Genomic DNA, 72089 nt, shown 5'->3' with positions numbered 1-72089 from the left:
TCCACTCCTCCAATATTCTTTTTAATGTGTATTTCTTAAAACGTCACGGATAACGTGTATTTATTGTTGTGTGTGTTGTGTTACTTTACCAAACCATGTTTGTTTATGTCAATTATATTTCTAAGAATTACCAAAAAACACGTACTTGCATGACTCCCAAAAAATCAGAAAATTAGTTATTAAGCCTATATAAAATCTTCTGACTTCACTCATGAGGGCATGTAAAGCAACAAACGTGGGGATATACACAAAGTGTTCATTTGTGCGGCAATAATAACTAATTTTAGCGAAAAATAAAAAGGGAGGGTTTCATGCTAAATTTCTTTTTTTCCTTTTAGCATCTTCCTCTCTGTAATCTTATTTGAGTTTATGTCATTCTCATAGTTTAGAGGAGCTTACTTGAGGTGTGACCGTGTGAGATTTTCAAGTTTGAGAATTCGAAATGTCAAATTGTATTTAAGTGAATAAAAAATTTTAGGTTTCTCTCATACACAAATCAAATTGCATCATCGTCATCAGTAGCGATTGCATAATAAGTTGATGACGATAATTAATTTATTGCTATCATGTGTTAATAATTTATTTCCTTCAAATATTTAATGCTCAATGTTCATTTGTTTCTCTCTAACGACACATCAAAATTTACATTCTTAAGACAATTTTGAATGGAATCAATTGGAAGTAATTATTAAAAATTAATTAATTTAAATAAATCAATAAACTTTTGATTTAAAATGCAATGTAATTAACACTCCCAATTTTATTTTAGGATTCCATGTACCAGAGGATGAGATCGAGAGGTGAAGTCTTTGGTGGGTTTATTGAGTAGGTGGGTGCATGCTGCTTTAAATATTGGGTTTAGTAATAAGTATAAGTTGGAATTCATCGTAGCGTGAGGGTCTCTAAAATTGTGTGCATCACTGAAAGGTTCTAATTGCATTTTTCAAGTTCTGGGGAGCATTGGAATGACCAGAATTCTAATCCATTGAACTTGAGATTATCAATTTAAGTAAATGATCAAATGAAGGTAGCTACCATTATTCAACATGCTCTCTGTAGATCTGAATTTACGGATTAAAATGTTTTATCAACATAAATAAATAGGATAACGTACTTCCATCAAAACACTCAAACCAGAACAGAAGTACAGAACACATTTCCTACATTCTGCATCCCACACAGAGACAGAGAAAATGAACAAAGAGCAAGAAAAGGTTGCTCGTTAGGAGCGCAACACAAGAAGGGACAAATTTGCATCAGGTGTTCTTCACTTTTTCTCCTTTAAATGACAACTTGAACCATGGAATCCACACTGATGTTGTTTTCTGGTACGCAATGTATTCATTGGCTCTGAGATCATGTTGCAACATCCTTTGCTCTACAAGACCAGTGACATAGGCTAAGCACAGACTATTCACAAGAGATCCAATGAAGGTCCAACCATATCCAACGTTCCAACCAAAAACTGCCAATCCCCACCACCACAATTGCTCCCCAAAATAATTTGATGTCGAGAGTATTGCCACAAACCCTTCTTGAGAACGATCTCTGTTGGCTTTCCTTGTTCTTTCAGTATAATGTTCCTACTAACGAATTCATGGAGCTGTGTGTCTGCGAAGTAAGCTAGAGCTATTCCACAACTACAAATGATTGTAGCAATAGTATCCCAAGTGTTCCATGGTTTTTCAACTGAATGAATTGCGTACATTGGGAGGCATACTCCCATCATTAAGACCTGAAATTCAGTATGAATATATAATGTTAGTACAAATTGAGTAGTAAGAAAACGAGCACAGAAACATGACAGTTGGAATGAGGAATTTAATATGCTGTGACAATAAAATAAGGCGTGGTTGACGGTTCCTGTATAGGACGTGTATATCAACAGATTCACACCAGTCTCCCTATACGCAAAGAAAGTACAATTTCATATTCATAATCCATGCATCTGTACTAGTTTACTGACTCTGAAAACAGAGCTGTGAGGGCATATAGAGTTGTTTTAGAAAAGTGAATTACCTGCTGAGCAATGTAAACTGCAAAAAACGAGACCCACCACCATCGCTTACCGTACTGTTCCCTCATATCAGTAAATCGCCAGTCTTCTCTTGCACCCCATTGCCACCTTTCTCTCCTGAAGTAGCTATGGGAGAGCCTAATGCTCCAAACCCAAGTCAGAGAAGTTACAACCATGGACCTAAAGACATTAAACTTTGAAAGAGGATGGCTTGCATAGTAGTTAACCAGCATCACAGGTATAACCGTCCAATACAAATCAATCATCTGCACTCATATTTAAGATTATATTCCAAGTTAAGTAGAAAATGAAAATAAATGTGCAGTGGGACTGTGTGGGAGAATGTATTTTCTTTTTCAAGGAAGATTAAGTGGCCTACGTACCCAGTGGCTTGATTGGATGAGACTGATGAGCCAGAACAGAATATCAACATTGATGAAGAAAAGAAGAACAGCCAGTAGATGGGGATGGTTGAAACTACATGTCCAGATGGCATGTAGAGTTCCATCTACACTAGTACTACCGTCTGTAGCTTTAGCAGTCGTGCTCTTACTAATATTGAAATGGTGGAGGAATACGAGATAAAAAGCAATGGAGGGAAGAGGAACCAAGATGGCTATCAAAGCGTTTTTTAAGTTCCCCATTGCTTATGATTGTTGAGGTGATATCCTCATGCGATATAGCTATGTCCAGCTACCCTTTTATAATACAAAGACACTTGGTAATGCTCAAAGTTTCTAATGGCTTACAAAATCTCTCATGGGCTACTTTTACTGTTGAAAATGTCTTTTTGATTTACTATAGATATATAGAGGTTCAACACTACCTCTGACCTCTCTCTCTCTCTCATCTATGGGTTGATGAAAATCATGAAAGTCACGTAACAAGATATTACTTCGTGCATGCGTGGGAGTGCCATGAAGCGACCAAGTATAACGATCCCACTTTGTTGACATTTAGGCCTTAAGAAATTGCACTTAACCAGCCGGTATATGTATTGCTAGCCCCACAGGTCCTTTGGATTCCTCAAAATATGATTTTGAAGAAACTAGCATCTTCTTTTGGACAATGTATCTACAGACTCTGTACTTACAATTCTTCAATTATATTTGTTTAGTCAACAAAGTGGTACAATTCATGGTAAAGTTACAAATGCTTTTAACCTTGGGACTGATTTGTGGTTCGGCGGATTGATAATATATAGAATCAATTAGCATGCTAAGTGAACATAATGATGTATGTAGTGCCGTAGTGGTGATCCTAATGATGACCACTGACACCCACACGGCCACACCACACTAATCACTATATGTATGTATACCTCCAGGCCCTGGTCCCCACCTACTCCAAACCTTCAGAGAGAGATTGGAATCTGCTTTGCAAAAAAACCCAGAAATAGCTGCTGGGTACTGATACCATTTCTGGAGTGCCTCAAGGGACCACCACCACTCGGCAGGGCAACAATGGAACTTGCTAACAACAAAGAACCTCCCAAATGTTACTATTTTATAAACAATGGAGGTACTAAAGAAATTCATGTCTGCAACCTGCTATGGCTGTAATTACGACATCATGACAATTCAATTGCAGCGCTTGGAACATCAAGTTCAGACTGTAAAGCATTGATCTTAATCTACTGTGCAAACAATGAAGTCAATGGCAGAAATGAGATGTAGAAAAAGGTAAGATCCAACAACAAAACCTACTCAAATAAGACTTTGATAAGCTCTAATAGAACTTGGAAATACACAGTGAGGACATAACTCAGTTCTCTCAGATCGAACTAGCCTAACTGCCGCAGCGGTCCATTGCTACCATTGAGTGCAACTACTAGACGGTATTGAGCTCAGAGACAAAAATCGAACAGTAAAAGCGAAGAATACTCAATTGTATATCAGAACCTGCGACCAGCCTGCCCAACGTCTCGTAGCTCCCACGAAGGCTTACTTTCTTTGAAAATGTCATGCTTAATCGCTCTTTGAATAGGTTTCACAATGAAAAAATACTGCAACATGGCAAAGACAAATAAGGGAATGTTCTATTTGGTAGCTAGTAAAAGATATTACCATTATGTTTGACAAGCTTTACCTGGAAGGCCAGGATTAGAGGGATCAAGAACTTGTGCCTTTCGTTTGGATTGGGCCCATCGATTAACTTCTTGTCAACCAGAATTGCTTTGCTTCCATTTGAAACAACCTCTGTGATGGTTTCCACCAAATTTGGGATCCATGCAGTACCATTTGGAAGAATCTGCATGATGACACTCTAACTTCTTAACATTCTCAACATATTTTTCTTTAGATCTAAACTATTGGAGCTTAAAGATGATGAACAATACAAAGAAATGAACAGTGGACAAAAGCGACTAACCTTCTCACCGTCATCATTCGTACGGCATCTCCCACTGTTCTCAACCAAAACGACAGGACATATAGAATCCTACCATTGAAAGAAAATAGAAAAAAAATAAAGGAGATGAGCTTTGTACGTTATATTGGTCTATAGGCTATCGGTTGAAAACTGTCACTTGCAACAAGAAAAAGAAAAAAACACCACGATATATGATTTTTATATTCCCAAGGAGAACTGTAACCAAATCATTAGAAGATTTTTACTTTTCTCAAGAAAATAAATGGGCAATATATTAACAATTTGACATGCTGAAACTGGCAACAGACAACTAAGAAGAAAGAATACAAGTATCACAGCAAGCTTTCTTTCCCCTGAAATCAAAATTTGCTTGTGCCATCCCCCTTTGAAATTACTATAATACAATTGCAATTACATACTTATCATGTGAATAACAACCCCAAAAGCTATACTCTGACTATCTTTTCACCTATCACTGAAGGTTGAGTCACCCCCCTTTGAATTCCTATAATACAATTGCAATTATATATTTATCATTTTATCGTGTCAATAACAACCCCAAAAGCTATACTCTGACTATCTTTTCACCTATCGCTGAAGGCAAACCCTTAAGGTTTAGAGGACCATGATTTAATATACTAACACCCTACAACATAAAGTTCATAGAAACAGAGATCAATGTGAAACTTAATCGAAATGGTGCCCGCATTGAAGTCAGTTTCTGATATTGAGAAATGCAGTACCTGGATGTCTTGCTTTCTAAACCGAGCTCCTGTACGAACAATCTTTAGAAGAGCAACTGATCTTTTAGATAAGAAGTCGTCATAGTTAAGTCCATCTGGTGGAGAGAGTTGTGCATGTGTGAGGACAACCAAACCTCTACACCATATCCTATTACCAAAACTATCACTGATAGCCTTAATGATCTGCCTATCCAAATTATCCACCCTATATGCATCTAGTCGATCCACATACAACAAAAACGTCAATAGTTTTGTTCAGAAGGAACCTCTTGAGGTCAACATAAAATAGACTAAAACCAATTGAAGAATAGAGGTGACTACCCACCTCACACAAAGGAAAAAGATTTTCACTACTACAACATACTATCTCATCAGGAAAGATGCACTAAAACTGCGAAAGGTCAGTCAATGATATAAAAGATATTCTGAGAAAGATATGTATGCAGTGCCAGTGTGCCACTACTAACCGCTTTATAGTATCAAGAGCCTGTTCATTGACATACCCCCTTCTATAAGCCCAGGAGTGTCAATAATATTCAATGTAAATCCCGACCCATGGCGTGAGACCATAACTGGTCGTGGTACTTCAGACTGCAGATAAAATCACAATTTTAGCACAACAATCGTACAAAACAATGACGAAAAAGATCATAATGGAAAATAAATGTCCACAAGGATTTAATTCGTCAAGATACTTTATTGTAAGCAAATAACCATCGCTACTTCACCAACCTGGAAAGCACTAACAGCTACCACTCGTTCCCCAATCAGGGAGTTCACAGTCGATGATTTCCCAACTCCACCTTTTCCCATTACAAGGATTGTTAATGTGTTCACATTCTACATGTGTCAAAATAGTTAACAAAAAGAAATAATTCACTATAGAATTTTGAGAATATGTGGAAAATTAGAAAGAGAATGTTTCAAGTTAGCAAAGAAACAAACCTCTTGCTTTAGTTTACCCAGTAATTCAAGTAATTTTGTTTGGGTGGCTGCCGGGAACTGTTGAATGCCGGTCCATTCGCGTATCAGTTGGGATGCCATTGACTTCTATGAAATGATAGATACTAATATAAGATCATCAATAATTTAATAAAAAGCAATTAAAGCCTTACTATATAAAAGATATCACTTGTTCAGTTTCAAACAGAAATGATAGATATTCTGTTTTAAAAAAAGAAAGATAAACCTTTAACAATGATTCTAAATAATGACTAAAATTGAGAGGAAAAAGAAAAAAAAAACTCGACCACGGAGTGCGAGCAGTGGAATATATATGTTACTAGAAACAACTAAATTTCATGGTTCATAACTTATCAGCTTTGCATCAAAAATACAACAACAAACTCTCAGTTGAAGCATACACTTAACTGACTTAAGGCAGCAGAATGATGGATAGATAACCTAGGGCACCTCTAAGTTCACAAACCAAAACAAGTCTTTTGCAAGCGTCATAAGTAACAGAGTGTCGTTGGTCGCGAGCATATTTATGCAGAACTCCTAGAAATATTTAAGTATTCTAATGCCCCAACCTAAGTCACAGGATCAAAGGCTTGCCTAGCTCTGAGCTCAACCCTTGCCCCTGAAGCCTAGAGGCGCGTACGGGTGCCTACTGTCACTTAAGTTTGTGCCGGCCCCTAGGCTCACTCACATCTCCTATGCCTATAACTACACCAATTTTAAAGAAAATGGTTCTAGATTTCTAGAATTTCATGTATTGTCCTATCACTAGTATTGTCTTTCTCAGTCTTTGCTCTTTTCTGGATCCTGCCTCAATTATCATCATAGAATGCTCCTCATCAGATGCCTTATGTGATCGGAAAAAGTCTTGTAGAAGCCAAAGTATGAGCCCAACCTTGCGGCATGACAGGTGGTACTCTGCGAATTCAGAACAATGCGAATTGATATAAGAAATGTGGTCTGAACTCTGAAGGCTACTTGAAGGGCCACTTGATGAGCAAAATCCAAGCCCTGCAGCCACTTCCTCCTAGGTGCAACTGGTCTGATCTAACCTAAATTGAAGAGGGGAGACTCAGCAGACTGACACGTCGTCTGACAAAAAGTTACAAGGTCGAGCGTGGGACCAACAAGGACTTCACAGAAGGTTTTGCCAGCAAACCTTTTACCAATCCTCATCATACAAGCCACATGTAATTTTCATTGGAGGAGAGGATTTCTCAGAACTAGTCAGCTATAAATAGCAGGTCTGAGGAAGCAAAAACCACCATCTGTTATCCTAGTCTTTTCTAGCTCTCTTAGAACACATCTTTTGAACAACCCGCCTCTTGTGCTCCCGAAACATAAACTTATAATACGTGTTGTATAACTCACTGTTTGACATCTGCTCAGCATGAGCAGCATACTTGAGTTCATATCCCTCATACTATAGCATCAATCACATAATTTGTAATACAATATAATATGTTAAATCGAATTTTATAACCTCGGGTGCAACATAATCTAAAATTCTCTTTTTCTAACTACATTTTCATATACTTATAAACAGTTCTCCCACTAAAAGAAGTCGATTTCTAGTTACAAAATAAAGCAACGCAAAAAGTCAATACCTGGTTGGGTCTTGCTGGTGGACTTTGGCGTCTCCGCCCACAGTAGAAAGAAGGCTTGGTTGCTGCACACACTTGTTTGGGATAAGAGAAAGATTGTTTTTTTTTTGTCCAACCTCTCCAGCTCCACTACTCAGCTGCTCCTGAGCCATTGCCGAAATATCGACTTTGATATTGTACGAAATAAACTGTGGTGTCTCATTAACAAACTTACCTCACCATTTTTACTGATTTTCTATCTTAGTTGTTCAATAGAGAAAGTAAAAATGAAGCTCCCCATGCCCATTGTCCTTTTGTTTGTTATTGTTATTGTTCAAGTTGGTTTTTATAATTCAACCCGCCCTCAAGCGAAAACAACTTTTGGTAAATCGAACCATTGCAGCAGCTGCTATCATTTGCATGCACTTCCATGATTGTTTTGTTACTGTACGTACGTAATAGCCTTCATGTGCAACCACTAACGTCTCAATTTATTTACAACCCAATGCAACGGTTGATTCACATGCAACTAGTTGAATTTTCGTGCATCTCAATAAGCAATCATATCTACGTCATCCTTTGGGGTGCATACTGAAGCTATATATTGGTTTGTGCGTACAGTTATGCCTGTATGATATATAAACTTTTTTTCCAAGAAAGTTGTGCCTAGCTATATAGTATGAATCAATTAGTTTTACAAATATATTTTTTTGATTATATATTGTAAATGTTTTTAAGAATGGAAATGTGAAGCAGTTTCGATTTAATTGACTCATCTGGTTGTTCCTACAGAGTTGTGATGCTTCAAATCTAATTGACTCGACTCCAAAGTGCCCTTCAGAGAAGGAATGCGGGTCAAATTTGAGTTTGAGAGGATTTGAGGTCGTTGATGAAATCAAGACAGCTCTATAGAAAAGTTTGTTGGAATCTCTATGAGTATTTCGAAATACTAGTGTGTGTGCAAAGTGGAGGAGGTGAATAAAGTGTGTTCTCTCCACTTTAGTACATTGTGGATAGTTCCAGATTGGTTAACTACCACTAGCAAGTGAGGTATATGAGGAATTCCTCACGCCTTTATGGTATAAATGCTTTTGTGTTAGGAGGGAAGACTCACCCAAAGCTACACACACCGAACTCGGCATCTTTATTGTTTTCTTTATTCCCATGCAGGAGGACCGTGTTAGAGATATCGATATGGTCACACTTACAGGTGCACACACTAATGTCGCTTCTTTGAAGACCGAATTTGGAATTTTAGAAGCACAAGGTAACCAATTTTACAAGCAGATTTTGTTGGGGAAACTTCAAGTTCTTGAGGGTAATTTAAGGCTGGAAAGATCAGGAAAAATTGTAGAGTTTTCAACAGAAGGTGAATGGAAGTCAAGGTACTTTGTAAGGGCTTTTCTTCAATAGGTCGTAAGCTCTATCTTGATTCTCACCTCGAGAGCTAGAATTCCTGATAATTTCTGGTGGCTCAAGGTCGCAAAGAATGTTTAATAGCAGCTCTCTAACTTCACATGATAGTAAGGAAACATTAATTGACCCTGCATTAATAGCCGAACCATAGTTTGCACAAACATCTCTCAGAATGGTGGCTTCGAGTAACCCAGAAGGCCAGAACGTCAACTGCACGAATTCCTGTAGGAAGACCAGATATGCCTCTAGAGGAGAAATCAACAATTACAAGACCTTTCTTCAGAATTCCAAGAACACACATTATACATTCATTGGAAACAGGAATATCATCAGTTTGTTGGTTCAACACCTCCGAAAGTACCCCCAATAGAAATGCTTGCTCTTCTGAGAAAACGGCAACTTTACAGTTCAAATCTTCACTAACAACATCATCCTCGCCTAGCTGACAGAAGAATGTAGGAAAATGGGATTCTTCGAGGCAGAGTTTTGAAACAAGCCACTGAAACCAATCTTCAGCAAAACCAACTTGTAAAAAATCAAATGCGCAAGTCAAACATTAGACCCTGGGTTTGTTTTTGCATGCAAATGTATAATGAAGTTTGAAGTTCAAAGTAAAATGGTTTGGGGTACTCTAAACATAAAACCAAACAAAGTTAATCACATATATTAGTCGAAACATGGTAAAACGTAACATTAAACTGTCTTAATTTTCAATAATCTTTAAACCTTGAACACCACAAAGCTCCGCTTCTCGTTCCTTGCTTCTGTTATGACACGTATAAATAACCATACATAAAGCGTCGCAGATCTCTGATTTCCAGATTCTAGCAATTTCCATGTACTGACCCGGGAAAAAATGATACCAAACTGCCCTTTGATGTTCTTCTCCTGCAAGAGAAACATTTCCCAGAAGTTGCAAACCAAGTCGAACAACCCCCTGGTCTTGATTTTAACAATTAACCACAGACTTCAAAGCCATATTGGTGATAAATGAGTTTTGATTTCGTACTTCTCCAGCAGATAGGTTTCTAAGGAGTTTCAGTGATAACTAGAGAAAGCTTCGAATCTCAAGACTTGATAGGGATTTTACGAGCTCAAGAACTAAAGGAATGATGTTATCGGCAGCTAGAGCTGATCGGCCATATTCAGTTCTAGCACTTGAAATCAGATTTTCTAAAGCACTGTTTAAGATTGAGCAGTTTGCAATGCTGAGAAGTGGTTGGACGAGATGTTCTAGTACAGCAAGCTCCGGCAGAACGGTGCCATCCATTTTATAACAAACAATGTGTAGATACTAGCATGCAACAATGCCGTGAGGACTAACCGTAAGAAAAAGAAGCATTAGTATTTGGGCATTACTGAAAGTATAGCCACACAATCAAGTAAAAGAATACAATATGCAAGCTAGGTAAGCCTTTATTCCGCGTCGAACTCTAATATGATTAAAATCCCTAAAAGAGGTGTCATTGGAAACTTATGTTCTCTAAATAGCTCACTTCAACTTGAAGACATCATTGCAAACAGGAGGTTCAAGTTAAGGGGAAAGACGTACAACTACTAGTGTCAGCTGCTATCTCACAACCTACCAACTCAGGACAGGGTGCCACGTACAAAAGAAAGTGCTACAACACTCCTCTTGTTGTTGGTGCAATAATACAGCAGAGAACTAAAAGCATTTCCTTGAGATGAGTGCTAAACAAGCTACTGGTGTCAATGCAGGAGTACGTAGTAAACAGAAACGTACAGAGAGGGTGTGTTTGTTAAATTTTAACTCATGGAAAGGAAAGGAAATAAAATGGGTGGTCCACTATGGAATGGAATGGAAAGGAAATAATTTTAAATGGTATGTGTTTGGTAAACTGGGGAAAGGAAAGTAAAAACTGGGGAAAGGAATAATCATGTTTGTTTGCAAAAGCTATGGAAAGGAATAATTGTATTGTTGGGTGGGGTGTATTAGTAGTAAGTCCCTATCTATCTATTTCCTTTCCTTTCCTTTCCTTTCCACAAAATTTTCAGGGATTAACTAAGGACACAAAACCTTTTCCATTTGTTTCCATATGGAAAAGCTCATATCCTTTCCATGGGTAAACAAACACCTTAAAAACTATGGAAAAGGTGGACCACTCTTATTTTCATTTCCTTTCCATAGTGTTTTCATCATAACAAACACACCCAGAATTGTTGGGACATGTTTAAAAGTGCAAGTGGCAGTGGAACTGAAACTTAGATTGTGAAAGTTATATGAGGATGGAAAGAAGAGTTCGTAAAACCTCGAGCTCTCAGCCTCTCACAACTAGGGATGTCCATCTTGCCCGAAATCCGAAATCCGAAACCCCCAAAACCCGAACAAAATACCCGCACGAATCCTGCCTGAACCCTACAAATCCAAATCCGACCGAAATACATAGAATAGGGTTTGGTCACACTCTCTAAATCCGAACCGACCCGAGCCCGACCCGATAATTTAGCCCTAAACATGTTAAAAAAGCTAAAAAGCCCGAAACCGAACCCATACCAAAATCGAACCCCAAATCAGGTTTAAATTACATACTACTAATCTCATATAAAAGAATGAGTTAGGTAAATATTTAGATTATGATCTCATTCATGTTTACAATTAATGATGAGTTATTTAATATATTGGATTATGAAAAAAATTATGTCGGAATTTCTAATTTTTTTAGTAATTGCACGTGATCATGTGTCTATAGTTCATTCTGAATCCGTCTATTTTTAAATCATATCAAATAATTATGTCCAGATATAGGTGATAATTACTTCCAAGTTCATTAAAAGTTTTATTTTGTTTGAAAGATTGGTAGATAGCCGAAGAAAGAATAAAATGTAAATATATATTTCAAATAAAATTTCTTATTGTTTTATTTATTCATTCATACCGGGCTTTATTCTATCCAAAATCCGAACCCGAACCCGATGGGTACCCGAAATATAGGGTTAGGATAGGGTTTGGTCACACTTCTCAACAAAATACCCGACTCCGAATCCGACCCGATGAAAACTGGTCCGGGTTTGGATAACCCAATACCCGTTCAAAAACCGAAAAGTCTGGTTCAAGCCGGGCCGGGTACCCGTGTGGACACCCCTACTCACAACCTTGGAGTCTTTGTTTAAACTTTCCCTGGGCCTAATAAATGGTCAAGTCCACAGCATCACTTTAAGGCCCATCATCTTGAGTTGAAATTCCGCCCTAAATAAATATCGTGAAAACCGACTTGTTGGGTGAAATACAAGAAGAAGAAGAAGAAGAAGAAGAAGAAGATTGAAAGCAAAAAAGCCATGTCAGCTCGATACCTGAAGAAAGTATTGAAAGAGCAAGAAGAACAACAGCAGCTCCTCAAATCCGACTCTCAACAACTCAATGATGTTCATGACGACTCTGACTCATCACCTCCTCGTACAAACCCTTTCCAACTCCTCCTCGACGACGACGATGACCAGGTTCGGAAGTTTTTTTTTTTTTTTTTTATAAACAAACACTTATTATTATTATTATTATTATAACATATTGTACGCAAAATATTGAAACAAGGTTAAAGAATTTTCCTTTACACACGATTGTGATGTTTATGCAGTGCCCGCCCAAGGAAATGGTAATAAGTAATAAGTTTATTTCACTTGTCATTGTCTTGTACCTCATCAAGATTCAAGACAAAGCCTAGGGAAGGAAATATAATGACAAAAACTAAGGATGTCATTTTCTTTTTTCTATTTTGCAGTTTGATGAGTTAGAAAATGCTGATGAACCGGTTCAGATGAAGAGCACTGCTCAAACACTTCCACCTCCTAACCGTAAATCAAAGAAGAAAAAGAAAAAAGCCAAGGATGGTTCAAATTCCACAAAGGATACTTCTGGGAAATCGATTGATGAAATTCTACATAGTTTGAGCATGGATGCTAAATCTTCTTCTCGTCAAGATGCCTCTACAAATGCCAAAGCAGAAAACACAAGAGCTCCGAGTAATTTAATGAAGCAACAAACTTCATCCATATTATCAGTGGATCCCAAGTTTTTAAGACCTGAAAGTGAATTGCGGAGGATATTTGGTTCTGATGTGGTAAGGTCATTTGAGAGCAGTAGCAGTAGTGGTAGTTCAAGACAGGTCCGCGGTGGAAGACGCCAAGCGCCATATTCCTAGAAAGACATTTCTCGTTTCTCCATCAGCCCACTGGCCTCGCTGGGATGGATCTCTCTCCATGGAACTTCTGGAAACTAAGAATGGACAACACTTTTTTAAGTAAGTTGAAGTCCTGGATATGTTCCTGCAGTAATCTTTTATTTAATTTTTTGGTTGGTTAGCATGCTATTATGAACGAGTTAGAGTTTACTTTAATTTACCTTTTTGATGAATTAAACGATTAATTGATTGAAAAGAAGGATTAAAAAAAAACGTGGGATATTACAAGGATCTGCACAAACCATGAGCAACCGTACTAGGTTGGCCTCCCTCGGTTCGCTCATGCAACCATACTAGTATGAACCATAATTTCTGTCTTCTTTCAAACTCAAGAGTCAAGACTGTCTTCTTCAATATTGCTTATGTAATCTCTGAACCAAAATTGCGTATGTGCTTTATATTATTATAGCATGGAAACTGTCATAAAATATGTTGGTTTCTGACCCCGTGAATTGTATGAATTTGCCTGCAGATATGTGCACACATCTTCCTATAGCCAAGCCCAAAGAGCATTTGAAGCTGCGAAAGCAATTCATGATCTGAATGGTATAGCAAGTATTTTAGTATACCACCCTTACCATATAGAATCCCTAATAACAATTGCGGAAGTTTTGAAATTTTCCGGAGAACATCAGTCCTCAGCTGATGCTATTGCAAAGTGTCTATATGCTTTGGAGTGTGCGTGGCATCCAATGTTCAGCCCCATGCATGGAAGTTGCCAACTGAAATATAGCCATGACACAAATAGACCACTATTTTCAGTTCTTTTTACGCACATGCAAAACATGGACAGGCGTGGCTGCCACCGCTCAGCTCTTGAAGTATGTAAGTTGTTACTCTCGTTAGATCCTGAAGATCCATTGGGTGCGATGTTCTGCATCGACTATTTCTCTCTTAGGGCAGAGGAGTATTCATGGTTGGAGCGCTTTTCTGAGGAGTACAGAAGCGATAACTCACTTTGGTTGTTCCCAAACTTTTCCTATTCCCTTGCTATTTGTCGTTTTTATCTTGAGCGAGAGTCTTGCACCGACAGCACTCCTGAGGAGAATGAAAAGTCTACTTCAAGTGATCTTATGAAACAAGCTTTAATGCTTCACCCGTTGGTCCTGAAGAAATTAGTAGCAAAGGCACCTTTAAAGGATCCAGCCTGGACAAAGATACTCATGCATAAGTTTTTCGGATCGGCTCAAGCTGGCGGTCCTTCTTTGGAGCACCTCATTGAAATATATGTAGAAAGAAGTTATATTTTATGGAGGTTGCCCGATCTTCAGATACTGTTAAGAGATACTGCTCAGCTGGTGACTGAAACATTGCAGCGTGATGGAAGTGATGCTAAGGATTGGGCTTGTGTGAGGAAAGAAACCTTCTCGTCTGAGAGAAATGAGTATGTAATCATTCTTCTTTGATCTGAAGTTTTTTTATGTTATGACACAATTTTCTTTCTTCTTCCTTAATGTGTGTGCAAGCTTTTGGCACTCCTGACAGACCGTTCTATGGCTCTACCGAGTCTAGATCTGGTGATTAAAATCCACCTAAGGATTATTTGAGTTTGCCTGCTGAAGTTGGCTTGATTATTACTGTTCAATATCCCGTATACCGCAGTTGCTATTTCATCTTTTAATTATCTAATGTCGACTCATTCTAAAATATTCTATTTTTGTTTAACAGGTATTCCCATTTGTTGGTCTCAGAATTCTCTAATTCAGTACCAACAATGCCACCTGATGAGTTGCGGGACTTCATGATAGACCCACGTATGGCACAGGCTGTTGTTGGGGATGGAGATCATGGAGCCAACCCAGAGGTAGCTGCTCGTGCTCCACGTGAAGTCATGAATCGAAATGGCCTGGTGGTTTTCTTGGAGTCAATATTACCATGGGTTGATTATGGAGAGAACGAGGACAACCATCTTGATGGCAATAACAGAGACGAAGACTGATTGTATCAATCTAAATTGCAGGTCAGTGTGCTTTTACGTGGAGTACTTAGTACTTGCAGGCACTGTAACATATAACTTTTGTCATTTTTGCTTTTATTTTGTCTTTTCCCGCTTTAAACCCCAAGGCACATATGGGTATTGTAGCATTGCATGGAAGAAAAGTTGGTCTACTTTTTTGACTGTTTCTCCCATCCATAAACGTTCTTAGAATGAAATTTCTTCGACTGTCAACAAGATGATGAGCCTCCGAGAACTGCAGATTAAATCTTTTATACCATGTCTCATCTGCTATTTCAAAATAGAATCCAGATTATTTTGGTACTGAAAGTCTGATGCCCAAGATATAATTATCCCCTCTGTCTAGGTATTATAAGCAAAGTTAAACCCCCTCTGTTTCGCCCTGCAATTAATGGAACTCTTCTGAATTCTTTGTTGTTATTCCCTTTCAATGCCTTATAATTGAGCTTCTGGTTTACAACTAATTTAATCATGTCCGTTTAAGTATATTAGCCACATTACAACTTCAAGTATAGGCTCATTCAGTTTAAGTTTAAATTGTGATATATTACCCTGCTATTGCACATACTTCTTGATTTTAAGATAACAAATTCGTGCAATTAGACTGAGCTAAATTGATTGGTTATTTTATTGCTTTCTTTGTGCAGTTTTTTGTAGGTGACATCGAATTTGTGAGGTGACATGTTTCAGTGTCGAAGCCATATCATGCATGGGAGGCTGAAGAATAGACAATCACACCATCCAGTGGAGAACTTTACCATAAATTAAACTTCATCGCCATCCATCTAGTATGAGCCACTATACCTACAAGATAGTTTGTTTATTCTTCTCCGGCCCCATCTTCATATTAGATCAACCTTTAGTGGGACAGTGTATGTAGAACAGGCAAATGTTTTATCCTGGCTATGGAATTTGTCTTTAGATCAAACAGTGAAAGATACAGTGATAACGTTCAATCTGTCTTTTATCGGGACGACTGAGATTCTTTTTCTCGAAAAGTTTATATTTGAAATCAGATTGAACTAGTCTTGGTGTGTATAACATTATATTTGTGGTTCGTTAAAAGAATTTAGCTGAGCCTTAGGAGTCTGTTGCCAGTCCGCAGCATTGATGGAAGTGTGCTTTATGAAACAAACTTAAAAATGTCTCTGATGTAAGTTGTGGGAAATTTTTAAATCCAAATTATTTAAGCATAATTAAGCTCTATATAGGGCCATTCTGAGCAGGGCTGCATGCTAAATTCTTTGGGGAAAATCTATCTACACTTGGGCACATGACTGCCATCTTGAACTTCCATTTCTGCCACTGGCGATTCAGAGAAGTTGATGGGACTGCAAATATTTGTTGCTTTTCTGGTAGGATTGTGGGAAAGATGCTTTATGGAAATGTTGGTGTTATTTAAATTGGTTCATTGCTTCAACTTACAACTTAGGCGTTGTCCACAATGAGACTTCATTCTTTCCAAGTTAACCCGTTATTTGCCTAGTAAATTGACTTAATTGAGCTCCTACTTTGAACTTTATGGTTAATTTGGATTCTACATCCATTTGGGCAGAATGAAAACATCAAAGAGTTTTTGCAATTAATGCAGTAAATACAATCATTGCAAGTCCAATATAAGGAAGGTAAACCTAGGAGGGAACATAATTTTGCAACAAAAAACAAATTTTAAGCCTTGATTCAGAGGACTAGATCATCCAAATCCGGTTGTGGAATGCATAGAACTGCGGCGATCCCTGTGAACATCCTCAGTTGTACTCCAGATGCATTGCCAGAATAAAATACATGAACGCTGCCTCCAGATTGCTTCACTGATTCAGCCAAATTAGCATGTTTCCTCCTAATCCCCTCGTCAGAACTCTTGTAGAGATCCTCAGTAACCAGCAGTGTTTGAATAGCACACAACTCATTGGCCTTCCTGACGCTTTCCCATCCATAACAAGAACGACCCATGTCACTCAAATGTGCTACATTGAAATCGTTGAAAATTTTTGAGTCTTCTACTTCACCACGATCATTAACAGACTTCTTTAAAGCAGGGCTATCTAAAACTTCCTTGAGACTTTGTGAAGTTGAACTGATGAGTACAAAACGCACCTTTTTGTTCACAATCGGTTTCAATTGCAAACTTCGCGCTTCTGGAATCAAATACCGATGGAACTCATCCTTTAAAGTACCAGGACTTGCAAGAACTACAGTTGTTAAGGAGCCAAGATCAACATGCTCGGTGAAAGCTTTCAATACAGTCTCGAAAAAACTATTTGCAGTAGCAGTACTAGAACTGTTCTTAGCTGATTTTTTCTTCCCCCGCGGTTTTTCACCTCGAACCTTGGCACAATGAGTTGCTGAATACGCTCCACTTTTTCCCACTAAGAATATATCTGCTAATCCTTGCTGCATCAGAACCACGGCGAGTTCAGCGCACCCACATGAAGAATGAGTAAGTTGTTCCAGTACTGATTCTTTCCATACGTTTTTAGTCAACTCAAAGGATAATTGTTGCTTGATCTTCAAGGTATGGGAACCACCTATTCTTACGCTTGCAGTATCCGATGAAACAATGTTGCCACTAATATTCAAGACCGATCCTACTTTATCGTATTCTGTCTTCGCAACCTTGATTTCTACCTTAACCTTAACGCGCGTTGCCGAATTCTTCCTTATTCCGTTGGAATCCATTTTTCTTGATGTCTCGGCCTCTACTCTGTCACCTTTACAAATAAGATTGTAGACTGACCAAAGATCATCTTCTTCTTCAGCAACAAATTTAACCGTAAATTCATCTTTTATACTCAACTTCATCTTCACTTGTTGATCGGACTTCTATGGTGGCCGAGCGTGTGCTTCAGTAATTTTTCTGGTATTTCTTTGAGTAAATTTTATAGACTCAGTTGGTTTCCAAAACAAAGTAGTAATCCTACTTGGAATAGAAACTTCCAAACCAGATAAGGAAACCTCAAGGCTAGGGGTGTCTCTTTGAGTAATACTGAACTAGACAGGATATGGACGCAGTCAACCAACACACTGAGGTGGCGGGTGACGTGTCATGTCCACATAATCAAAAGTCAAACATACTTTTTTACTTTTTCTGCCGATAAAAAACCCTTAGCTTCTCTTATTGCACTGACGTATCCAATCAATTGTTTTTTTTCTTTTTTTTTCCCCAGATGCATACTGTTTTCTTTGTAAATACTGAAGACATGAATGTTAATTCTGGCAAAAGGAAATTTTCTAGTTTGGAGTAGCAAACTTGCACATGTAATTTTTTCTAGTTTGGTTCGTGTGTTTTTCTCTATTGGCTTTCACTTCCACTAGCCAAATTGTTCTATAAACAGTCTAGTCATAAAATGTTTTGCCCCACCGTTTGATGGATGAGACCTCAAATCTGTCTCAGAAAGATAACTAATTCTGGTCAAGAATAATCCTTGCGTCTGTGTAACTTTTACTTCATTGGAGAAAAAAGTTTTGCATACATACTTCAAAAAGACAGAAACTAAAAGAATGTCTGAAAAAGTTTGGACATTTCAAACTATTGTCAAATAAATGTGAAACTTGATTGTGAGCAGAAATATGCTCTTTTTGCTTGAGATGGTTCAAGTTTAACTTTGGGTGTTTGGTTCTCATTTTTTCAAAAAAGTATTTTTTCTTAAAAAACACTTTTATATGAAAAAGTATTTATTCTAAAAACAGTTTTTCAATAAACATGTTTGGTTGTGACTTTTCTTAAAAGCTATTTTATCAAATCAGATTTCACACTATGTTTCTCGATATATTTTGGCATATCATTGGCATAAATCACTAAAGTCTAAAAACATCCCAGGGGAGTTCATTTGCCTTTTAGCTCCAAAAAGTGTTTCCTTCAAAAAAAAATAGTTTTTTTTAAAAAACAAGTTTTACCTAATTATCATAAAACAAGTTTTGGGACCAAAAAGTGTTTTTGGATGAAAAAACTTTTTTTTTTTTAAATAGAAACCAAACACATTTATTTTTTCAAAAAATGTTTTTCACTAATAAACACTTTTTAGCAATAAATAAATAGGATCCAAACACCCCCTTATGTTTGACAATTTTTTTTCCTGTCAGATTGTTGTTTAGTCAATTGGTTTTCTACTATTGGACTTTTTATGATTGAAGGTTCTTTCTAATGATTCTGCTCGAATAGAAACCCCAGCTTGGAGACATTGATTTGGGTCATTTAGAAACTTTTTATAGTTTGTCTACTGAATCAAGACAAGACTATGGCATATTAATGGTTTGTTTGTGTTTTTTTTTCAAGTTTTTTATACTACACGTTTATGCTGCGTGAATGCAAATATTTTTTCGGTAATTGATCCTTGGGTATGTGTAGATGTTCTTTTTGTATACCTAAGGGATTTTTAGCTTAAACGGTAAAGCGCTTGAGAGTCTGAGTGCATCTCTACGACATCTCAAGAGACGGTGATTCGAATCCACCAAAATCCAATAGACATTCTTGAATATAATGAAAGGTTGTTCTACAAGCTTCTTATTTATAATGTTGAGGAATTGCTCCCACTTGTATACGTATACACACCAACTGTTGGCGAGGCTTGCCAGAAATATGGGAGCAACTTTAGGCATCCTTAGGGTCTTTATATCAGTTTGAAGGAGAGGTGTGCTGTATTCCAACTCAAATGTGAAATGTCTTCTTATCTCTTTACATTATTGTACACATGATAATATCTTCTACTATACTACTATATTTGTTGTTGAAAACAAAAGAAAAACAACTGGAATAGAAAGCTAGGGTTGTGAGTTTGTTTGTGACTTTTTTTTTTCTTCATAGGTGTCCGTAATAGAAAGCTAGGGATATGAAACGGTACAATATGAAAAGGTTCACATACAGTATATACCTTAACAATTCTGATAGGTATCGAAGTGATTTTTTTTTTTTTTTTCCTTCTTCCAATTGGTATCAAAGTAATTTAGTTATATCCTGAGTAACTGGAACTCATTCTGTCGGGAGCCATATACACAACGAAAGGTCAAACCTAAATAAAAGTATATCTGACAAGAGTTTTTTTTTTATGGTGAATATCTGACAAGAGTCAATGAACCAATGACACAATAAGGGATTATTTGTTTTTTTTTTTAATTCAGCATTCATAGCCTCTTAAACTTAAGTTTTAAACATTCAAAGGCTTAAAACTTGTTTGTATTTTTTTAAATAGTTTAAACATTCAGTGGTATTTTCAGCCTTCAGTATTCAGCACCAAAATTTCTCCTGAATGCTGAATTTTAATACTTGGAACAAGGAAGTCACTTCTTGCCTTTTCTTAAGAACCCAATCTCAAGAACCCATCTACTTTCTTACATTGACTTTTATGGCTTTAAAATAGGTTCTTCAAAATTTGATGTTGGTGTTACGGGTTTTTTCATTTTTTTGGGTGAATGATATCCACTTTGTTAAAAATAGAATTACATATATAGTTTCTGAAAATAAACAAAATATGAAAATAAACCGTTAAAATATATTTGTGAAAACATATTTTAAATAAATTTATTTATCATTTCTTTTTTTCAATAATCCATCTTCCCTCCTCAAATATAATATATATTTTGTTTTACAAGAAATCAAATTAGTGTTTAAAATAAATAGCATGAGTAAAATTGTCCGAGTGATTTATATTCAGCCTTCAGAGCTAGGTTATTCTAACAGAAAACAAACATATTTTTCAGAATTTAGTAATCAGCATTTAGCATTCATTCAGAGGATAGGTCATTTAGTATCCAGCATTCAGCATTCAGAAGCTCAGAAAAACAAACAACCCCTAAATCTAGTTCATTATCAAAATATATCGAAGTAAAGTCAGACATGGTACCCATTAAAAAAGAACAAGTGAACAACATATCAAAATGAATGCAGGAAACAAATTGGTTAACAATAAAAGCAAAACTAAATAGACTTCGCTTCCCATGCCCCTATTCCTCGATGATAAGAACTCATGTGCTTGTTTACTGAACTTGTTGAGGATTAGTGTGAAATCTTTTTTCTTTTGATTGGACGCTTCTCAGTCTCCAGTTTCACTCCCAAGGAGTTACTAGACTCGCCCTCTGAGGGCTCCTCAGGAAGAGTAGAATGCAGAAATTTCTTGTTCGAACCAACTTGATGGCAAAAAAGCTTCAACATCTTCCTCCCTCTCATCCATTTGAGCATTAATTTCAAGTGAGTTTTGCTGTTCAATCCATCAACACCAGCTTCCTATCAAAATGAAAGTACTTTCTGATGAAACAGTATAAATAAATAATAAAAAACAGTAGTTGACATTTCAAAAAAATTTAAATGACAAAATGATCCATATAAGGAAAGAAGACTATGCATATCTCCATATACAAGAAAAAAGTATGCTACATAGTGACTTCTCCTGTAAGTTTAAATTGAATAATTCGTTTGATATTAGAAGTTGAGAGAAGACAAGGCTCACAACACAAATGATCTCGGGTTCAAATACTTGCAAGATAGAGATGACATTTTAAAATCAAGAAAATCGGTGCGTGGTAACCAACATAACCATGGACCAATTTTCAAAGTATGGATTTAAGCTCAACACATAGACGGAATATATAAAAAATTATCTGTATCGATGAAACACGCACGTCTGATAAGAACATATATAAGCACATACATGAGCGTGTGCATGTAAAGATAGGCTGCAGAATGTTTTGCTACTCAATGAACTGAGAGCTGATCATTGGGGAAGAAGACTTCTCCACCATGGACATGATCCTTACAGAGACCAATTACTTAAAGGATCTAAGCAAAGTTAAGAGTTTGTGAATCGTGGATATTCATTTCTCATGTAAAAATTTGTAAGGCTAAACCTATCCAAAAAAATTGATTTTCGCAAGGATAATCTCTATGGTGGGGAAATCGTCTTAACATTTATCAGTCCTCAGTCCTTATATTTGTCCTGTTGGTACAATATTGGTATAGGTGGATCCTGTTGACAATATCCGTTTCCTATACTCTTTAAAATATCTAACCTAGTAACCGCATAATCCATATGCAAAAAAAAAAAAAAAAAAAACATGGATCAAGGATCAAAATCATGAACATTTAACCACCTAACCTCACACTCAGATATAATCACCTAATTTAATACATATAACTTTGTCAAAAGATCCTCATCCAAACATATATCACCCTGCTACTGAGAAGTCATGGACGACAACATCAGACAGACAAACGTTAATGTCCCTTCTTCAGTTGCTTCTTGTCTAAGGTTCCAAAATATCTAACTTGCAGTCTTCAAATCATCATCAACCTCACAAAACAGGGCCATAGTGGCTGAAATAGTTTGTTTCTTTTGATTGACAGAAATGGGTAAAACTGTAAAAGCATTCTACCTTGCATCTTCAAATTCACAAAAGATTTAAGCATATTCTACTTTTGTTGGTAACCGATAAGTGGAAAGGCAGAAACTGTTACGGAAAAAGTGAAAGGCTCTCAAAAGTCTATCAGAATATGAAATACATAGGTGTTTGCGACGGTGGACCTAAAGGGGACATTAGCAAAGAGAGTATTTCCAAATTTTCACTGCCAGAGTGGAGGAAAATGGCCTGCTTCTCTTACGTATCCACTCGGCAATTCCAGGCCCTGTCAGATTACGTTTTTCTTTTTCTTTTTTTTTATTGGTAAATCATTTATTGTTGCCTAGTTACCTCAAGGATTGAAAATCTCTGGAACCAAATTAGTGTAATTCATTTCATTAAGCCTAACCCAGCCACAGCCTTGAACAAACACTTTATACTATATATTTCACTGTCATCTTAAAGAGAAAGATCCCACAATAAGTGGGCGAGAAACAAACTTCCCCAAGTCCCTCATATACCTTATTCTTTCTTCTAATGGGAGAACCTGATCTAGATGATTAGGGACCTTATCCCAATATGCTACCTACACTATGGACTTGAAAACAGCCCCATCAAGCTCAATTAAACATTGGTGCACATGCGTCTGTTTAATCATACAAAACCCATATTTAATCTCTATGCTTAAAAATATGAAGACCACCAATCTTTGAATTGTTGTTGCTTAATATGCTACTTACCAAAAATCAAATAGTGAAATAGAATCTAAAGTTACAATCTTTGCGAATGAAAAGAAGGCCCCAGCGTACCTTGGCATGAGTCCAGGTGTTGGAAACAGTGAGGGGGCCGTGTTGTTTGAGGACTTGATACAGACTCTGGGCAATGGTTGATGCTTCTTGTGGAGACACTTTCGGGTTTATCTTTCTCACATTCTCTGCTCTCTTCTTTGAGAAGTGTCTCACCAACAACTTTATTATACCCGACCCTCCACCACCACTAGAACCACCCAAGGCGCCACGCAGAAACATCTTCTTCTTCTTCTCCTCCTCTGTTTAGTGAGTGAGCGTTCTACTTATTTTTCATTTCATTTGGGAATTTGGAGAAGAGGGGCCCAACATTAAAGCCCAAGACCAATCCATGTTTATGGCCTGCTTGGAAGACATATATGGTGCCATCCCCACAGATTTACCCAAAGTTTTTTTTTTTTTTGTAAACCTGTTTTAAATGAGATCAGTAACTCTTTGATGCTGGCGGGATTCGAGCTCCAGACCTCTAGTATCATCACCCAAAGGTTTTACCGACTTTGCTAGTCGGCACCTGCATTTACCCAAAGTTTTCATAGTGCCTAGCTAATGTATCCCTGTGTTTTATAACTTTATTTGTTTAATGAGGACCCTTTATTAAGGAGAAGCCTTTTTTCTTGTTTCAGTTTCCAGTTAAGGAAATTTTGTGCTAATGCTCTTGACAGTCATTGGCTATTCCTTGCATTCCCTGTTGTTGCAGTAGTTATTAGTCCAAGTTTCCCACCAGGTTCTGAGTGCAGAGACACAGATTATGAGAACCTAAGACACTGGATTCAGATCACACTTAAATTCCATTATGCATGCACTAGGTAATCCATGCTTTTGTTTTCTCATTTAAGCTACTAAACTTTGTCATCCATACTGGTAAGATGAGGTTGTACTGAATTTTATTCAAACCAGCCATGCACCAGCATTAGGAGGAGTTTTTGGCTGAAAAACCAATCATGACAGAAAATAATGAAAAAGAGAACATACTTTGGAGGCACTTTTAGAAGAATTTTTATAGACAAACCAAGAATTGAATCAACTTTTACAACTGGACACTCGAGATATCACGTTTCTTTAAACAATGCACTATCGAACAATTGGTCTGATTGTGTACACAACTACACCACTCCAAAAAAAAAAGTAACATTGTTGCTAATGTCTTTAAGATGACTTGCCAAGCCCATCCCCATTTTATTTACCCTCTTGCTCTACTGCAGGTGGAGCCGATGGTGATTCAGATTTAATGGCGGAACCCTCCTCATTATTTTTTGCATCCTTCACTGCCAACATGATTAATACCGCAAGCAATGGATAACTCACAGTAGTGAGGGACCAATTCACAACCAGCTGAGACATTAACGGTTTGTTGTGTGTCGACTTGCCAAGCGGCAGCAGCTCCAGCACTCTGAACTCCCTTGTAAAAACCAGCATATCTGCGAGGAAGTTTAGATAAGAAAATCAGGACAGCAGAGATTGAGATAATCTTCAGAATGAATATATTGTTAATCAATATTTGCTTATACAGTCAAAAGTTCAATACATATATCAATTGGGACAATTGGGACATAATATTCATTGAATCAAATGCAGAGTTTTTCAGGGCTTAATAAGAATGAACCAAAATGTCATACAAATAAAACTGCGTCTCTTTTGCTTATGCAGTCCCTCATAAAAGGAATAATATAGCTAGGTATAACAAACATTTTCTCATGTGAAAATGCCTTCAAATAGCTATCAGTGTAACACAATAAACAGCTAGGAGTCAACCTGATGTATTGTAATACACAAGATAATTAAAAGGCTAGCCTAACTGGTCAATTGTCGGATACTTAGCTACTTAGCAAGAAGCAGTACAGTAAGAGCATGTCTTAGGAAAGTAAGCATTCATCCTTCAAGACAGAAACCATTATTGTGAAAACTGCGAAGGCCAGACATATACTAAGATTTCCAATCTTGAAGATCTTATTTCTTCCGGACTTCCAGTTCAATCCAAGACGAGTAAACAGTTAATAACTTAACCTTCTTTGTTTATATTGCAGCGCTGATTGATAAGGCCCAAGGATGCCTCTGCAAGCTACTTAACCTTGCTTTCAAAGGCTAATTACTGTGACAATAGACTCTTACCTAAAAGAACAGTAAGTTCTAACTTAAGAGATGATAAGGAAGGCTACATTGTATGTGTCTAATAGTTTCTCGTGTAAGTGTCTAGTATTAATCCTAACAATCAGAAATAGCTAGCATTCAGAATAAAAGGGGGGAAAGAATAAAGAGAGAGTTTACCTGCTGAGGGTCTCTGAATCATCGGCTAAAGCCCCAATTACCCAGTAAACCAAGCTCTGGAACATGGCATCGAGCAAGCCATAACTGAAAAACAACACAAAGGGGCCAGCAAAGCCACTCCCTGAGTCAATGAAATCAATTGTATTGACCTTCAAATCATGAGGATAGGCCAACTGATTGGCAAGTCCACCACCCCAAATCGCCGTCCCAACCACAGAAACGACTCCAATTCCAATGAAACCTCTCATACGTCTACTGGCAAAACTGAAATCCAAAATGTACCCAATAAGCACTGATCCCAACATCTGTGCCCCCCAATAGAACACATTGTTCAAACCTCTAGTCCTCAAGTTAAACAAACCCTTATTAACGTGATTGAACTGATAAGTATACATGAAGTTACTCGACCAGGCGGCTGGTACAATGAGAAGCATCTTCCAATTAAGGAACAATTTAAGAATGGCAACAGCCTCAGTATGAACATTAGAATACTTAATATTGGAACATTTGGTACCATCATCACGAATAACACGACTAGGAGGGAGAATTGCAAGAGATAGTACAGCGCGAAAGCCATGAAACACATGAATCAATGTAGGTACCATCATTAACTGTGACCGCCTTTTCGCGGTGGTAATTCATTGCAAATGGAATTAGTCCACCAATGACACCACCCATATTGAATATACTCCAAAAGATGGATATATAAGTACCTTTACGCGCCGCAGGAGGATAAGAAGTCATGATAGCACCTTGTCCAGCCCAAAGAAGGCCAGCGCCGATACCAAGTATAGCACCTGCTGTAACAACAAAAGCTTGTTTCTGTATATGGTTATAGTATAGTAAAGAACCAGCGTAAAGGACATAGGTAGAACAACCAGCCATGAGGGTAAATTGAGGACCAAGAATATTATAAATACCACCACCAAGTACGCCGAAGACAGCAAAGGTGGTGTAAAGAGCAGTGTTGGCATTGTTGGCAGCGGTAGTGTCGACTTGACCCCCACCACCCATACCAGAAAGAGCATTGAACATGCCTGGACAACAGAAACAAACTAGCCCAATAAGGCATACTTGGACAAGGGGTGAATTGTATCTGAACATAGATTTTTTATTAGGTAGTGCCACAGCATCCTTCCCTGCTTCTGCATCACCAAATCCCATTGTTTTGTTGAGAGGAGGAAGGGTGTGAATGTGTGATCCGGGAATGAAAGAGTGGCACGGCGTTTTATGGGAGGGAGTTTGGCATTGAATTCTGGGAGGGACTGATAATGTGATGTCTGTCACACATGCACATAATAAGGCCATAGACTAGCGATAAAATCTAGGCTTAAAATTGTGCGTGGGCTGGATCAAGGGTGTGTTTCTGTCTAATAATTTTGTATTGTAGAAGAATTGATAATTGTCTGAAAGAGATGTATCTGTTGGCTTGTTCTAAAATTGACAAACATGGAAAAAAATGCCCTGTTAACATTTGGCAGCTAATTAGCTTGTACTTGTAGTTTGTGTTTTTGGTAAAATTCTAATGCAAACTCTAGAAAGATAACAAAGTTGTGAGAAACAGAAACTAGTCATTTGTCAACCAACGCCTTTGAGTAACATATATGCTTCTTAATTACAGCTGGTAAATCGGATCCAAATCAGATTTGATGAATCTCATATGGAATATAATATCGCCTATCTTTCTATACACACATTGTATATTTGTATGTTTCTCCTCCTGTAGTTCGGAAATTTTAATCTAGGGTTGCAAACGGATAGGTTTGGATTCGGATACATATCCGAATTCGAAAATTTATACCGAAAATCTGACGGATATTAAAAAAATTATTCTAATCCGATTTCGGATATCCGAATCGGATATCGGATAATATCCGATCTGAAAGTTAATATTAATTAAAATTTTATTTGCTTTGAATAATTCATTTTACCACTATAAAAACTATTATAAATATATAAATATATATATATATTTGTAATTTGTTATTTATTATTATTATTATTATTTTGTTATTATAGTTTTATATTATTAGTTTATGATTTTATACAATAATAAATTAATTAATTAATTATAAATAATAACTATTGATTTTTTAAATCAGATCGGATATTTTCGGATGCAGATATGACATTATCCGAAACCAATTCAGACATAAAAAATTATCGGAATTATATCCAAAATTTTCAAATAATATAACTTGCAGCGGTAAAATTTGAAGAATCTTATATAAAAACCAGTAGTGTTGCAAGTCCAGTGGTGTTGGAAGTCTTAACTAGTTTAATACTTTAATTCTCAGATTCCCTTGAGTTGAATTACAAACACTAGCTGATTGGTGTGGTGGTCATTATTAACATGTCATATTAAGGTGATCATTTTCATTCTATTGACCCCAAACATTTAATACTTGATTGAACCTACAAGATTACGAAAGTCATGGTGTGAACTGTGAAGTGATAAAGAATGCTGAAAGTCGCTTTCTCCTTGTGCAACTGATTGAAAATGATAGCGTCAGCCCTCAGCACTGTATGTCTACTAAACTTTGTTACAAGTCTTTTTCTATTCCATTAATCCCCACTACTATGCCGGCAGCCGGCTTTAACATAGCAATATTTAATTGTTCTAAGTCAGAGTTTGCCAGGAAACTAAACAACTAGTATAAACCAGAGCTTGGTTGATGTGTATTTCTTATTTACTCCACTCAGCTAATCCTAAGCCATTGGATTAGTTTCTTGTGTTTAGCCAAAACTGACTATCCACAATGAGCAACACAAACTAATAGAAACTAATCTACTAGTCCCTAACCAACACTTCATCCATCAAATCAAGCTTATTTTTTATTTTTTATGTTTTATTAAATTGATTTTTGACTCAATGATTTGTTTTGTTTACAAGTATTGATATTTTGTTTACTGAAATTTCAGAATATTGTGAATTTGTGATGAGTTGTCTTTGTGAAATATTAGGCAAAGGCCACCTTCACCGATTTAAAAAGCTGTCACATAAGCAAAACAGATTTGCGGAAATTTTTAACAATCCACTTAAACTGGACATCCAATTAATTGGACGGTTTCTCTAAATTGAATTTTTTTGAATGTACAATATTTATTTGAATAAAAAAAATACATTTTCTGTTTTGAAACCAAGTGTGAAGTTTAATGTATTTTTTGGTCGCATACGCATACTTTGCAGGCTTTGGTGGACGTATTGGCCACAAATGAACAAAACAAAAAGGATAAGATTGCAATAGGTGAGATGAGACAAAATCTAATCAAGATTCTTTGACATATTTTAAAGTGGAGAAAGGTTCTGTTTGACTTGCAGCAATATTACAAAGATTTCAATTCACTTCTGATGTGCTCATCCATTTGCAAACAACAACTTAACTACAATTTTGTAAAAGAAGAAATAGAACTAGGGAGTGTGTCTAAATTATAATCTTCGTGCTGTGTTATAAGGAATTAGTAATAGTTGTAAGCTTCATGGGAGGTTTTCGTTATCTTCAAGTCTCATTTTGGTTTAGTATTACTGAAACATGTTATCCAAATTAAGCTCATTAGGCCAGTTGTTGAATCATCAAGTTATCATGACATTAAAAATGATCTCAACCCGTACAAGTTACAAGCACACCCTAAGTTCTAAGAAGGTTGAGGAGTTCAAGTTCACACTAAAATGATGAGAAGTCTCAACTCCTACATAAATAAATAAGCAGGATTCGATAATAATACACATGAATGTCAATAGTATTTCCAATATGCAACTACACACCAGTGAAGAGGGACAGATACTAGTAGATTGTGAGGTTTACTGAATAAGTAAACACTGAAGCCACTATAGATGCGAGCAATTAGATTATGCTGAATGCATCCTACAACCACTATACCCGTTATGAAGTCTACATAGTTTAAACTTCGAGATTTTTGCAACTGTTGCTTGACCATCGACATGGATCTTTGTAGATAGTGCTTACTGTTAATCTGTTAGAAGTAGATATCAATTTGTATTGGTAATCAAATGAGAAATGTTACGATCATGTGTACTATTAGCCATAGATTAAGCTTTTGCTTGAACAAAATGTTTTTTGTTGTAACGAATTCAAACCAAAAGTGTTTTTTGTTGTAACGAATTCAAACCAAAAGAGTTAACTACTCATAAGAAGTATTATTGCAGCTTGACAATAACCATAATTTCATGTACAAGGTCACGAAACTTCATAGAGATTGCCAAGTACTTGCAGGAAATGGTTAATGTACATATCTAGTGAAAACCTACGCTTCAGAAACTAACAAAAAATAGAAACCTTTCAAGCTAGGACTCCGTGCAATAGCATCAATCAGAAAGGAGTTTTCCTTTATGAAGGAAATTAAGAACCAGGGCAACCAGCTTCTCACGAATCTAGAAGATATCAGAAGCTTCATTGTCTCAAAAAAAAAAAAAAAAAAAAACTGCAGTGCTGCAACTGTGGAACATGAGTTTTCCTTTATGAGCTGCTTAGCTTCATCGCCAAGCTAGTTAGAGACATGATAATGTCTCACTGACCAGAGTTATTCCCTTCTAGGAGGTCAAGCAGGCAGCTCCTGACCTTGTATCTGACAGCTCGCCTGAACCAGATGACTTTCATGGCTGTTTCTTCCATCAGTTCACACATACAGCTGGAGGAGATATCACTAATGGAGCCTCTGACTGAGTTCTTGAAGACCTGCAAGTCGCCGCATCACTACACCTTTTTATCTTTTTTCTTTTCCTGCTGATTCTTAAGGGTGAAGGAGCCAAATTTAGGTGTTAGCAACATTCACAATGATCATAACAAAGCTCTTGGCCAACAAGATTTTCACTAATTGCATCTAAAATCATCAGTGTGCATCTTCAAAGATACAAATAAGCATGGTTTCATTGGCCTAGCATCTGAAATGATAAATGAACTAAAAGACAAACAAGATGGTGGAGCTACATATGTCAAGCTTTTAATTATTGTAAATCACCATAGCAATATCTATTTTCCAATTATTGACACAAAGGAAGGATCAATTGAGAGCTATAATGATATCTATAAAAATAAACATTTATAAACGTTTTGAGTTGAGGTTAAAAGAGTTACAATGTACCAGTGTCGTTACTTCATCTTTTGCGGCATATTGTCATTCCATCTCTAATAGGTACCTATGATATTATGGAATTCTTTTGTTATTGAGAAGCCAAAACGTCTCTTTAGAACTTGTTCAACAAAAACACAAGTAGCCTAAGTGCAATTACATAAACCCACCATACTAATGCTAACACGTCTGTCTGCCATTATACTCTTATTGAAGTTTCTTATGCTGACAGTTTTGGGGTCATCGACCTGTTCAACAGAATAACACAGTAAAACAAGTCTCCAATATGTAAGCTTAAAGAAAACATAGATGAGCTTACCAGAGGGTCAGCAACTTTCCCATGCCAAAGCACATTATCAACCACAATTATTCCCCCTACCCTCACCTGCAAAAAAGTATAGAAAGATCGAGGATATCTCCATAAGAGACACATGAAAATTAAACAGGGATCCAATTACGACTTAATTTAAAACTAACTATTACAAAAAAGATCGATCCAAGAAAGATTGAGTATTAATTTAAAACTAAATGCTAAAGCAACTACGTTCTTAGTTTACCAGTTGTAATAGTAGCTCAAAATATTCCTTGTACATTCTCTTCTCAGCATCAATAAATGCGAAATCATAGCTGCATAAAAAGGAGACATGGAAACATAATCTGTGATAATGGATGTAGAATTATAAGAATCAAAACATTTGCATCTTTGAGAAGCTAAATCGTGAACCTTTCATGATCTCAAAGAACTATTTTTCTTTTGTTACATTTGTTATTATCGGTTTTCCAACTGTGTTTTACCGCATCGCATTCGCCTAGCTAAATATCCTACCAAAATGTCTTGAACAGCAGTACAATGCAGAAAACTGGCAATTAATAATCCAGACAACCAAAGCTGAGTGTTGACCTCATTGATTTGATCAGCAATATGATATTTGGCCAATATAAAGTAATAAACAACAACATAAGAGTACATGATGTGGTGATGTGGATTACTTTGTGATCCACGCCAGACTCGAGGCACATTGCACATCATCTATTTGATGGATGTAGTTTGCATTTTGGTTCTTAGCAGAGTTCACAAGTTATAATCCCAAATATACTAATAATGTTTGCTACTTTGTTTTCTTAGGTTTGTCAATGTTACGTCGATCGATTGATAATGCTTAATTTGATGATGGAGTTGATTAGAAGAAGGATTTTAGTTTGGTTAGATGATAATGTACCATCAAATAAATGTATTTAGCATTTTCAATGATGTGGATAAATGATAATAATTTGATATTTTTCTTGTTGAATAAATTGATGTAAGAGAAATAAATATCTTGAATGGTTTAAAGAAGAAAATATATGGGGTTAGGGGATTCACGTGGATATTCTAATTTTATTTTGAGAATTGTATATGGATTGTTTATTGGTGCAGAGCCAGTTTACGCATTACATTGTTAGGAATTGAATTACAGGTTATTATGCAATATTTTGGCGGGGAAAAATAATATAATTTTTTTTAAGAAAAATAAAAATTAGATGACTGTTTAGAAGAATGTCATAAGCGTAACCATTTGTTGACGATTTTTCTTCTATAAGATGATGGTTCCACAATAGTCAATGGGCATTTCATGATAGTTCGACGGAAGTGTTAGAAAATATTGTGAATTTTTGATGGTTCTAACTATAATTTATGATGGTTACATGGCATGCAGGTCATAATAAAATTTTTACCTACTATGACGTTTTAAAACTAATAAATGTCATAATAATGGGAGGAAGACGCTTTTATGAACCGTCATAATTTCAATGACGGTTTTGGTTGACTTTTATGACACCCAATAACGACGGGCTAGTTTTTCATTCATAAAAGTATTATGATATGTATTTCATGACAACCAAAAGTTGACATAAAAGCCATTTTTATTAGTGAATTTTCTCTTTAAATGCAACATGCTAATTACGATCTTAAATTTTGATTCTTTTCTTTCAATTCATAGATTATCAATTTATCATGGAACAACAAATGGTAGCTGAATTTCATTAGGCAAGAGTATGAGATCAAATCATGGATGATGCTAAGGTATATGTATAATGCCATGGTAACCTAAAATTTTTAGTTTGAAATTATATTTTGTTATCTAACTACTTTAAAGAAGGTGGTTCGATTGAACAATGGCCTTTCCCTATAATACCCCCAATGCGGTTTTCTTTTTTATTACAATTATTATTAAAAGGTAGATATGTAATAAGATAAGTTATGAAAGGGTAAGACCGGGCATTCGACCGTAAAATTTAGACATTTGTCTCTTGATTTAGCGATTGCCCCTATATTATCAACAAATTATGAAACTGCCATCTAACTATTTTAATTTACAAAACAGCTCCTATACTTTACTTAAATTACGTAACAGTCCATCCCTATATATTTTATAATAAATTATATAAAGCACTTATGTTTTGTCTAAATTACAAATAAGCCCCTATATTGTAAGTTACGATTTTTTTTTTTTTTTACCATGAGCACCAAATAAGGATGTAACGGCGCATCGGTGCCGTGCCGGAATGCTAGTTTGAATTGATAGAATATCTTTAGTTGCTTTAGCGCGAAGAAATTGCGGAGGATGCTCTTTATTAATTAGGGCATTTGGAAAATGAAAGGACTGGCCGAAGACAGTACGAAGGGACAAAAAACAATTAAAGCCTTTGCTTTGTGTTAAACTGAATCCTCATCTCCCTCAACTTATTCCACCCAATACCATATGGGAAATCAATCAAAAGAAACTTGAAATTAATCTTTTTGTTAATTATTCCCCATTTTGATTATCCATGAGATTGCTATTAAATTTGATCTCTGACGTAAAAATCTTCATAATCGAGGCTTGGGGATTTTCGTGAAAGTTTTCGATGTCGATCCGGTCAAGAAAAAAAAAAGTTAATTAAAGGTATTCGATAGTTTTTTCATTTTCTTCGATAATTCATTTACATTATTAATTCAAGAATCTAACCGATTGTTTTGGTTTGGAGCATTGTTTTTAATAGTAATCAATTCGTTGAAGTTGTTCAACAAATGGGTTTTCTGGGTTTGATTTTTCTAGCAAGCTCATCCTCTTGTTCGTCACCAGGTATTCAAGTCTCTCATGTTTTCCTACTCTCTAAAGTTATAAGACCTCTTCATTGTCTTCTTATCAATGTTTCTGTGCCTAAATAATCTGAGGGCTTTCTTTCTATATAAAGTTCTTAAGTTTGGGCTTAAATTATTTTTGGTGTGGAATGTATTATTATTTTGTGATATTGAAAATTCTCCATTTGAGGTAGTGGTTCTTAGTTGCTTGAAAGGAGTAGGTTTATATTTATAGAGTTGCATAAAGTAAAATGTTAGTCACCAAAAATAACATGTGGTTGACGTCCTTGAGGCTAGACTTGTGTAACTAATGTATTGACATGTATCTCATTAAGAGTCTGCCTACATACTTCCTTTTATTGTGTTGTATTAGTCATCAATATTGTATTTCTCCTCCAATCATTGAGAATATGTAGAAACACCTACGTAGATGTAAGTTTGGGAACCAAGGATCATGTATCTTGCCCAATGTGTGTTAGTGCCTTGCAAGGTGTATGTAAATACCATTCAGTCGTTCAATAATAAATGATGTTAGTTTGGTACCAAAAAAAAATGTATACTGCCCAACTGTCCAAAGAAGAGGACTCATCAAGAGGACTTAACTTCTAACTTTATTACATATGTGTCGCAAGGAAGAATCTTAGACAAAAATAACATTACATAATGAATCTCCATATATCTTCTAACGACATTCACATATAAAAGCGTGTTATGACTCTATTTTGTTCAAACTTAGCTCTTTTACTTGATTCTCTTTTATTTGCACATTAAGTCGACTGTATGTTGAATTGTGAGAGTGAGGCGGCTTCTATGTGTCTTCCTGAAGCTGATGCCTATTTGCATCTACCCATTGTGGTGTGTATTTATTCTTTTTCTTTTTTAGGGGAACGCACATAGCAAGGGAACTGTAGAACTTCAAAGTGGGAAGTAGGGCACCACTGAAAGAGGGAATTCAATCCATGTTAGATAACTGGAAGAAACAGAAGCACATTGAAAGCGGAAACTATCATTTAAGCACTAAATCTTGCATTAAGTTCAGGTTTGTAGTCTTTATTTTGTTGTTTTTGGTCTACACTTTATATAAATGGTACCTTTTCTACTTTTTGGATGTAGCAATAGTTGTTTAGTGAAACTCTTGGATGCTCAAGGCAAGACACAAGTTAATTTTATTCAGCAAGCTAGCTAGATAATATATATGCTACTTTCTTCTTTATATCATTCTTTATTTGTTCATATTCTTATTACCACCTATCGAGCTTGTGTTATACTAAAAAAAGTGCCATCTATGGTTCTATTGTTAATATATCAAATAAAATGTTTGTAGATTTAGGGGTGGGACTAATGGAAGCTTAAGAAACATGTAGTTGTGCTATGGTTGGCATTCATTTTCCTACAAGAGGGAAATTTTTGACAAATGGATATGGACTTCGCATGCCACGTATTGCGATCCTTCATATTTTTGTGTTGCTTCAGGCGCGCTATGTACCTGTCTCTTTCTATGCTCGCTAGCAACCTTATCACTGCCGGTTTGGAGGTTATATGATAGCAAAAGTAGAAAATTAATTTGATTTTTATAATTTGATGTTTTATGTTAACAAACTGGCTAACACAAGGTTCAGCAGTAATACATATGTAGTAAGTAGCAATTAGTAGGATACATAGTTAATATTAAGCTTATGATTGATCTTTAAATAATATTTGTCAAAGGTTCATCACCTGCTTCATACGGTAGAACAAAACAGTGTATGTGAACATAATGGAACCTTTTTAGATACATTAGATATGGTCTTCAACATTTTCATTACAACTTTATTTTAAGCACAACACCTATTTGTCTTACTAGCATGCACAAAATATATGTCCCTTTCAAAGTAGTAAGATACAAAAAAGTTGTGTGGTGTCTAGGTTATTTTCTTAGCCTCTTAGGAAACGGTTTTTGCTTAGAAGTTGTGTGGTATCTATTTGTCCCTTTCGAAAACAGTAGCGTTACTACAGTAAAGCATTTGAGAATCCATTTTTAATATAATCCTTTTCAAAAACACTATCTTTGACGTTCTCTTTTCATTTCCTTGCAAATACTACTTTTTTATGGCTTTGACCAGTTTTTTTTTTTTAATTTTTCTAAGAATTTTTCCTGGTCATTGATATCTTTTGGTTGATTATCTTATATACATTTTTTCTTTCAGTTTTTCGTTACTAATTGTTCATTAAATTTACAATTCCAAATCTTCAATATAGGTTCTTCAAAGGCACAACTATCGTACGTGAATAACAAATAAAGAAGTTCGAGGGCAGACCTCTACATTTTGTAGAGTTACACCTATCTTCAATATTGGTGTGATATTTTCACTAATTTTCAGTTCCCTTGGGGTTTATAGGTCAAACCAATATGCTTTTGTTTTTTTTCCAACTTTTTCTTCATTGAGCCGATTTTCTTATTATTAATTAGCATTCTTTTAGATATTTTTGCTAATCATGCACCGTAATTAATAGTTATGATACTAAGTGACACCATAACTATTGTACATAAATATAAGGTCATGTGAATTATTTTGTATCTTAAGCAAGTTTCATTATTTATCTTGTGTAACTCATGCTAATATATAGTAATCCATGCCATGTTAAACCTTCTCGATAACTGCATGACATTATGTATGTCATACAACTTATGAATATGTTCTATTACTAATGTTAATCAATTTCTCTTACGAAAATGTGAATGAAATGTTTGAATACATGTAGCTTCAATTTTTATTGGAGGACCGAAGTACTTAATGTTGTATTTAGCATTGCTTGAGGAGTTATTAGGTTTTCAAGTTGATAAGTTTGCATATTCTATTGGAAGTATATCTTTCTAGATTCACATGCTAACTTATTAGAAGGTATTGCAAAAATCTTAAAGTGGGATGACTCATGAAGTCCTATTTGGTGTTTTTTTTTACATTTTGTATCTTTGTTTTTTATTTGTTCATTAGGATGATACTTATTTGGTTTGTTGTGTTTTCTTTTGAAATTTGAATACAAATATGAACTTTATCATATGAGACTCTTTATTAATCTATTTACTAATTCTGTTGATTTTCAATTACGGTACTGGCACTGGCACTACTATTGTGTCAGTGAGATTCTTCGAGTTTCACAAGTTGCAAGTGAAAGGGTTGTCAGAGTACTCTCTTCAGTTTCCAAGTTTTCTGACAATTCAAAAGTATTGTTCATGAGATGTTGCAATTTGGAGTACGTTGTTTCAGAGACTAAGGAGAAGGCCAAGGAAATCCATATATTGCATTCTATTGTTTGGAAGAACAGTAATGGCCTTCCTCCATTATTGTTGTGTCGGTATCCTTCTTGAGCTAATGTGGGAATATGATTTCCGTGTTTTTTCTTCTTGGAACAATACTAGATTCATTTTTTCAACGTTAAACAATACTCACAAAATGGTTTTTGGGCTCATTATGCGTGTGGCGTTAACATATATCAGTTGATTTCCTATCTTCACAATTCTTGCATCGGGTGCATTTTTTTTTTTTCGTGTTAGGTGACCTAACATTAAAAGGATGAATGGCTGCTTGGTCACTGATCTTCAAATATTATCTAGGTCACTATAGATACGATTACCAACACGACATCCACCTTCACCCATTTTTTCAAATGGTTCTGCCACACCAAGGTAAAACTTTCCTCATTTAGTTCATTATATAGGATATTGGTTCTTCAAATTTTTAGCACCTTAAGAAACTTGATTATGAATGACATGCCTTTTGTTAATTGGTAATTATGTATGTTAGTCAAATATCTTTGTTAAGCACTTCAACAGTGGCAAGAAATCTTGGGAATTAATTAGTCTCAAGGGTACAACATGGGTGTTCGCCATTGTAGTCCGTGATCAAGTCAAAGCTAAAACTTGCTACAAACCATTGGAGGATTCTCGTAATGGGGTACATTTGGAAGTTATGCTAATTTTTCATTTAATGTTGTCTTTTGTTTTGTTGGTTTGAGAATCTCATGTTGATTTTTTTTTTTGAGTTTTTGGTTGTTATATGATATTTTATTAGGTATTAACCGTATTACACAAGGATGAGCTTCAAACTCTTAACAAAATATATCTCATTGGTACAAAGAGATTTTCAATAACTTACCAACAGGTAACGCTTAAAATACAGCACAGTGATTTTTTGTATTATTCATTTACGAGCTTCACAACCTAATATAGAAATACTATGTTCATGGATTTGTGTACTATCCTTTGTATATTCGACCACTTTTGAGTCATACATTTAAAACTTAAGCACCTCCACCTCCACGTACACCTCCACTTGCTTCTGTGAGTGAGAGTGGTTTAGTTAGCCTAAAGCAACAATATATCTGTAAGAGAAACTCCCCGAATGATAGGATTAGAAGTTGATTACTATAAAATTGTTCAAAAATCAGACCTGGCGTTATTTGGTTTCATGTAAATGATTTATGCTTAGACCTTTGCTCATTGTCTACTTAGATTCTTGATGGTTTTAGCCATAGTATCAAGGAGAATTAGACCTGAGGTTAACTGTGGAAGTTGGTCTATGAGAGTATGAGACAAAAATAAAAGTACATGAGAAAAAGTCCATACACAAAACAATGATCCAGGAACCCTTAACAGGTAATTTGAAATTCGTAGCTCCTTTTTTTTCTTTGATCTTGTTACTCACCTGAGTAAGTATGCGTTGTGTTAACCGTAGGAAGGCACAAACATTACATAGTGTCTTGATTTATTTTTTCTTTTGTATATGTTGTTTGAATCACATAATATATAATGTTTGTCAGTAGACATTGATTGCCAGAAATTTGTCAATGTCATGCTTCCTTTAGGGTGTGACCTAAAGCTTAATGTTCCTTTGCTTATGGCTTTTTGAATTTGTCAATGTCAGCAAGAAGTTGTCAATAGTGCTCTTCCTTTGCTTATGGCTTTTTGAACCCTGATGTTCATTGCTTAATGTTCGGTTATTTCAGTGTTAAAGCTTATGTTTTACCATTCTTGGATTCTTCATCACACCATGTTTGCATACACACCATCTTTGATACATCGCACCATGTTTGTATACCAATAAACTTTTGACAAAGTCATATGCATACAAATCTATAGAGATGGAAGAATCCAAGAATCTAATTATACTTTTCGGAGAATTTTATGAAACATAGGAACCTATATTTTGTTTTCCTATAAACCACTCTCAACATTATTATGATATGAAAAAGAGTTCAATTTTATTGTGCTTATGAAAAGATCATTTTGATTTTGTTGGGTATGTTAGTTCGTAAAGTTTCGGTTGATCGGAATTGTCCTTTATGTAATTTATGTAAGTAGCTTAATAGCGTATCACCTTTGCTGGTATTTTTCAGTTTACTTCTTGCTGATAAAAAAAAATTGAATTGTTGTGGAGAACTTTTCAGCTTTCAATGTGATGTTAGGGCCTCCCTTCTGGCTATTGCTAACTTTCATTCTTCCCAAACACACCTGTGATGTTAGGGCTCTCTTCAAAGACTAATGCTCTTTTAATTGAGTATATCCAAGTCCCTGAACGAAAAGCTATGCTCAAAAAATGAATGGTGATCAATATCGATTCTAGCGAGAATGTATGCCTCCTACAGTATGCAAGCATTCGAGTTGACTATGAAAGAGAAAAGCATGCCAAGAACCATGGGAAACTCTTGAATAGATGAAAGTGTTTCATTTTAAGTCTCACCAATGTAAGTTGAAATGTTACATGTTTAGCATTCACTGAATGCTCTTTATAGTGCATGCATGAGCTGTTTTGGCTTCTCAAGATCGAATAAAGATGGGTCGGCTTGTGATGACGCTATTTTTATAGGACATATCTTTATTGAATGGTCAAAATGAGTTGTAAAATCTCAGATACATACTTGAAATGTGATAGTGGAATTTATATATTCCTCGGCAAAAACAGCTCTTGTGCGCCATAATGCTTATCCCTCACCAAAATTCCATATAGATTATCTCATATGTGATCATGCGAGTACTGTATACTCAAAGATTACAACCTATGAACTCACTTATATTAGGGTATTCTTTTCTCTCTCTTTTTCTCCTTTTTCTTTTTTTTCCTTTCTCTCTTTTTTCTCCTTCGTTTTTCTCCTCTCTTTTCTTTATATACTCTCTTTCTTTCCTAACTTCCTAACTTCCTTTTTGATCCGGTTCATTCATCTCTCCCCATCTCGCGCTCCCTGCCTCTCCACCTGTCGCTATCTATATATGACAATTCTCGGCAGTTAGGTTACCGCGGACCTGATCCGCTGCATCATGTCTCCTCTTCCCTATTCAACATACGTCCCCCTTGACACATATAACATCTTATCTCACGAATACGTCCACTACAAGTACTGATCATAATCAAACGTCTAGCTAGAACGAAAACAATCACTAATAAAGTTGATCAATAAATGTTTTATTTACGTTTATATATAAAGTTAATCATTTATGATCATTCACAGCTTCTAAGTTTGCTAGCTAGCTACCCAAGGCCTTACAGTACATTATCACATTAGATAATTCTGTTGGATAAAGGTACTGGGCGGCATTAAGGCTGAGTCCAATGGCTCCCTATCTCTGGCACTTTTCACATCTCTTGGCATACTCTGTAGAATCCTTCTTCATATGAGGCCAAAAGTACCCCCACAATGATATCAATATGTGTGTGTTGTTATGCACCGAGTGACTTCCACGGTCACCTTCCGTGTACCCTCGGCCAAAACTTCTTGACTTTGGGCCCTATGCACTTTAACATTGGTCCATTTTGGTTTCTCTTGTACAAATTCCCATCTAGTAATGTGTACCTTTGACTCACCTGTTCCATCTTTCGTCTTTCTTGTTTGTCTTCTATCTCTACCCCCGTCAGGAAAGTCTTTATGGGTGTCATCCATCCCAGATCATGCTCGGTGGTAAGCTAAATGCTTTCATCCTCTGTGGTACTTGGTTTGCTCAACACTCTCACTTCAATAGACCGTCCCTCTGTTCTAGGAAGCACTGCCGCCACATAAGCCAGTGCGTTAGCGTGCCTGTTCTCTCTGCGGCCTTGGTGGGCAAGCCTAATCTTATCAAACTTGCTTGCTTTTCTCTGTAGATACTCCAGGTATTTTGCCATCCTTGGGCATCGGGCCATAAATCCCCCATTCACCTGACAAATTACCAAGTTAGAATCAGAGTAAACAGACAATTCACTCACCCCCATATCTTTTGCCATAACCAATCCTGCTATCACTGCTTCATACTCAGATTCGTTATTAGAAGCCGAAAACCCTAGTTTCATTGACAACTCTAGCCGATTGTTCTCAGGGGTCACCAGAACGACACCAATTCTATTCCCGGTGTTTGTAGCAGATCCATCCGCGAACACTCTCCACCCATTCCGCTAATCCCAAGGGTCCAAAGGATCGCGATTCGGTTCCCCTTCCTGTTCCATGATCATTTATTCTCCCCAAGTTGGGTCCTCGGTTGGAAATTCTGCCGCCAAAACTCCACCATGGCTTGTGCCTTTTCTCGCCATTCGATATGGTATTGAATCTCATAACAACCGAAGCATCACCGCCCATTTTGGCATTTTGCGACTTTTCTTCCTTCAACGCTTTGTTTTAGTGGCAGATTCGTTATCACCACTACTGAATGGGCTTCGAAGTAAGGCTTCAACTTTAAGGCAGAAAATATCAAAGCCAAAGCGTACTTTTCAATTCTGCTGTACCAGGTTTCCGCTTCTAACATGGTTTTACTCTGGAAGTATACTGGCCTTTCTACTTTTTCCACCACTCATACAAGGATGGAGCTTACCGCGTACTCTGAAACTCCCAAATATAGATACAACTTCTCCCCCTATTCCAACCGTGACAGTAAAGGTGCTTTTCTCAAATAACCCTTCAACAACTGAAAGGCTTCTTCGCACTCCACCGTCCATTGAAAATCCAGAGTTTTCCTCAATAAACGATACAGTGGCCGGCATTTGTCCGATGATTTGGAAATAAATCTATTCAATACCGCGACCCTTCTAGCCAGCCGTTGCACCTCTTTCACATTCTGGGGGACGACATTTCTATCAGTGACCTAATATGCTCAAGATTCGCCTATATTCCGCGGTGCGTGACTATGTACCCCAAGAATTTCTTTGAAGATATCCCAAATGTACATTTCTCGGGGTTGAGTTTGAGTTTATGCTTCCGCAGTATAAGGAAAGTTTCTTGAAGACCTTCTAAATGTTCCTTTTCTAACAAACTTTTTTCCACCATGTCATCAATATATATCTCCATGCCCTTTCGAATTTTTCCCTCAAACATCTTTTCTCCTAACCGCTGAAAGGTGGCCCCAGCATTCTTTAAACCAAAAGGCATTCTCGTATAGCAGTAGGTACCACCTTCCACCACGAAGGTTGTCTTTTCTTGATCTGGGCCGAACATCGCGACTTGATTGTATCCCATGGACGCATCCATGAAAGAGAATATTTGAACCCTGCCGTTTTGTCTACTAGTTCATCTACTCGAGGCATAGGGTAACAATCCTTAGGACATTCTTTGTTTAGGTCCATAAAGTCAACACACATCCTGACTTTGCCATTCTTCTTAGGAACCGCGACCACATTGGATAACCATTTTGTAAACTCCACATCCCTAATTATTCCGGCCCCCTTCAACCTTATAACCTCTTTGCGGATCCCCTCAATGTACTTAGGTCTCATGCTTCTCATTTTCTACCTGAATGGCTTCACATCTTCATTCATATGCAGGCGATGACAGGCAAACTCTGGGTCTAACCCAGTTATATCCTCAATCACCCATGCAAATATATCCTTATTCTCTGTCAAAAACTATATCAGCTTCCTTTTCCACTCATCTGGCAATTATGACCCCACCAATGTAAATTTCTCCTCATCCCCTACCCCCAGGTTCACTATCTCAATCTCATCTAAAGTTTTAGGACCGGGCGGAGGCTCATATACTGCTTTCATGGCCGCATCCTGTAATTGCAATGTTGTTCCTTGTTCACTAGTCGCGCCCTCCTCTTTCGTTCCTCAGACCATATTTTTCACAATCACCTGATGGATATTTTGCGCGGCCACCTAATCCCCTTTAATTTCATACATCCCCCCATTGGTGGGGAAGCGAACCACCTAGTAATATGTCAATGGAATTGCCCTCATTTCATGGCTCCATCGTCTCCCTAGGATTGCATTATACTGGGAGTTTGTGTCTACCACCATGAATCTTGTGAATACAATCGCCGGACCAGCTGTCACAAGTAATACCAATTCCCCCATGGGTTCAGTCATACTACCATTGAAACCAAACAAATTTGTTTGAGGGGATTTCAACTGGTCTCTGTCGATGTTCATCTCCTCCATGTCCCCTTTGAATAACAAATCCAATGAACTTCCGCAGTCTATCAACACCCTCTTGGCCAGATAGTTTCCCATTGCTATAGTGATTACCAATGCATCCTCATGTGGTGATATAACTGACTCTAGATCCTTGGGAGTGAACATTATGACTTCCTCTCTCGTCGCGGTTCCACTGACTAACTGCAGTATGCTTACCACCTCGTTGACCTGCTGCAAACTTGCCGTCTTTCTAATCTTGTCTCTGTGTGCATTTCTCCCTAATGTTTCCCCACTAAAAATGACATTGATAGTTCCTAAGATTCTAGCCGGCGCCGGCACTCTCTCGGCTTGACGAACCTCAGTGACAAATTCCAAAGATCTGTTTTCGGCAAGAAAGAACTGCTTCAACACAACGAGAGCAATGGTAAAGAACGACTAAGAAACAGGGAATTTGATGTTGAGGGAGATGAAACTGAACCAAATAATGACTGCTACGCGTGCCAAGATATATTCTCTAGCTAGGGATCAAGTTTCAACGTAGTTCCTTATGAAAAATAGTTTGGTATTTATATAGGTAGAGTAGAGAGTCATTGTAGCTCAAGTATTCTCGTATCTTGAGTAATTGTGATAGAATATAACTGTCAACTGATAATTATCCCTTTGATAAGAAATGAATCTGGACATAAATTAACGTATATTAGTGGCAAGCCATGTGGCTAAGGTTCAGCCTTAAACACATGAGTTAATGGGCCTGTACATTGATCCATGGTATTGCAAATTGGGGTTTTAGCCCTGTCGATTAAATGAATAAAATAGAGACCCCTAGTAATGGACGTTTGCCACGTAGGTGGGGGTCGAAACACCGCCCCCTCTTTGGCATGCGAACAAAGTGCACATGGCAAAGAAGAGAAGAAAAATCAAGGAAAACTTGAAATAAGAAAAGAGTAAGCGGAATATATAACAAAGTGTCGTGTGAACGTAAACGATAGGAAAATGGACAATCGGAAAAAATTTGTGAATTATCGAAAACGAAATAATGTCAAATTAATGTATATGGGACGCATTGTAGTTAAAAAATGGCTGAAAAATGCACATAAAATTTTTTAAAAGAAATTGATTGCGAAAACTGTACGAACGACATTACGTGACAATACTACTTAAAGTTGATTTCGACAACGCGTGCCACCGGAATAGCAATACTAGGATTAGACCATTGAAATTATACGTAGGGGCAATATAGTAATAATAGCAATAAAAGGAAGGGAAACATTAATCGGACTCAAAGTGTTCGGAGGAGATAAGAATGTGGAGTAGATAAGAATGAGAGTAGAGATGAAGTTGGATTAGAAAAGAATCCCCAAGATCGAAAGAAAGTATTTCGACAAAACCTTATATAAGTGGTGTGCCCGCGATATCCCAATCCAGGAAAGAACAAATCATTCTCATCAAACAAAAGCGTGGTCACAACGACGAGAGTTCTCGCGTGGAAGCTCAAAGAACCAACACGACCGACCTTACTCCAACCCTTAGCCGTGTACACCGACCCAAAATCCCCTCGCCAAGTTTAAGTGGAGACAGAGAAAGGAGTCGTGGTTTTAAAACAAGTGATTCGCCCGCTCATGATTATCACCAACAACACCGGCCAGATAACGCTTTGATTCTTCGTCGCGCGTCGACCAACAGGTATGTCTCTCTTCATTAACCTTTGTTTATATATAAACTTGTGACAGACCATCGGATGCGTGCTCGCTTTGTGAAGCGTCGTGTTCATCGCTATTTATGCGTGCGGTTGCATGAAGTCGCAGGTGCATGCGATGCACGTCTTTGTCTCCATGAAACGTTGTGTGTATGAGGTACTCACGTGATAATGATTTCAGATTTGTGAAAGATCAAAAATCTCATGTCGCATTTCTTTGAATAACTTGTTTTCGATCCCATGTTTGTTCCGTGGAAGGCAATACTGATGATGGCGCCCAAATTCGAAAGTGAAATTAACAAACATGATACGGGGCAACACCAGCAAAGAAAGGGCACCGTACCTCTTTTTCTTTAATTTGGCCCGGGCATTCGGAACTGAAAGGAACAAACATGATATGGTGCAGCGCCAGTAAAGGAAAGGCACCGTACTTGCGTTGCATTAATGTGGCCCGGTGCACCCCATTTGGATAAAATGAACCCGGTTTTAGAGCTATCTGACCCTATTTTTTATTTTTATTTTTTATTTTTTTGCAGGTAGAAACAACCGTATTAAACAGGCGAAAGATAAACAAGAAGAAGAAAACTTGATGACGATCGTAGATTCGGTGAGGTGGAAAGAAGGTGACAGATACAACGTACACACGATGCCACGGCGATGGTCACTTAAAGAACTACGGAAAATACTAGTACTCGAGAGATTTGAGATGGACGAAGTGTATGAATTTGAAACGAAAGTTGAAGAAGATGAAGTAGTAATGGCTTACTCACAATTAAGTTGCGGGAATGCAATTCCGTTGAGCAAATAAATTGCACAATTATTGAGTTATTTTGGGCTGCCGAAGAAGACGGAGAAAAGTATGGAGAATATGACAAAGCGGTGGCAAAAACATTCGACAGCATGAAACAGGTATGTCAGTATTTTTTTTTTCCAGTTAGTTTCAAATTTTGGTTAAGTCTGAAAGACTAACGAAAAGATTTGTATTTTCATCGCTGGTTGAAACGGCGGAATTACGAGAAAAAGATATTGACGAAAAGTTTCGAACGGAAAGATCACAATGACGTAGAAAAAAATAATAATAAAGAAGCTGAATAAAGTTTTCGCTTAGAAAGTTCGGATTTTTGCCTTATAATAATAATGCGAATTTTTGCCGCACGGAGAAACGACGGTTGTACGAGCCTCGGAAAGTATCGCTCAGAAAGTTCGGCTTAATGCCTTATAAAAAATAATGAAGCTGGAGAAAGTTTTCGCGAAGAAAGCGTAATGCGAATTCTCGCCGCACGGAGAAACGACGATATTACGAGCAAATTATATTCATAAAGAGTCGGCAGAAAAAAGTTTAGCACAGAAAGACGTCAATTAATGTCGTAGAATAATTAAAGAAGCTGACAGAAGTTTCGTTGAAAAAGAGCGGCACAATGCCTTAGAAAAAAGAATGATGCGGAAAATAGTTAACGAAAGTGCTAAACGGTTTAATGCAAATTCGAAGAAGAAAATGAAGATTTAATCGAACAACCGTAAGAGACAACGAGAGACAATTGATTAGGTAATTGTGTGAATGTAATACCATAGAGCTAAAACTTCTTTTGATGAAAAATAATAATAAAGATGGGTTTGTTATTGAATATTGTTGTTGTGTCAGATAACATACCTGCGGAAAACTAACAATGTTATAAATTTATGCAGTTGAAATGAAATAGAACGAGACGCCCCCACGTAGAGAAAAACGCCCCCAATGCGTACTTAACTTTGCAAAAATAGACTAAGCGAGCATAAAAGCGTTCAAACTTAGGCTGACGAAGCTAAACGTGGTAACCTCGTCAGATTTTGTCAAAACAATAGTAATGGACTAAGCGAGCGTAAAAGCATTTAAACTTAAACTAACGAAGCTAAACGTGGTAACTTTGCCAGATTTTGTTATAGTGATAGTAACGAACTAAGCGAGCGTAAAAGCGTTCAAACTTAGACTGGCAAAGTTAAACGTAGTAACTTCGTTAGATTTTGTCATAGTGATAGTAATGACTAAGCGAACGTAAAAAATGTTCAAACTTAGACTGACAAAGCTAAATGTGGTAACTTCGTCAGATTTTTTTCGTAATGATAGTAATGAACTAAGCGAGCGTATAAACGTTCAAACTTAAACTGACGAAGCTAAATGTGGTAACTTCGTCAGATTTTTTCGTAATGATAGTAATGAACTAAGCGAGCATAAAAGCGTTCAAACTTAGACTGACAAAGCTAAATGTGGTAACTTCGTCAGATTTTTTCGTAATGATAGTAATGAACTAAGCGAGCGTAAAAGCGTTCAAACTTAGACTGATGAAAAGATGACTGCAAAAGTGATGTGTCTTGACCCTTCGCTTCTAACGACGGCGGAGAGATAAGCCAATGAATCTGCATGACGTATGTCATTTCGGGGTCTTTGAGTGATAGAGATGCTATCAAATTGTCGAGCAAGACTATGTATCAAACTAAGATAAGCCGCCATACGCTCATCTCTTGCTTCAAAAGACCCACCAAACTGATTGGCAACAAGGCGAGAATCCGTGTATAACTGGAGCTTTCGTGCCCCCAGTGTCAAAGTTGTTCTCAAGGCACAAATGGCAGCCTCATACTCGGCTTCGTTATTTGAAGCGGCGAAGCCAAGTCGCACAGATTTCCCAATCTTTTCTCCGCCGGGTATAACAAAAACGCATCCAATTCCAGACCCAGATTTACTATGGGAGCCATCTGAGTAAACAATTCATAGGTCAATGGGATTAGGAATTGCGTTTTCATGTTGGTCTTCGTCGCCCCCAGTTAGTGGTGGCAGAATGTCTTCCATAGATTCTTCCTGTCGCAAGAAATCGTTAATAGGAGAATCATCAATCGGAAAATCAGCTATCAAAGAAGCCAGAGCATGTCCTTTTTCAGTAGTACAACTGTCAAGGACAATGCTATATGCATTAAGATAACTTTCCCATTCGGCTAATCTACTTGATTCTGATAAAAAAGACGGGTCTACCATCATCAATGAAAAGAACAAAGACTAACGGCTTGAGTTGTAGCCGCCGGTATATGCCACTAGGTTGACCGTTGAAGGACTTGTCAATATAGGAGGGCCCGACAAAGTATTTCTTGATTGTTGCAATGCCATCTCACAATCAATGTTCCAAGTTCTTGCCCTCTTTTAAAGTCCGGAAGAAGGGATGACAATGATCGAAATATGTAGAAATAAATCTATGAAGAGCGGCAAGCCGACCCAAGAAGTCATTGAATTTCCTTCTTATTTTTTGGTGATGGCATATCAATAACGGCGCGTATTTGATCAGGATTAGACTCAATACCTCTACAAGTCATGAGGTATCCCAGAAATTTTCCAGAAGAGAGGCCCAAAAGAACATTTGGCGGGATTGAGTCTCATGTTATACTTGTTAAGCCTATCAAAAACAAGTTAAAGATCGGAAAGATGATCACCAGTATCCTTCGATTTAACAACTATATCATCGATATAAGCCTCCATATTTTTCCCAGCAGATCGGAAAAAATTGTATTGAAGAGTGAAATCCATTTCATCCAGAAGATTTAAACAGACAGACGCCCTCGGTCGAGCCTATGTGAAAGATGACACCTGCCATTACCTCTTACAAGAGTTAGAGATTTTAGGCGGTACACACTTTTGGGTCCGACTGGAGATTGTCTTTTTCTTTGCGTGTAACCAGCCTATATAGGTCGGTAGTTTGTCTGGGATTGTGGTCTTCCCTCTAGTTGCTTATGTGACACCTTCCTTCCTTATCAGATCAGACCTGTCTAGGATGACGATTTTCCTCAAGTCAACGAGGTCGGCCTTCCCTATCAGGTCAGTCTCATTTGGGATATTGGTATTCCTTATATTTTCTTCTGTGGCACCTTCTTTCCCTGTCTGGTCGGACCTGTTTGGGATGACAATTTCTCTCAAATCTGCGAGGTTGGCCTTCCCTGTCAGGTCGGTCCAGTCTAGGATGAAGGTTTCCCTTATACTTTCTTTCGTAACGCCTTCTTTCCCTGCCTGGTCGGACCTGTCTAGGATGGAGATTTTCCTCAAATCTACGAGGTTGGCCTTCCCTGTCAGGTCGGTCTAGTCTGGGATGAAGGTTTTCCTTATACTTTCTTTCGTGACACCTTCTTTCGGAGGCATTTGTACTGCCATTTGCAGTAGCGGCGGTGCTGCTACCTTCCGGAACCTAGTAACAAAAGTACGTAACTTTTCGTCACGTTGTTGCTTGATGTTCAAAAGTGAGTCGACATCCTTTGGCGTCTTGCAATTGTGGCAGAAATGATTAACAAACTGATTTTCTAGTTCATTGTATTGGTGAATTGATCTTGAAAGCAACTCACTAAACCAGCGTAATGCTTCTCCCTTTAGAGTTGATGGAAAGAGCTTACACATGAGCGGATCATCTCAACTCCATAACACCAAATTATTTTTGAACGATAGAACATGCAAGCCAGGATCTCCTTCCGACTCATCATAAAGTTCAAAATTGGGTTGTTTGAAGTCGGGATGGTGGTAAGCTTCCGAATGTCGGCGTTTAAAAACTTATCAAAGCACGCCATCATTTGTCAAGTTTTCATTCTTACATCCTTTGACTCTCTATCATTAAGTTCTTTTGCAATCAACTCTTTCAACTGTTGTTCTGTTAGAGTTAAAGTATTGGCTCGAACAACTGGACGCCCCCGGTCGTGCCCATGTGGAGAAGGATACTGTTTCGGCAATAAACTGCTTCAACACAACGAGAGCAATGGTAAAGAACGCACTAAGAAACAGAGGAATTTGATGTTCGGGGAGATGAAACTTAAACAAATAATGGCTGCCTACGTACCCAAGATCTATTCTCTAGGGATCAAGTTTCCACGTAGTTCCTTATGAAAAATAATGTGGTATTTATATAGGTAGAGTAAAAAGTCCTTATAGCTCAAGTAATCTTGTTGCTTGAGCAATTGTGATAGAATATAACTCTCAAGTGATAATTATCTTTTTGATAAGAAATAAATCTGGACATAAATCAATGTACATTAGTGGCAAGCCATGTGGCTAAGGTTCAGCCTTAGACACATGAGTTAATGGGCATGTACATTGATCCATGATATTGTGAATTGGGCTTTAGCCCTGTCGATTAAACGAATAAAATGGAGACCCCTAATAATGGACGTTTGCCACGTATGTGGGGGTCGAAACACCGCCCCCTCTTTGTCATGCGAACAAAGTTCACATGGCAAAGAAAAAATGGAATAAGAAAAAGTGAGCGTAGTGTATAACGAAGTATCATGCGAAAGGAAATGATAGAAAAATGGAATGTCGAGAAAAATGCCTGAATTATTGTGTGTTAAATAATTTTAAACTAATTTATATGAGGCTGCAATGTAATTAATTGATAGAGGGGGAAGCAAGAAGTAAAATAGGTGACAAAAAATCGATAAAGAAAACCAATTTTTAATTCGGATTGGCAGATCTAGTATTAATAGAAGTATGGAAAAAACGAGATTCTTTTCAAGAAAGTGGTTGGGCTGTAGTGGCACACCCACTAATTGGTGAGAGGGGTGAACAATGTTCGAGTCTTCACATGGACAAATTAATTTTTGAATTTCAAAGATTCCCAAACCTGGGCTATTAAGAGATAAAATAAAGGTAGGAAATGATAACCACATTCATGCAACGAATTTAAATCCGGTTTAAATCCGGATTAAGAAGTGATAAGCTCCGTAACTTGGAACAGTGGACGAACACAACAAAATCGCGAAGGAAAAAAAAATAATGAAGATTAGGAAGTGATAAGCTCCGTAACTTGGAACAGTGGACGAACACAACAAAACATAAGTCGTGAAGGAAAAAAAAATAATGAAGGCTGATGAAAATTTTTGTTCGGGAAAAATTCTCGTAGAAAGATCGCGTAATACCTTAAAAAAAATAATGAATGTGAAAATTTTTGCTCGAGGAATTTTTAGAGAGAAAGATCGCACAATGCCTTAGAAAAAAATGAAATTTGGCCGAAAATTTTAAAATTTTCGCCGGAAAATTTTTCGTAGAAAGATCGACACAATGCCTTAGAAAAATAATGAAGTTTTGAAAATTTCATTTCTCGGAAAATTTTTAGAGTAGAAAGATCGGTACAATGCTTTAGAAAAATAACGACGTTGACGAAAAATTTTCGTCTAAATTTTTCAGTAGAAAGATCGGCACAATGCCTTAGAAAAAATAATTAATTAATTTGTGAAATTTTTCGCTTGGAAAATTTTTCAGAAAGATCGGCACAATGCCTTAGAAAAAAATATGAATGACGTGAAAATTTTCGTCGGAAAATTTTAGAAAAGATCGGCGCAGAATGCCTTGCAAAAATAATGACGTTGACGAAAATTTTTCGCTCAAATTTTTTCGTGAGAAAGATAAGTTCGGAGACTATGACAAAGCGGTGACAAAAATTCGACAAAGATGAAACAGGTATGTCAATATTTTTACCGGTTAGCTTCAAATTTTGGTTAAGTCCGAAAGACTAACGAAAAGATTTGTATTTCGCGCTTGAGTTGAAACGCATGGAATTACGAGCAAAAGATATTGACGAAAAGTTTGAACGGAAAGATCACAATGCCGTAGAAAAAAAAAATAATAATAAAGAAGTTGAATAAAGTTTTCGCTCATAAAGTTAACGTAATCTGCGAATTTTGCCGCATCGGAGAAACGCAGCGGTTAATGCGAGCCTCGAAAGTTTCGGCCGAAAAGTTCAAATTTTAATGCCTTATAAAAATAATGAAGCCGGAGAAAGTTTTCACGAAGAAAGGTGGCGTATCGCGAATTCGCCCGCCGACGGAGAAACGGCGGTATTACGAGCAAATTATACTCAAAAAGAGTCAACGGAGAAAAGTTTTGCACAGAAAGACGTCAATTAATGTCGTAGAAGAATTAAAGAAGCTAACAGAAGTTTCGTTAAGAAAGAGTGGTAAAATGCCTTAGAAAAAAGAATAACTGCGGAAAATAGTTAACCGAAAGCGCTAAGCGAAGCGAATGCAAATTTCGAAGAAGAAAATGAAGATTTAATCGAACAACCGTAAGACAATTGACAGAAAGTTCGACTTAATGCCTTATAAAAAATAATGAAGCTGGAGAAAGTTTTCACGAAGAAAGGTGACGTAATGCGAATTCTCGCCGCACGGAGAAACGGCGGTATTACGAGCAAATTATACTCAAAAAGAGTCGACGGAGAAAAGTTTTGCACAGAAAGACGTCAATTAATGTCGTAGAAGAATTAAAGAAGCTAACAGAAGTTTCGTTGAGAAAGAAAGGTAAAATGCCTTAGAAAAAAGAATGACTGCGGAAAATAGTTAACCGAAAGCGCTAAGCGAAGCGAATGCAAATTTTGAAGAAGAAAATGAAGATTTAATCGAACAACCGTAAGACAATTGACAGAGACAATTGATAAGGTAATTATGTGAATGTAATACCATAGAGCTAAAACTTCTTTTGATGAAAAATAAAAATAAAGATGAGTTTGTTATTGAATATTGTTGTTGTGTCAGATAACATACCTGTGGAAAATTGACAATGTTGTTGATTTATGTAGTTGAAATGAAATAGAACGAGACGCCCCCATGTAGAGAAAAACGCCCCCAATGCGTACTTAACTTTGCAAAATTAGGCTAAGCGAGTATAAAAGCGTTCAAATTTAGACTGACAAAGCTAAATGTGGTAACTTCGTCAGATTTTTTCGTAATGATAGTAATGAGTAAGCGAGCGTAAAAAGTGTTCAAACTTAGACTGACAAAGCTAAATGTGGTAACTTCGTCAGATTTTGTCGTAGCGATAGTAATGGCTAAGCAGGCGTAAAAGCGTTCAAACTTAGGATCGACAAAGCTAAATGTGGTAACCTTCGCGATTTTTTCGTAATGATAGTAATGAACTAAAAGCGGCGTAAAATGTTCAAACTTAAACCGACGGTTAAGCGTGGTAACCGTCAGATTTTTTCGTAATGATAGTAATGAACTAAGTGAGCGTTAAAACGTTCAAACTTAGATCGACGAAAAGATGATCGCAAAAGTGATGTGTCAAACCCTTCGCCTTCTACCGGGCGTGGAGAGATAAGCCAATGAATCTGCATGACGTAAGTCATTTCGCGGTCTTTGAGTGATAGAGATGCTATCAAATTGTCGAGCAAGACTATGTATCAAACTAAGATAAGCCGTCATACGCTCATCTCTTGCTTCAAAAGACCCACCAAACTGATTTGCAACAAGGCGAGAATCCGTGTATAACTGGAGCTTTCGCGCCCCCAGTGTTAAAGTTGTTCTCAAGGCACAAATGGCAGCCTCATACTCGGATTCGTTATTTGAAGCGGCGAAGCTAAGTTACACAGATTTCCCAATCTTTTCTCCGCCGGGTTTAACAAAAAATGCATCCAATTCCAGACCCAGATTTACTATGGGAGCCATCTGAGTAAACAATCCATAGGTCAATGGGATTAGGAATTGCGTTTTCATGTTGGTCTTCATCGCCTCCAGTTATTGGCAGCAGAATGTCTTCCATAGATTCTTCCTGGCACAAGAAATCGTCAATAGGAGAATCATCAATCGGAAAATCAGCTATCAAAAGACGCTAGAGCATGTCCTTTTTCAGTAGTACGACTTTCAAAGACAATGCTATATGCACTAAGATAACTTTCCCATTCAGAAAGATGATCACCAGTATGCTTCGATTTAACGACTAGATCATCGATATAAGCTTCCATTATTTTTTCCAGCAGATCGGAAAAAATTGTATTGACAAGCTTTTGGTAGGTTACACCGGCATTTTTCAGACCAAAAGGCATAACAGTGTAGCAGAAAATGCCTTGGTCGGTCATGAAGGCGGTGAACTCTTGGTCATCCACATTCAAAGATATCTGGTAGTACCATGAAGAAGCATCCATGAAAGAGAGGCGTTGGAAGCCCGAAGTGGCGTTCACCAGTTCGGAAATTCGTGGCAATGGATACGGATGAATCGGACAAGCTTCGTTAAGGTTCATATGAACTTTACGATGAGTGGGAAGTTACATCAAAGGGACTTCGTGGTAAGTAGGGTGAAATCCATTTTATCCAGAAGATTTAAATAGACAGACGCCCCCGGTCGAGCCTATGTGGAAGATGACATTACACCTACCATTACCTCTTACAAGAGTGAGAGATTTTAAGCGATACACACGTTCGGGTCCGAATGGAGATTGTCTTTTTCTTTGCGTGTAACCAGCCTATCAAGGTCGGTAGTTTGTCTGGGATTGTGGTCTTCCCTCTAGTTAATTCTGTGACACCTTCCTTCCTTATTGGATCAGGACTGTCTAGGGCGACGATTTTCCTCGGTCGGCGAGGTCGGCCTTCCTATCGAGGTCAGTCTCATTTGGGATATTGGTATTCCTTATATTTTCTTCTGTGATGCCTTCTTTCCCTGCCTGGTCGGACCTATCTGGGATGCCAGTTTTTCTCAAATCTGCGAGGTTGGCCTTCCCTGTCAGGTCAGTCCAGTCTAGGATGAAGGTTTTCCTTAAACTTTCTTTTGTGGCCTTCTTTCCCATGCGGTCGAACTGTCTAGGATGGCGATTTTCCTCAGTTCTGCGAGGTCGGCCTTCCCTGTCAGGTCGGTCCAGTCTGGGATGAAGGCTTTTCTTATACTTTCTTCCGTGATGCCTTCTTTCTGCAATGCGGTGAACTGTCTAGGATGGTGATTTTCCTTAAATATCGCGAGGTCACCTTCTGTCCCGGTCGGTCGGTCCGGGATAAAGGTTTTCCTTATACTTTGTTAAAGTGATGCCTTCTTCGGAGGTGTTGTATCACCGCGATTTGGCGGTAATGGCGGCGCAGCGGTGGCGGTTGGCCGCTTCTCTGTTGGATGTTGCGAATTGATCCTACCACTAGGAGCAACTTGATTGTTCAACGGTTCTTGCATTGGCGATTTGAATTTCGAGGGTTGCGAGTATTATTAGCGGGGAGGAATATGTCGACTATTTGATCTGGCTTCTTGTGCTTACCATCTTGATTGTTTCACGTGATAATGAATTCTAAAATCCCCACAGACGGGCGCGCCAATTATGTTTCGGCAATAAACCGCTTCAACACAACGAGAGCAATGGTAAAGAACGCACTAAAAAAACAGAGGAATTTGATGTTGGGGAGATGGCGAGACAAATAATGGCTGCGCCCACGTACCCAAGATCTATTCTCTAGGGATCAAGTTTCCACGTAGTTCCTTATGAAAAATAATGTGGTATTTATATAGGTAGAGTAAAAAGTCCTTGTAGCTCAAGTAATCTTGTTGCTTGAGCAATTGTGATAGAATATAACTCTCAAGTGATAATTATCTTTTTGATAAGAAATAAATCGGACATAAATCAATGTACATTAGTGGCAAGCCATGTAGCTAAGGTTGACCTTAGACACATGAGTTAATGGGCCGTATACATTGATCCATGATATTAATGAATTGGGCTTTAGCCCCGTCGGTCATGAATAAAATGGAGACCCCTAATAATGGGCGTTTACCCCATTATGTGGGGTCAAAACAGATACCTTCCATTATCTCTTATTGGAGTTAGAGATCTTTGGCGATGCATACGATCAACTCCGACCCGGTGATTGTCTTTGTCTATCCCCTCAGAACCGGACTGTCTAAGCCCGGTAGTCACCCTTGGCGGGGTGGTCGGTATAATTATACCACTTCTCCAAGTTTTGTTGCTTTTTGTTTGGGATGCCCGCCTTCGATCATGTCGGATATATCTCGGATGGCGGTCTTTCCACGAAATTGCTTCTCTCGAGGTAAATCTTCCCTTTGAGATCGGACATGTCTAGGGTAGTAGTTATCCCCGCCAATCGATTCTCCCCATAGGAATACGGGTAATAGGGTCATTACTCTTAGAGTGTGTCTTGGTTGATTATGTTTGAGATCGAAATAAACGCGTTGTTGAGGGCGATAAAGTGGATCTTCAAAGGAGCGCCCCATACTGCTTTGGAATGGCTGCGTCCCGCCGTGAGTCGCCTTGATGTTGTTGAATTTGCGGCATCATCCACCGCCTTTGCCTCTTTGCGGCTTCCTTCTCAAGTTCCTATTTAAATTTTTGACTCGTCGTAACTCACACTCAACCTTACTAGGGGTGAATTGAAACATTACTATCACCTTTTCCGTTAGTTGGTGTGAGAGTAATGTTCACATCCATATCCATGTCAACTGAAGGATCGACATGGACAGACGGCGGACCGCATGGAGGATTCTTGACTTGTCGGTTTTCTTGTTGCAAAGACTGTTAGGGTTGGTGCGGGCGGTTATGCGCCTTTTGCGATGGCGATTGGCGGCGGTGGCGGTTTCTTGGCCGCTTCTGATTGGATGTTGAGAATTGATCCTACCACTAGGAGCAACTTGATTGTTCAACGGTTCTTGCATTGGCCAATTTGAATTTCGAGGGTTGCGAGTCCTATTAGCAAGAGGAATATGTCGACTACTTAGTCTGCTTCTTGTGCTTACCATCTTGATTGTTTCACGTGATAATGAATTCTAAATTCCCCCGGGCGAGCGCCCAATTATGTTTTGGTGAAGAAAACCGCTTCAACCACAACGAAGCAATGGTAAAGTAAAGCACTAAGAAACGAGGAGGAATTTGATGTTGAGGGAGATGAAACCGAACCAAATAATGGCTGCTTTCCCAAGATCTATTATCTAGGGATCAAGTTTCAACGTAGTTCCTTATGAAAAATAGTTTGGTATTTATATAGGTAGAATAGAGAGTCCTTGTAGCTCAAGTATTCTCGTATCTTGAGTAATTGTGATAGAATATAACTCATTAACCGATAATTATCCCTTTGATAAGAAGCGAATCGGACATAAATTAACGTATATTAGTGGCAAGCCATGTGGCTAAGGTTGACCTTAGACACATGAGTTAATGGGCTTTATACATTGATCCATGGTATTGCAAATTGGGCTTTTAGCCCTGTCGATTAAATGAATAAAATAGAGACCCCTAGTAATGGACGTTTGCCACGTAGGTGGGGGTCGAAACACATCCCTTAATTTCTCAATCATCATTTCCACCAACCACTTCAAGGCATAACACTCATTAGTAGCGTGGTTCCTAATCTGATGATATGCGCAAAATGGTTTCCCCTCTATCCCACCTGGAGTGTTCCGCAGACCCTCGTAATACTGCCGCCCCTTAATTAGCGGCAAGATCTCCTCTAACGGCCTGTTAAGCGAGGTTGGCTCTATCTCGCAGTATGGCTTCCTTTCTCGAATATCCCCCCTACCACGATCCCCAGTCCTCTCTGGTCCTATATTCTCTCCTCTGTATGATACCTTCTCTCTGTCCTCTCTTTTGCTCTTATCCTTTGGGTCAGCTCGGTTCACGGCCTGCCCTGTTTTCCCCGATCTTTTTTGTTCCTTTGTAGTCATCTGCATTATGTCCTCATATCGTATGTATTTTTCTACATTTGGGTACAGAGCGTGCAGAGTAGTGATTTCTATCTTGGACACCGACTCGTGAACTCTAGTTCCCTGCCTCAAGCCGTGCTGGAAGGCTATAACCGCGGTATGCTCATCTAAATTTTCCACTCTCAGCGTTTCTTCCTTGAATCTACACAAAAACTCCCTTAATGACTCTACTGACCTCTGCTTAATATTGAATAGGGCCGCGATATCTACCACCCTCCTTTTCTGGTGTATGAAGTGATCGACAAAGGCGCGCTCTAGCTCTTCAAATCCATTGATACTCCTCGAGGCCAACCTGTACTACCAGTCTGAGGCTCCCCCCTTAAGACTGGCGGGGAACATCATGTATCGAGAGTCCATCATACTTACTTTCTGCCATAGCGGCATCACGCAGGAAGTGATATAGATGATCTTTCGGGTCTCCTTTTCCATCATACCTTTCAAACCTTGGTTGGTTGAACCTCTTAGGCGCCGAATTCCATATCGAATCCGGTAGCGGATTCTTATTGAGACTTGCAACCTCTTTCTGCGCGGCACTTTGGTTAGCTCTTTCTGCTACGCGATTCACTTCCTTATCTTTCTCAATCATCGCCTGTACAACCTCCAGTGTGATGCCCGCTGTTGGTTCCGCGCCCATGGGCTGATATCCCTCATTCTCCCCTTTCATTTCACTACCTCGTTGATACCCCCGCTCTGTTTCCCCCTGTGTGGTCTCCCTTTCTTTTCTCAACTCATCGTTCTCGTTCCTCAACCTCACTATTTCCTCCTGAAGAAGTCTGTTGGCGTCTGCCGCCACGTCCGATATCTCTTCTTCCCCTACTCCTTCCACCTCTACACTCATTTGCTTCCTCTCTTGCCTTTGCTTCTTTCCTAGGTCTTCCTACTCCTCTTTTCGCTATATGGTGGCCATTTTGCTAACTCGGCTCCCCACAGACGGCGCCAAATGTATACTCAAAGATTACAACCTATGAACTCACTTATATTAGGGTATTCTTTTCTCTCTCTTTTTCTCCTCTCTCTTTTTCCTCCTTCGTTTTTCTCCTCTCTTTTCTTTATATACTCTCTTTCTTTCCTAACTTCCTTCTTGGTCTGGTTCGTTCATCTCGTGCTCCCTGCCTCTCCACCTGTCGCTATCTATATATGGCAGTTCTCAGTAGTTAGGTTACCGCGGATCTGATCCGCTGCATCATGTCTCCTCTTCCCTATTCAACATACGTCCCCCTTGCCACATATAACATCTTATGTCACGAATACCTCCACTACAAGTACTGATCATAATCAAACGCCTAGCTAGAACGAAAACAATCACTAATAAAGTTGATCGATAAATGTTTTATTTACGCCTATATATAAAGTTAATCATTTATGATCATTCACAGCTTCTAAGTTTGCTAGCTAGCTACCCAAGGCCTTACAGTACATGATCACATTAGATAATTCTGTTGGATAAAGGTACCGGGCGGCATTAAGTTAACATTTTAGGAAGGGGTGTCTAAATCACCTAAGTTAACATTTTAACGCCGGCCACATTGCTAACAAGCAGACTTTGCTAGCTGGACGAATTTGAAGAAGAATATACATCTCAAGCAAAAAACAAAAAATAAAACATACTGTCTTTTACTGCTACGGCGTGTATGGGCAACTCCTTTAATTAAGTGTTGCTTCTTAGGCTGAGTACAATGACCCCATATACTCACACTTCCACTTGGTTTGTACTTTTTCTTTTAAAGAGATAGGAAATGTAATTGCATTGACCAATTTGTTAATAAATTTATAAGAATACAATGCTGAGCTCCATTGTCCATAATCTTGAGGTATAGATTTCAGCTTAAAATATGTTACACATGAATGTGGTTATCTGATTGTAGACGGTGACCAACCGCATTTGATTTCAGCTTAAGATTTCAGCTTGAAATTGGAGACGGTGACCAACCGCATTTGATTATGAAATTTGTTATCTGATTGTGGTTAAAATTATGATGCCACTTGCAGTCTGAAGGTGTGATGCGTAAATGACTACGTAGGCTTGAATTAATGTCCCTATACCACCCATCTCCATCTTTAGTGAGAAAGTTACGTCTGCATATTCCACAAATAGTATTTTGATATTAGTTTGTTTCCGTTTATTGAAAACAGACTTCGTGTTTGAGTTTTTTGCACTGGGTTCAGAAATTGTTGTCGAGTTGGTTAACTCGCAGAAAGATGCTTAACTTAATTAAACCGCCAGTATGCTCACATAGTCTTCCATAGGCATTCATGCTAGTTTAGATAAACAGATGCATTGCCACTAGCTGATGTGCTGGCAAATCCAGCATCAAGTTGCACTGGATCACCATGCTTCTCTGGTGAAATGCTTGTAAAAGAAGCATGTGATGTAGTAGAGTCTTCCTTTAGATGACTCCTGTCTTCTGTGAGCTGAGATTCACTTACGGAGTACCGACTAGATTGATAAATGTTCCGATCATCATATCCACTCCCATTAGAATGGCCTGTTAAAGTGGTTTGAATCTCTTGAGTTCCATTATAAGTACTAGAATAACGATTCTTCTCTTCTTCCGGATGATCAAGTTCTGATCCTTGATACTGTTTAGATGCCACATCCTTTCCGAATTTCGGCCCAGACTCCGTATAAAATGCATTGTGGCTACTGTCAAACTGACAAAGATTATCATGTGTTTCACTATAGGAACCTAACTCATTGTTGATGGACAATTCAATTGCATTGCTGTTACTAATTGAAACTACCCTAATAGGCTCATCTCCTTCTGAGGTAACAGCTCCATTTGAAGCAACAGGTCTCTTAGGTCCACTTTCTTTTGTTGGTGCCACATGTTGGCTAACCTCAGTAGAGCTGGCCACTTGATGCAGGCTTTCTCGCTTTTCCTTCTGCGTTTTTCTTTTTAAACTCTTACAGCAGCAGAAGAAACAGAAATAAAAATTGAAGATTACTAAACTAAATTTGATAAGATTCACCCGGGGAGTGTACAATGCCATGAACTCCCATATGAATCACAAAGAACAAAGCTAAAGAACCTCTGTCAAGATCTTACAAATACGACACCATCTCGCTTCAGCAGCCAGGTCTAATTTCATGCAATAAGGACAAGAAGTATGATATGTGAATTTCAAATTATTTGCAGTTAGGTTGTTCCATAATGGGATTTCAGTTGGACATCTTGTTTGGTTACGACAAACAACGAAATTTACATAGCTACAACATATATTTAACTGAAATAAATGACAGTAACAATAACTGGAAACAAAGATGAGAAAGCACATTGTTTCGCTTTCATACCTATGCACGTTACAAACAGTGAATCTTTTTTTCATTTTGAACCTTCCTTTCTTGAAGCCTGCAAAACATCATGACAAATTTGAGAAATAAAATTACTACTTTAAAAAACAAGGGGTTTTTTAGACTTTGGTACCACTTTTTAGTACGATATTAGGAAATAGTACTACTTTTTTTCTTGACCGTCAGTTAACCGAGTTGACCACGGTCAAACTAACAGTATTTTCAATACTTGCCTTTGAGAAAACAACCATCAAGACCAACTATTGGCCTACACCCATTCCTCCACCCATCTAATGATGCCTTGAATGCAACCAGAACACCAATGAAATTATAACTGTCTTGGTTCACAAAGTATTTGGAAATACTACTTGGGTTTCTTCTCATAATCTGCCTACACATATCTAGGACTAGTTTGTAACCATTCTCATAATTTCCATGAATTGCCATATTGAAAATACTGCCAGTTTGACCGTGGTCAACTTGGTCAACTGACGGTCAAGAAAATAGTGGTACTATTTCTTAATGGTCAAGAAAAAAAAAGTGGTACTATTTCTTAATTTTTTTTGAAAAGTGGTACTATTTCTTAATATCGTACTAAAAAGTGGTACCAAAGTCTAAAAAACCCAAAAACAAATAAAGATGACAACAAATAATCTGTTGAATTCTTTCCTCCCCTGAACAAAACTTGAATAACTCAAACTTCTAGGTTTGATCCATTGGCAATACAAACATTCAACGCAGAAACTTCACTTTCTGTACTTTCTTCATTTGAACTTTTCCTGCCTGTAACTTAGATATAGTACGGTCATCTGGCACTAATCCCTTCATGGTCATTTCATCAACAAGGTTTACAACCTTGTCCACATCCCCCTGATTATAATACCCAGACATCATAGCTGTATACGTGAAGGCATCAGGGGTTAGCCCTCTGTCTATCATCTCATTAAAAAGATGACGAGCATCCTGAAGGTTGTCTGCCTTGCAATTCCAATCAATCAAAACAGTATACATAACAACATCATGTGTAATATCCATGATATTCATTTCACTAAGCAATATAGAAGCATCATACAATTTCCCCGTGGTTCCCTCAGAGTTATGACTGGAGTGGCGTCTTTTTCGATTTTCTTTATGGATCCCATCAATAAGCACCGTATAAGTAATTACATCAGGCTTGCGTCCCTTCTTTTGCATGTCATCAAGTAAATTCCAAGCTTCCTGCAAGCAATGGGTCTTGCAGTATCCATTCATCATTATGGTGTAAGTTTTGACATCCGGTATTAACTCTTTGAAGTCCATAAGGTCAAACACATGCCGTGCCATCTTCACATTTTTAGCTCTACATAAAATAGCAATAATTTTGCAGTAATATATCTCATCCAGGTCCCAATCCAGAGCTAACATTTTCTCAAACAATACAAGAGCTCCCTGGGTGTCTTCCTCACATAGTTTACTCAGGAGATTTGAGCAAGCATTTTTACTTACAAGGTTTTGATGCGTAGACAACAAGCACAGACATAGTTTATATGCTTTTTCTGTATGGCCTGCTTCACAATACCCCTTGACCATCGCACTGTAAGTAACGACACACTTTTCTTCTTCCAAACCATCAAAAAAAGCTCTGGCCCTTTTTGTCTTGCCTACTCTGCACAGACCTCTAATTATCATGATAACTGAGTAGATCAACTACTTGGGATTTCATATAACTGAGTAGATCAACTACTTCCTGTGCGTTCCCATTTCTCGAGTACCCACCAGCCAGTATATTGTAGGTGATAAGATCGGGCTTAACTCCCTGACGGCAGTACCCATTTATTAAACATGTATAATGTATGGCATCAGGAATCATTTTCTTCCCCTTCATCTCTTCAAGCAGCTTCTCAGCTTCTTGCACTGCACCCATCTTGCAGAAAGCATCAATCGCAATATTGTACAAAACCTCATCAAGAAAACCCCCTGAAGTCTTAAACCTCTGGAATTGTTCCACCACTTCAACAGTCTTCCCCATCTTGCATAAACACTGTAGGTGAGAGCTGACAATAACACAATTCCTCTTAATAGCATCAGATTCTATCTCATTGTGAAGATCCAAGGCTCTCGCAATGTCACCAGTCTTACAATACGCATGAATAAGGGTACTGTAACTGTAAACATTAGAAGCCACTCCATGCTTCTTCATGTCATGTAAGACATCCTCACCTTCCTGCAGCATCCTCTCATTGCAGAACCCACGAATCACGACATTGTAGCCAAAGACATCAATTGGGACCTCTGCTTTCCTACATCTCTTGAGCAATTCATAGCCGTGACTTGTTTTACCATGCTTGCAAAATCCATCAATCCAAGTCGTGTAAGCAAACGCACTCGGAGTAACACCTGCTTCTTCCATGTCTTTAAACACTTCGGAAGCTTCGTCCGGATTCCCTCTTCTACAGTACGCCTTGATAAGAATTACATAAGTGTAAGCATTTGCACTCAATCCCCGCCTCTTCAATTCCTGGAATAAGGCCAATGCCGAGTCGGACTTACCACGGTCAATCAAGCAATTCATGATATAGTTACAAGACCAAACATGAGGAACGAATCCCCGCCTTGTCCTTTGGAACAACGCATTCATAGCATCATCAAACATCCCAAGTTCAACATAAGTCTTAACCAAAACATCAAAAGCCCGTACAAGAGGACTCCATTTATCACACTCCTCATAATTACCATAACTCTCCCTAAGAACTTCAAAAAGCTCATAAACATCAAAATGGGGATGTTTCTCTTTAGACACAATGAGCTCCATAAATAGAGAACCCAACCTTTTCCTATTACCAGAACCACACAAAATCCTAACAAGAGCCGAATAACACTTAATATCATGGCGAAAACCGCGGTCATTTAGTTGGCGAAAAAACAAAAGCGCATCATCGGGTTTTTTCCACATATCATTCAAAATGTCTACAACCATTACAGTATCTAGTTCTACAAGATGGTCGTGTGAAGTTGTTGGGTGTTGGGCAGAAATGGGTACGTACGCTTCTTCAATAGCAGCAGAAATTGAACAAAATGGACGAAATTTACAATGGGCAATCCATTTTTTACAAGAAAAGTGCTTAAACGTTGAAACATACATTATATAGAAAACCCCCATCACATTATTTGCTCACAAGGTAACATCAAGTTTAAAAAAACATTTAGTTATTGATATTTCAAACGAGGGATAAGAGGAAAGAGAAGATTATTATCTGCTGTAGTTTTGATGTTACAGAGAGAGTAAAGAATGGCAACAAGGGGTTGAAGCTGGAAAAAGAAGGGAAGAGTGAACAAGTATTTGAAGAATGTAAGAAGGAATTGGCGGCGAGAGAAAGAGAGTTCGGTTTCATTAAGTTTTGGGAGTTACTAAGATGGTTCGAGATGTAGTGGAATTAGTCTGTGTCTTGGTTGGGGAGAAACACGTTATAGATAAGGACACGTGTTGGGATATAGGAAGAGGAGTAGAACTAGAAAGTATGTGAGTGTTGTGCTAGATCGTGGATTTTCTTATTCGTTTATGAGTCGTTGAGGTGAGATCAAAATTTGATGCTCACGCAAACATTGCCACAATGACACCACCCCTATGCCTTTTCCTACTATTAAATCCAACTAATACCAAAATTTATGAAAGGCTAGAGCATCTCTAGGTGGTGATAGCATACTCTTCATATTTGAAGAAATTGGTCGCAAATTTCGTCCGCAAAATTCATTGTAGGGGCCACCATACGCGCCATTAGTACTGGCTTGAAGAAAAAGTTTGAAGAAACTGGTCGCAAATTTCGACCAACTCTAAGTGATCACAAATTTCATTTCGAAAAATTCATTGTAGGGGTCATTTATCACGTGCCATTAGTAATCGTGGCGTCAAGATCTTAATGGCGCATGCTATCAAATACAAAGTCTGAAATTTCAAGAAATTGCTTCATTCTCACCCAACACTCCAAAACTATCTCCACAACTATGGCTTCTTCTTCATCATTACAAAAAACTAGCCAACATACCGACATTGCCGAATCAACTCAATAATCCTGTTATTTTGATACACTCGATCAAGAGAGGTGCCAAATTTTCACCTCAAGAAAACACCTTGCGTTGTCATGCAAGTATATGAACAAAAGGTGTCCTAAAACACCACATTGTCAAGGTTATATACTCATACATAGAAGTTGTAACGAAGATGGTGAAAAAATAAGATTTTTGAAATGCATGTATGATATATGTCCTGGTATGGAATATATATATGGAGACAATTTGTTAATATGCACGTGTTGTGGCGAGAATTATCATTGGTATAGGTATTGCCCTTATGCACATGTATCATGCCCAAATGGTTGTGATGGTGTTAGAGAGCTGAAAAAGTTTGCGAACCTTGAAGGAAAATGTATTGATCTATTGAAGTGTTTAGTGTGTGAAAAATGTGAGTGGTTAGGTGATATAATGGAAAAGATTAAGAGTGGTTAGAGTATTGTAATGTGAATGGTTAATGTTAATTATTTTTTTTCTATGACTATGTAACTTTTTTTAATATGAATAAACTTTAATTTTATATAAATATATATTTAGTTTAAATTTATATATATATCAAAGACCATTAATACTGAGTAGTGGAAAATGCTCCCAGTGACCCACGTCAGCCCCCTTTTTTTTTTCTCTGAGACTGACACATCAGATTTTTCATTAAAAAAGGAGTTCTATGCCTTTTTTTGCCAATTTCAATTGTTCCTAACCCAAAGTAGATAAAAACCTCATTCTATACTCTTTTTTCAATTCTACAAAACACTCCCAACTCTCCAAAAAAAAAAATCATCTCTCCAAAAACCCTCTCTCTTATTCTTCTCTTCTTCCAAAATTAAACAATCTCTTCAAACCCTCTCTCTTATTCTTCTTTTCTTCCAAAATTAATTAAACGATGTCAAAAAGGATGATAGAGTGATCAAAGCATTTACTTTGATTATTGTCATTCCTCTGCTATATATATATATATCGGTGTTGAAGAAATCTTGTCATGGGATCTAATGAACACAACTGTGAAACAACGAGCCATGCCATCTTGAACTTCTCTGAACATTTACACAGTGAACCAACGGAAAATATGATTGTAGGATCTGAATCATTGATGTTAGAGTAGCAGCAGTCCACCTTTTCACACAAGAGAAAATTCAAATATGCAATCAAGATCGAGAAAGAGAAAATGGGTTCTGAGATCCTCCCTAGGAAGTGCCAGAGTTCTTCGGCCCAGAGAAAATGGTCTTTGTAAAGCTCCTGATCCTACTGATATTTCTACAAATGTTAGTGTTAATTAAAAGAAACAAAAAAGAAAGATGAGAAAAAGGACAAATAAAGCATGGATGATGAGTTTTCGATAACAAGAAGGCGTCTAAGATCTTTGTCAGATCGAATGGGCAATGAGCATAACTATATTGATGCTTATTCTGGTGAAGGCTGGAAAAGACAAAGGTTTGCATATTATAATCTCAACCATGCATCATACTAAATATCTTTATCAGTTTTGGGTAGAAATTTTCATGTCCACCGTGCTTTGATTTTTCTTCTTTGAGATTATATATCTAAAATCTGGGATCCTTGATTTATTGAACTATTACACTTGCTTGCACATACTCTTATTTTGTTTAGAACTAGAAATGTTTCATTGGATGTCAATTTGGAGCCCCCTTATTATTGGTAGACTATTGAATCTCCTAGAATTCTATTTATTTATTCAGATTATTATAAATTTGGGTAAGCAGGAAAGTGTAGGTCACTAATTCTGTTAGACTAAATCAAATAAATCCACATATATTATATGTATGTAATTACTTTTGGATGATGGTTAGAGGACCAAAATCTCTAAATTAATAGTTAGTTTATGGTCGTTTAACTTGAACATACTCAGGTTAATAAGTTACGTGATTACAATTAAACCCGGTGAAGTACAATAGATATTACAACAAAAGAAATCTCTACAGAGCAACACCTTTGAATCTGATTTTAGTGTGTTATTGTGTTAGCAAGTTCATCTAGAGAGTTGTGTCAAGTTTCCCATAAGGCCATAATGACGCTTGCTTGCATTGGGAATGCTCTTAGATTAGAAGAAATAAAGATATCGTCACCTTTCCTTAACCGATTAACACCGAAAACCGATATTGACTGCCCTTAGAATTAAAAACAACCCCTACTATTGCTCTTCTCTGTTAGGAAACCGATACTTAATTACTATTATGAGTCCAGTAGAATTGGTTATTTCTAATTTAGTTGTGTCTAATCAAAGACCATTAATATTGAGTAGTGGAAAATACTCCCAAGAAGCCACGTCATATTTGCTAATGAAGCAGATGAAAGGGCTAAAGAGGCTGAGGTTTGTGTTCTTGATATCAAAGATGAGTTGAAGAATGCTTCAGAAGAGGTTGGAAAAGTATAGAAAAAAATGCGAGAAGCATATGGTATATTTATTATTTATATATCCCCCCTAATGTTGTTTTATGATTTTAAAAGGTTTTAAATTTTTGTTGATTTCTTAGTTGGGTTTCTTTGGTGGCAGGTTAGCGAAACTCGGTTGACTGAGGAGTTGCATTTGATGAGAGAGAAGATTACCATGCTTGAGCAATCAAGGTATATAATGGGTACTGGCCAAATTTTATAGTGGGGATAAATGTTTACGCGTACAGATTAGTATGCTAAGTTTGTCATTCATTTTGCATTAATCAGGTTGCAAGGATGTAGTGATAATCCTATTCACTGTAGCAAATGTTCTTCGTTGAAAGCAGATGACCAAATTCCATGCCCACAATGAAAAAAACTGATGTGTCACAATTCTTTTTAGCAGCGCATTGATGATGCTCTAACACAACTGAAATTTAGCAATTTTTTTTACTTTTTTTTTTGCTGATGTGTCACAATGAAAATGGCAAATGCGTTGATGGTGCACTAAGAGATTGGGGTAGTGAAATGGGAAAAAAAATGGCAAATGCGTTGATGATGCTCTAAGAGATTGGGTCGAGTATTTGTATTGTCAATCTGCAAGGTTATACTTGGGGGATGTTTACATATGGTCTGCTACTGGGGTCTAGCAAGGCGACCCTTTGGGTCCCATTCTCTTTGAACTGGTGTTGCATCCTCTGATTTTACAGATTCATTCCATATTTCAGTTATTGTTACAAGCTTGGTACTCAGACGATGGGACTCTGATTGGGGATATATAACAAGTGGCGATAACTTTATGTATGATTCAGGAAGAAGGACCTTCTTACGGGTTGGTTCTTAATGTGGCTAAAACTGAGACATTTTGGCCATCACTTGATCTACATTGCTTCACTCCCAGTCTCTTTCCTTTAGATTTAACCCGTCCTGGTTGCTTGGAGGGATAGTCAGCACCGATTCATCCTTTGTCATGTGCCTTGCTCGCAAGCGTGTTGAAAAAACTATGAATTTGATGGATTGTTTAGCTATTTTGGAGGATCCACAGTGTGAGTTAGCACTCTTACGAGCTTGTGTTGGGCTCTCTAAGCTGGTCTTAGTATTCATACTTGTCCACCATCCTTGTTTAGAGAGGCAACGCAGTTAAGACTTTTGATCGACATCTCCACAGTGTTCTTTAGGGTATTATAGTTTCTGATGGTCCTGGTTTCGGTGATTTACAGTGGCATTTAGTGACGCTTCCTTTACGTCATGGTGGGTTAGGTATCTATTGTGCCACTGATGTCTCGGCATTTGCTTTTGTGGCTTCCCATTTTCAGACTGTTGAGCTTCATACCCACATTCTTAGGAGTTGTGGTACAGTGCCTATGAGTGAGATTTGTGATGATGCCAGCACTGCTTTGCATCACTGTCTACCCGATCTTGACCTTAATGTTCTGGCTGTGAATGCTACCGTCCCCTCAAAACTACAAAAAGTTTTGGCGAAAGCTTTCTATAGTAGGATCGTTGAAAGTCTTGAGAGAGAGTTTGAGTTATCTGCTCGTCAAAAGGCAGTTATTGGATGCTTACAATCAAACACGCAAATGATTTTCTACTTGCTATTCCGATGGAGGGACTTGGACAACGTATGTCGTCGGTGGAGTATCGTTCTATTCTCTGGTACTGTCTCATCATTCCTTTGTACTCTGATGGGGGTCTATGCCTTGTATGCAAAAAGAGTAAAACTAGATGCTTTCAGGGACCACGCAGCACATTGTAGACATTTTCTAGGTTTCAAATACCGACATGATCATGTCAGAGATATTTTATGTGATGCATTTTGGAGGGATGGGGGTACAAGTGAAAAAGGAGACTCACGTCAAATTTTCTCACTGATCTGAATGAGGGAAGATCGACACTTCGTCCTGCGGATGTATTGATCTACAATTGGTCTGAGGGGGAGGCATGCATGTGTTGATGTAACTAGAGCCTCTCCGTTGGTAGGGCTTGTGAATGGATTCCTTGAGGTGGGATAAGCAGCTAATAGAGTAGCGATAGGGAAGATTGAGAAACACGCGGAAGTTTGTAAGGCTAACCAACATTGTATCATTCTGTTTAGTTTTGACACTTATGGTTTCTTGGCACAATAGTCTGTTGAGCTCCTTAAGAGATTGCAGAAAGTTATGGACTACAACGTAATGACAGCTGGTTCTAATGAGTTTGTTTTTAGGAAGATAGAATTTGTCATTCAAAAAGGACTTGCGGCGCAATTTGTTGCATGCTTGTCCTAATTATTTGTAAAACTCATTATCATTATAAATAAATAAATAAATAAAAAACGGATCCACGAGAGTAGGGTCGATTTTGACACGTGTATTTGTGTCTTAAGTCTGATTTTGATACTATTTCCTAATATTGATATAAAAAGTGGTACCAAAGTCTAAAAAACCCATTTTATGCCTACTCACGTGAAAGCCACGTTGAGGGTATTGTGGACATTATGAAAATCCAAACATATTAAAACAGTTTGACTTTGGTCAACTCGGTCAACTAACAGAAGTGGTACTATTTCCTAATCAAGTGAGCGGAGCGAACGTTCTTCGCTGAGGGGGGTATGTGGTCCAAAATGTGTTTTGGTTGGTTTCTGTCTGTCCTCCTCACTTTCTCTCGCGCCAGGAACTCGTTCCAACTTTCTCTTTCTCTCGCGCCAGGAACTCATGCCCTCTTCTCTTTCTCCTCACTCTTAACTCAGATACAGGTGCATACCTTTTACATACCTTTTTTTCATTTCTCACTGTCTACCTTGATAAGTTTTCGATTTTCTCATCTTAACTCCACTCACTTCTTATCTCAACAACTTCTGCGACTTGTTTATTATTACAAGTGCCCCCTTTACACATTAGCTATTTTATTGTCTCGCAACCCACCGTCTGCTCGCAAAAGGTACTCAACTGACTTTTTCTTTTTTGTTTCGTTCTTGGGGTCCCCTTTTACCCCTAATTGTTTATTCGGCACATATTGGTCCCCCCTTTACCCTAGTTGCTATCAAGAAAAGAATTGCGTTGTTACTCTTTTTGTCCTTGAATAGTTGTTTTTTTTTCCTTTGCTTTTGTCTTCGATTTGTTAGCTTCTCTTACCATTGATGAGATGATTCTTTCATTTTTTGACACTCTAAGATTTCGTGGAAAGTTGATAATGTGTTATGTGGAATCTGCTGAATTTACGCTCTCCAGGTTTTTGCTGAGGCAATTACGGCTCTTCTGAGTGACTTATATATTGTTGGTGCATTGGTTGATGCATTTTCCAAGTTTGGGTTGCTCAAGATGGCAAATATTATTTTTAGAGAGGTGGGGGAGAAATGAATGGATGAGTAGAAGCAACATAAATTTGTCGAGAGACAATGGACTTTGTTAGGATACATTATGATTCTTATATATGTGGTTCTTTTAAATGATGATTCAGAAGGGAGGGAGATTCATTAGTTAGAAATCGGTTAAATGATGTTAAGGTTTTTGAAGCTAGAGTTTCTATATGATATAAGTCGGGCTTGTAGCTGCAATAGAAAGACTTGCCGGAAAGAACCGGTTGGGTTTGTCCCACCAAGGGAAGCCCGACCCCCGCTTATTTCTTGATTTGTTACCAGCAATCGGCGTAGGGGGAGTGCCCCCCCCCCCAATGCAACAATGTAAGAATGAATGAATGAAATAGTAGAGTCTTAATAAGAGTAAGGCTCGAAAACCCGATTCCTATAACAAACGATTATATGGGGTCGCTATCCGACGATTGTATGTAAACTCCGCTCCAACTAAGTTCAATTTTTAGTGTGGTATGCATTGTTAAGCTGGGCGTTATTTCATTGAGAAAAGAATTTCATTGAGTTTATTACTAATTACAGCCCTTTGTTGAACCGGCAGTGAGTATGTCAATCATACTATCATGTCATCCTTTGTTATCCTTTCTCTTCGCGGGTTTAGAGTTTTCTACTTTGTTTCTCTGAGATATATCGGGTTTGTCCTGGTTTGATGAAGAGTTTACTAGCCTCATGGAGCTTTAGGTGCATTCGAGCAGAGGATTACGTATGTATGATGGTTTGGTGTATAATTCCTTTTCCTCTTGTGTGTGGTGTGATGGAGAGAAAAAGGAAAACATTTTATAGGTGAGGTGGCGTCTTTGGAGGTGGTCATTATGTCCATTAAAGGCCTTTTATTCTTTTGGCCTATGGTGCACAAGAAGATGTGGACTACCTATTTTGGGCGTTTTAAGTGGAGTTGGGAGACCTTTTTGCATGGACCACTTGTCTTTTCGTTGTGTTATTATTGTGGTGCGCTCTTTGTCTTTATCTTTTAAGTTTTATTTTATTTACTTTTTGTTATCCTTCTAGTGTTTTGATAGTCTTTGTATTGTTAGAATGTCACCTCATTTCTTCTTTTGAGTGGATAGCAATATGATGTATTTATCTTAGTAAGTATTTTCTTTAACTTAAGGTGAAAATTACACTTTAAATCCTATGCTCACCCATCTTGTGTTTATGAGAGTAGATATCATAGGGTTTCATTCAGAGCGACTCCAAATTTGGTCTCACCTTGACACAACGGCGCCATCATTTTGTGCCCAGGCTTACTCATCATTAGATGCAACTAGAAGAATACTTGCAATCATTAGAGCTTTTTTTGTTCACAATTTTATATTGATTAGATGTGCTCTCCTGTTATGCATTCTATGCCAGCTTTTAAGACATTTCACTTTATTGTCAAATATAGTTAAACCCCGCTAGTGGAGAAGTGTGATAGGTTATGGAGGCGAGGGGTCAAATTTAGATCTGGTGAGACTAACGTAGGATGCCACGTTGGTCATAGTTCAGTCCTTACGGGGTTGAATGTTAGGGTGTCCAGAGCGGTCTCGAGGAGAGATCAAGTATGGTCTAGGAGATCGACCAAGTTGGAATCAGATTTTGGGATGATAAATCTGATAGGGTTATATACTAAAAGCATTACTTTTGTAATAACTCTAATTCTTTTATATTTTGAATGAGAATCAT

At 37.7% G+C, this 72089-nt stretch overlaps 4 protein-coding genes, 2 long non-coding RNA genes and 3 pseudogenes across 13 annotated transcripts; 2 read left to right on the top strand and 7 right to left on the bottom strand.

The window, feature by feature from the left end:
• Positions 1-1066: 1066 nt before the first annotated feature.
• On the bottom strand, positions 1067-2773 carry LOC147496077 (uncharacterized protein C594.04c-like; annotated as a pseudogene). The gene is made up of 3 exons (XR_015197947.1): positions 2401-2773; positions 2020-2283; positions 1067-1735 (listed from the first exon to the last, which is right to left on the bottom strand). The product of XR_015197947.1 is annotated as an uncharacterized protein C594.04c-like (transcript).
• Positions 2774-3665: 892 nt separating this feature from the next.
• Positions 3666-7838, bottom strand: LOC147496076 (translocase of chloroplast 34, chloroplastic-like; annotated as a pseudogene). Its single transcript, XR_015197948.1, has 8 exons — positions 7698-7838; positions 6076-6180; positions 5863-5970; positions 5598-5721; positions 5131-5396; positions 4388-4456; positions 4106-4267; positions 3666-4022 (listed from the first exon to the last, which is right to left on the bottom strand). The product of XR_015197948.1 is annotated as a translocase of chloroplast 34, chloroplastic-like (transcript).
• Positions 7839-9209: 1371 nt separating this feature from the next.
• LOC147496075 (uncharacterized) lies at positions 9210-10359 on the bottom strand. The gene is made up of 3 exons (XM_086568522.1): positions 10180-10359; positions 9816-10038; positions 9210-9614 (listed from the first exon to the last, which is right to left on the bottom strand). Exons 1-3 carry the CDS (start codon positions 10357-10359, stop codon positions 9223-9225), a joined length of 795 nt encoding a protein of 264 aa, XP_086424648.1. The 3' UTR covers positions 9210-9222.
• Positions 10360-12318: 1959 nt separating this feature from the next.
• LOC147496074 (uncharacterized) lies at positions 12319-16267 on the top strand. The gene is given in 6 exon segments (XM_086564852.1): positions 12319-12548; positions 12827-13234; positions 13236-13345; positions 13758-14669; positions 14954-15245; positions 15890-16267. Coding segments are annotated over 5 exon segments (1863 nt in total). The 5' UTR covers positions 12319-12386; the 3' UTR covers positions 15225-15245; positions 15890-16267.
• Positions 16268-16922: 655 nt separating this feature from the next.
• On the bottom strand, positions 16923-18044 carry LOC147496073 (protein PELOTA 1 pseudogene; annotated as a pseudogene).
• A 6288-nt stretch (positions 18045-24332) lies between these two features.
• On the bottom strand, positions 24333-27121 carry LOC147496072 (UNC93-like protein 1). Its single transcript, XM_086564851.1, is given in 4 exon segments — positions 24333-24734; positions 24736-24795; positions 25643-26230; positions 26232-27121. Coding segments are annotated over 4 exon segments (1548 nt in total). The 5' UTR covers positions 26951-27121; the 3' UTR covers positions 24333-24553.
• Positions 27122-29766: 2645 nt separating this feature from the next.
• On the bottom strand, positions 29767-31730 carry LOC147496071 (uncharacterized). Of its 6 annotated transcripts, none has more exons than XR_015197942.1 (5): positions 31291-31723; positions 31053-31118; positions 30904-30981; positions 30746-30800; positions 29767-30387 (listed from the first exon to the last, which is right to left on the bottom strand). It is a non-coding gene; the product is annotated as an uncharacterized LOC147496071 (long non-coding RNA). The 6 variants fall into 6 exon arrangements; XR_015197943.1 differs by having other exon boundaries at positions 29767-30384; positions 31291-31722; XR_015197944.1 differs by having other exon boundaries at positions 29767-30339; positions 31291-31721.
• Positions 31731-42985: 11255 nt separating this feature from the next.
• Positions 42986-57312, bottom strand: LOC147496070 (uncharacterized). Its single transcript, XM_086568519.1, has 2 exons — positions 56920-57312; positions 42986-43591 (listed from the first exon to the last, which is right to left on the bottom strand). Exons 1-2 carry the CDS (start codon positions 57310-57312, stop codon positions 42986-42988), a joined length of 999 nt encoding a protein of 332 aa, XP_086424645.1.
• Positions 57313-66007: 8695 nt separating this feature from the next.
• Positions 66008-67444, top strand: LOC147496069 (uncharacterized). The gene is made up of 3 exons (XR_015199516.1): positions 66008-66115; positions 67197-67267; positions 67364-67444. It is a non-coding gene; the product is annotated as an uncharacterized LOC147496069 (long non-coding RNA).
• The last annotated feature ends 4645 nt before the right edge of the window (positions 67445-72089 follow it).

The sequence above is a fragment of the Coptis chinensis genome, chromosome 6 (genome assembly GCF_015680905.1).
Source record: "Coptis chinensis isolate HL-2020 chromosome 6, ASM1568090v1, whole genome shotgun sequence".
Taxonomy (NCBI): Eukaryota; Viridiplantae; Streptophyta; class Magnoliopsida; order Ranunculales; family Ranunculaceae; genus Coptis; species Coptis chinensis.
Note: the sequence above shows the minus strand (reverse complement) of the source record. Positions and strands in the feature narration are given on the sequence as shown.

What these genes read in the sequence shown, in the direction of transcription:
- LOC147496075 (XM_086568522.1), bottom strand. Translation starts at nt 10,359, where the DNA reads ATGGATGGCACCGTTCTGCCGGAGCTTGCTGTACTAGAACATCTCGTC. An exon ending in TTCCTTTAGTTCTTGAGCTC is followed by an intron (nt 10,039 to 10,179) that starts GTAAAATCCCTA and finishes GTTAATTGTTAA; the next exon opens with AATCAAGACCAGGGGGTTGT. An exon ending in GGAGCTTTGTGGTGTTCAAG is followed by an intron (nt 9,615 to 9,815) that starts GTTTAAAGATTA and finishes ATTTTTTACAAG; the next exon opens with TTGGTTTTGCTGAAGATTGG.
- LOC147496070 (XM_086568519.1), bottom strand. Translation starts at nt 57,312, where the DNA reads ATGCAGATGACTACAAAGGAACAAAAAAGATCGGGGAAAACAGGGCAG. An exon ending in TGATTGAGAAATTAAGGGAT is followed by an intron (nt 43,592 to 56,919) that starts GTGTTTCGACCC and finishes GTGTTGAAGCAG; the next exon opens with TTCTTTCTTGCCGAAAACAG.